The sequence below is a fragment of the Amblyomma mixtum genome, chromosome 5 (genome assembly GCF_055824585.1).
Source record: "Amblyomma mixtum isolate Tamu chromosome 5, ASM5582458v1, whole genome shotgun sequence".
Classification (NCBI taxonomy): Eukaryota; Metazoa; Arthropoda; class Arachnida; order Ixodida; family Ixodidae; genus Amblyomma; species Amblyomma mixtum.
The window spans coordinates 101,011,676-101,083,764 of record NC_143016.1 but is presented as its reverse complement, the minus strand read 5'-3'; the positions used below and the strand labels follow the sequence as shown (position 1 = coordinate 101,083,764).

The window sequence follows — 72,089 nt, the reverse complement described above, 5'->3', positions numbered from 1 at the left end:
GACATCTGGCATTCAGGCACCCTTCACATTTGTGTCCTCAAGCGCACGTGCAACCCGACGGAACCACCCATTAAGCATTGTTCCCTTCAAACCACATATGGATTGTTTTAAATTTTCTTTTTTTCCTCTAACTGTTGAAATTTAGAATGGATTGGACGGCTCACTTCGTTTATTGCCAATTGAAGAGTTTGTTGTTCAGTGGCCTGACAATTTGACCTGTTGATCTGTTTTTAATACTTCTGTATTATCTATTTCTATGCTACCCATGTTATTTGTTTTTACTAATGTGTTTACCCACTCCTGCTATGTCTCTCCTCAGAGATAGCAGTATTTATAAATAATAATAATATGAGAATAAAAAGGGAGTAAGCCGTCCTCTAGTCCTTTTATAGAAGTCTCTAGTCCTTTTATAGCTGTCATTTTATAGAAGGGACCACGTTCAATCACAGCTCACTCCCTTTTTACAACTTCCTGTTTAGAGTGCAGATAAGGTATGCAATGCCACCTCACTGTCAGGAGCGGTACGGAGAAAGTAGCAGCTACATCACATTGCATGCAACTCTTATAGCCACGACAAGGTTACCGCAGGTGTGAGGGCGATACGTAGACGTAACCTTCGAAGCAAAATCTCTTCTCAGCGCGTAGGGTAGCCAGGGAGATCCGTGCCACGCTATGGGAGAAGTGTTCGCGCGGCGCACTGTAGGTTTTCTTTTTTGTACTTAGAGTATTGCCTCTGGAGAGGTGTGGGCCAATTGAAGCCACCAAGATCTGTGCGTGGTGTGAACTGCGAGAGATGCAATGTACACGAGCCATGACGAAGAGTTTGTCAGCATGTTCTAAATCTTTTGTCTTTTGTCCCAAAAAAGTTACAGCTCAGAACAGCTGAAGCTGCGGATGTCACCTATAGAACCTTTGATGATTTCAATGCGAACGCTGGCAAAACCTGTTAACAGGAATTTTCTGTCTTCCTCTTGGCCAACAACGAAAGTCAATAACGACCCATTATTCCTGAGATTCCGAATGGCGAAACGTAGTAGCATGCCTATGCAATCAAAAATGGCAGTTAAAAAAATACCTACTAAGGATAGTGCAAGAGTGGTTTTGCTTACTTATCTGCGCACTTCTCTAAGGTCATGCAAACTTGAAGAATTCTTATGACCATCAGAAAATTAGAAGACCCAGTGATTTTTTATCTTTTGTTGAATTCTTGGGTACCACTTTGTGCCATTCCCATTGAAGTCGCACATATTCGCTGACACTTTTTGGTGTAGGTCCAACTGACAAAGTAACCACCACAAGACCTGCGGCGAGAAGAACAGTCATGAACACGATCCCTCACTAGAACCGAACCACTTTCTCTTTTTTTTTCAATGGTTGTGAACCCCTACCTCATCTTCCTTTCCTGAATAAATTGCATCAGTCGTTCACTTTTAGCGAAGAGCCCAAAAAGAGGACACTATTTTATTTTGTTGCAGTGTCATTAGTCTCATAACAAGATATGCGGTTAGAGTCATCGATTAACAGAGGCGCATTAGACACAGAAAGTGTTCGTTTCAGAATGCTAGAATTTCTTTTAAGCTGAACATCCCTTGCCGCTTTCTGAGGGCCAATCTTTTTCTGGCAAACTGCACACATCGACCTCATACACGCACTTAATTGCAGCTAAGCGGAACGTGCCTGTTAAGGAATGTCTCCTAAACTCAAGCAATAATATTGTTTGGAGAACCACCAACACACGCGGTTATTAGAAGAGTCTGGGAAGGCGGCAGGGGGCAGTGGTTGTGAAATAGTGCGATAGCGTAAAATGACGTCGGTCTTCCACCTCCTCCGATGTTGGCTTCTTTTCCCAAACCTTCATCGAGCACAACTTGCTTGCTCTGTCTTGCGCCATCGTTTCGTGCCGAAGTTTTCTTGTGCTAGGTGGCCTCAACCATTGTTGTGTCCCGTGGCTCAGCGTACGGTGGCCCTAACGATGTATAAGCCACTTCTTTCTTTGCAGACTTATATCAGTACACCATCAACAACACAACGCACCAAACAACCTAAAGGGCTTGGGCTGCTCTCACTACACGAAGTTACACTCTGTGCCTGTCTCGCCACTGACTGCACGGCAAAACAAAAATGAAGAATGACGCAGACATCTACGCAGGATAGCGAAACAAGGGCGAGCGTCCTTCTGTGCCCGTCCTTCTTCGTGAAGTATCAGCAAAGTTCCTTCGTTATCATGCAGGATGCGGTTCCATCGTCATATTTCATTTTGTCCTCTCTGTCTCGACAGGATGTCGCAAACGCTAACCCCAGGAATACGTCACGCGTACGTACACAGTTAGGCATGAAAGAGGGAAAAAGTTGCCTAGGTGTTGTGAAACAAGCACGCGGACCCAAGATGTTTGCGTCTACAGCGGGATTAAGTACTTCCTCTCCATTACGCGCTTTCTCTCAGGCAAGAAATTGCTTCCTGACGGGAGCGTTCTTTTGTGAACAGTGCCTGTCATTGCCTTCCTTATGGAAATAGTGACTAGGAATGGAAGCTGAGAATTAAACATGCGGAGGAAAGCGTGAGCAACTTCCGTCCCGGCTAACTGCAGAAATCTCCGCTTAAGCCATAATTGCTCCCCCGCCCGCTTTGAATGTAGCTGAAGGAGGAATTGGCATTAGCGTCTGTAATATATAACAACATTTAATCGTACGAAGGTTCTGAAAAGAGAAAACGTCTCTTCCTCCCGGACTCTTTATCCTTTTGAATATCTGACCCACGCTGCCGTTGCAACCAACCCGTATACTCTGCGTGCTTCGCGAACTCCATCAGTCGCGTTATCTCGGGCGCTGTCGTCTGCTTTGTGGTGCTGGTCACAATCACTTCGAGTTATTCTTTATGTGTTGGTGATGTTGGTGCTTCGCCTTCAGCAAAGGTGATGTTTGCTTTTGTGCTCGAGACCTTCGAAGTTGCGAAGAGTGCAACGAGACCCATACGGATACGACGGGAAACGCCGCCTGCGCTCGCCTTCTCGGAAGCCAGCGTTCACTTTGGCTCCGTGGATCATGAACTACGATTTAGTCACTGCTAGTGACGAAGCAGTGATCGGCTTTGGCCCGCAGAAGAGTGGGCTCATCATGGGGACCGAAAATACAACTGCATGTTAACTGAATTTTATTGCTGTCGTATTTATTAGCATGGATAATGAAGGCTACTGCAAGACAGTGGTTTTCCTTTCACGTGTCTGCATAAATACTCAACAATTTTTTTTAATATATTGTCACGGAATATATTGCACCTCACGGAACTGTGAGATGCATTTTGCATGAATTAAATTGCGTACACTCACTGTGTACACAATGATCCTTCTGTATTGCGTGAAAAGTCTGCAAGGGATGATCGCACAAGTATTGCGCAAATGATGCACGGAATGGCCCCTCAATATTTCTGCTGCGCTACCTGAGATTAACATAACACCTCTGGTGCGCCCACGCACCATCTGGGTGCTAGGAATGCTGTAATCTAGACATATAGTGTACTTTTAGAAATGCCTCTTTGAGACTGAGTGTAACGGGGGAATATATGCGTCAATAATGGTGGTGGTAAAACTTTATTTGCGGCTAGGCGCCAGGTGTAGAGGGCAGCTCCCACGTAGGCACAGAGAGCCCGAAGCTCTCCGCCGCCGCGCTGGCCTCGTGGACAGCCCGAAGCTGGCCGTGAAGTGAAGCAGTTTCTATTACTTTGTCCCAATGTTCCTTGTTCTGGGCGTAGGCGTCACTTGATGCACAACCACAAAGCATGGGGGTCAAGTCTACACGTTCACTGCACTGGTCACACACATGTTGTCCGTCGTAGTCTGGGTCGATGTGCTTCATGCGCCAGGGGTTGGGGTATGAGTTCGTTTGGAGCAAGCGTAACGTGACCGACTGGCTGCGGGTTAATTTTTTATCCGGGAAGGGAAACGCTCGTCTGCCTAGATGAAAGTGCTTAGTGAGCTCGTTTTACGTTAGACTTTAATTGCTTCTCGCACGACTTTAGGTAACTGCAGGACGTTGTCTCTTTCTACTATGGTGTTCAGGCCGAGCTTGACGAGAATCTCTCTGCCCGCTTTAGTGCTTGATAGGCGTGCGATCTGTGCCGTGTGCTGTGCCTCGGTGATTTCGGCAAGGGTATTGTGCACTACTAGCTGTAAGAGAAGATCAGTGGAGGCATTATCGGGAAGCCGCAACGCTGTCTTGAATGCTCGATGTATGTGTACGTCGAGCCTTTTCCGATGTACGTTTTTCTAGTTGAGCATCGCAGCCACGTATGTGATGTGACAGAGTACAAAAGCGTAGACCATTTTAATGGCGTTGTCCTCGCTCAATCACCTGTGCCTATTCGTGATGCGCCGAAACATACGGATCGCGTTTGCAATCTTGATCGTGATGCTGTCCAACATTGCCGAGTTGGGACCCGTTGCTTTCGATGATTAGTCCTAGAATTCGTATTTTGTCAACCGCAGGTATGCGATTTTCATTCCTGTCGTGTAACTCTATGCATGGAGTGGGGTGTCTGCGCCAGTCGTCGACCATGAAAATGTGTTCTCCGTTCTTCACACATTCGCACAACGCTGCCGGTTTGTTAGCAGCGCTACCAATTTTAACATACCACAACAGCAAAGAAATGGGGCAAGAAAACCCAAGTAAAGCACGGTGCGCGGCCGCGCTCAGACTAGGCGGACAACGAAACGTCGGTCCACCTCCCGTGGCCAGCACGATTTTGGACCAGTCCTCTCGTGAAGCAGATGCCATGCGAACAACCCCCGCGCCCGCATGTTTCAGACGTCCGCTGTCACGGAGATTTATTACGCCGTCATTCTGCCCCCGACCGCTATGAACGCAACTGAAGGAGGAATTGGCGCTAGCGTCTGTAGTGCGCGGCCAGCAGGAGGTATAGGAGGTTTCACGGCTATGATTTAACCGCTTGGATGCATATTAGTGATCATGGTAACGAGATAAATCCAGCGCGAAACTTCGAAACCCCACCTAATACGATTTGCAACGCCAGGAGCAATAAGGCATCGCAATATGCCAGCAAATTTTCTGGCATGCAGTATAACTGTTGAAGATTTACTCAGGCTAAGAAACAAATTTATGGCACTCCAACCTGTATGATTAGGGAGTCGCCTGCAGCAGTTGATCCTGGAGACGCAGCAGCCGATGACGACAGTGGCTTCCTTGGTACCCAGCACTTCCACCAGACTGTAAAATACTTGTTGTCGAAGGGTGCTTTAATACCAGGCGGGAGGACAGACAAGGCCAGGCAAGCTGGGGCAGCAATGGCGACCGACCCCACACAGCGCGAGCACTACTTCGTTGTCGTCAGATATGCGCCACCTGACAATACTAGGTGGCAATATAAACCTGTTGAACGTGACAGGATATACGCAGAATTTTCAGCAGAGTGAGAAAGCACATAGATAAATACAAGATTGCAGAGCAAAAAAATATATACTTGAGCACCTCAGCCCAAAGTATATCAAGGTTTTTCGAAAAAATGGAGGCTCCAGCATTCTTTCGTTTTTGCAATTTTTCTTCTCATTTAGCTTTCTTTACGTTCCAAAATTTTCGACTCCACATTCTGCAGAGAATTTTTTAGTCATTTCTTCACTGCATCATTATGCATCCAATCATGCTCAAAGCTGATTTGGAAAAAAATAACAAGCTGGTTTACTGTTAGAATCTAATTTCTTTTTATTCACTTCCGAAAGGCCCGGCTAAAGAAACTCGCTGCACAAAGGACTGGCGCTGAGAGCTTTGGGTGAGAATGAGTCCGGAAGTACGAGAGATATGCATATTTTGTTCGATCCATTCCTTTCAAGGCGGGCCAGAAGGAAACGTCCAGATTACTCGCGGAGAACGAGAAAGTCTTCTTACTACGTGAAGCGTTTCCAAAATGAGCACCCGAATAAAAGACGAGCTCCAGTAACCAAAAAAAAAATAGAAATATAATCCAGAGCGAAAAGAGCTTCTTTTCCCGCAGTCAACCCATTCGAGGCAGCAGAAGAAAATGCTCGGATTGTCCCGAGGATCAACGAAGTCCTTCAGCCCGACTTCAGAGCTGGAGATAACTGTGGCAGGCCGCGTCGGGTTTTCCGGTCGAGTGGGTACATGCATGCCGAACACGAATGTAATTTGCCGAGGACGATTCTTTTTGCCTAACTACGATACTGTTCCTCAGCCTTGCAGCGATAAAAAAAAAAGCGCACTTTTAATGCAAGTAGGAAAGTGAAACTACTTTTCTTCTTTCCAGCTTTCTAGACTTAAAGCAATGGTCTGTAATATTGGAGTGAAAAGGAAAGTTGTGTTCTACTTCCCCTGTTTTAAGCAGCTAGTGAATGACGACTTTCTAACCGTCCTGATATTCCCCCACGACTAAATTGAATGCGTAGAGTGCCACAAAACGTGAGCACGAACCAGGAATGTTTTCTTCTCAGAGCTCTTACCTCTCATTTTATTTTATGGCCTTGGTTTTTAGCGTGTGTGACGTTGTTGAGTTGTTCATTACGTCCGTGATTTCTGGTTAAGGATTACTTATGCTGTTTTACCGAGCTGTATGAAAGACTACGCTACAATAAGGCTACATTGCTTTGCTCATCCTTAGTTATAACAACTAAAAAATGAAGAAAGTTGACTACAGGTAAACATAATAATAAGGGCAGCAGTAAAGGTTATGTTGTTTAGCCGGAATATGTTAACATCACGGTTTATCCATGAGAGTCATCTTGCCTGGTTAGCTGTTTTAATGCGTTAACTATACATCACCCATTATCGCGAAAAGTATTCGGCGTGGGCGTTTGCGTGTGAAACCTCGGCTGGCAGTAGGCAGAGAAGAGACAGAAAAATCCCCCTTCCTACTTGAGGGCAGCGGAGGAAAGGAGAGGACATCGGATAAGAAAGAAGTACTGAAGAATTAGGACATTCCTGTGCAATTTTGTTTACCTTGAGACGCGAACCAATCAACTCAGTTTGCGAACGCTTGCAAGTCAGCGATCTTTGATGGCATACTGGGTTGTTCCTATGGTCAGCGACAGCCATAGGGCTACAGGAGCTGAGTGTACTAAACTCTGTCAGTCCGCCAAATAGTTCGGACACAGAACGGTGTGTTGCTCTCTGCCCAGTCGTTCCCTCCGTCCCTGGTGCAGCAGGCGCCATCTGTGGAAGGTCGTTGTAACAAGGTAGGCCTAGTAAATTCATTGCAATAAAAAAAAACTTTTTTTTTTGCTTCCTTACGTTAAAAGTTGGCAGTTGCGCTTGGAATATACTTTAAATGGCAACTGCAAATATATTAGAATTCTATGAGCTGAAAGAGGTCACATTTGGGAAACTTGCAGGTAAAGCAAGCAAAGTCCTTGTGTTGTAGCGTTTTGAATGGCAGCATAATCGCCGATATAAGTATTTAAATAGCGACAGAACTCAACCTTCTCTGCAACACACAGCGCCAAGTGGGTGTGCATGACGACGTGATCTGCGGTACCAGTACATTTCTGACGCGTAAACGCTTCCTTTGAATGGAAAACAGCCAACGCCACAAAATAAAAAGCTCGTCAAAGGTTGTTTGGAAGCATCCAACGGCGCACGGCAAGGGTCTGGTTGACGGCAACGGAAATTTATCCGTGACGTGAATTCAAGCTTCGCTGCACTACTTCGCAGGAGTGAGGAGAAGCATAAAGTTAACTCGAAGATTACAGCGCCAATTTTTGTGCTAGCCCAAAAAGGCGTAGGAAGCTTTAAGTACATCCTGTAAAGATTCGAATTCCTCAGTATCCCAGAATTCTCAACGTGTGGCTCAGTAGCCTCTTAAAAAGAAAAAAAATAAGAATTTACTGGTTTAGGGAAAAAAATTTGCTGGGGTTTAGCTTTTGTTAAACCTGGTAGGTTGCGTAAGCATCCATAGCGTTCCATTCGGGATCATCACCGGTTGCAGACGATTCGGTTTCGATAGAGACGCGGTGCGCCCGTCTAGCAGCGTTTTGAGCGCGCCGCTTAGCAAGGCGTTGTTCGCGTTCTTCATCTGTCTCCGTAGCCCGTTGTCGTTTCCTGGCTTCGTCAAGCCGACGTAGCCTCCCTTTCTGTTTATCAGGCGGCATAACGACAGAGCTATTGTTGTTGTTGTTGTTACTGAGAGAAGGATGAAAAGGAAATTGCACGGGCCTGCCTACTGGCTCGAGCCAAGCCACCATCGCTGCCACGTGCAGATAGAGGAGAGTTAAAAGATCAGAGGAAAGAGAAAAAGGAAATAAAAGACGCGCGTCGCCGCAACAACTGCGTCCGCCGGAGCGAACGCTGCTGAAAAAACAGATAAGCGGCCGAAGCCGCGCTCGCCGAAGCGAGGACAGATACCCCTCCCTCTCCGACTATCGACGGAGCCGTTGTTGTTGTTGTTGTGACTGAGAGAACGATGAAAAGGAAATTGCACGGGCCTGCTACTGGCTCGAACCAAGCCACCACCGCTGCCACGTGCAGATAGAGGAGAGTTAAGAGATCAGAGGAAAGAGAAAAAGGAAAGAAAAGACGCGCGTCGCAGCAACTGCGTCCGCCGGAGCGGACGCTGCTGAAAAATTCAGATAAGCGGCCTAAGCCGCGCTCGCCGAAGCGAGGACAGATACTCCAGAGACAAGCTCTACCTTTGACCCTTATCGACGGAGCAAGCGATCGAACGCATTTTATAATCCCCCCCCCCCCGTTCTCCAGCCTCCTCTCCACACTCCGCAGCTGGCGAGAGCGCGGCGAGGGCCGCGCCGCTGCGCCGCCCTTCAAGGTCAAACGTGCCTCGCGGCCGCCCCGACGCGCTGGGCTGAAATCTGTCGTAATATTGCTTACGCAATAAAAGATGTATTGATTAAAAGCGGAGACTCCATTCCGCTGCGCAAGAAGAGAGGACGTGTTGAGGCTCCGTAGCTTGCTCACCATCGCCAGAAAAAGTCGCGGAGTACAATGGGCTCCTGCAAAGTGGTTCGTGGCTTTTTAGCAAGCCTGACTGTTCCAGGAGAAGCCTGCTTGCCGTTGTGCAGAGCAAAAAAGTTGTCTTCGCCCAGACGAAGAAAAGTCCGGTTGTCGAAACGTTGGCAAGCACCCTGAGGCTCTCTCCTTCCTTGTTCACTTTTTGTTGTCAAGAAAAAACATGGTGATTTTTAGTTTTCTTGCTTAGCAATGGCGTGAATAGCCCTTGAAATTACCGAATCATCAACGTATCATTTATGTTTGTCTATAATTCTGCTGTAACTTCCAATAAATGTTGCCTGCGCAAAATCAGAAACAGCCTGTTTTACATGTTCGCCACCTGCTCAATTAGTCACATACCGGAGTCTTAGGACACAGGTTTCATTTTTGTTTCATTTAGGCGAAGTTGGGCAGGCACACTGACCAGAAGAACAGGATGAAAAGGGCCTAGTCAATATATGTAGTATGCGTAGCCAGGACTTGGCGTTAAATGGAGACATTATGTCTGTGGTGGCCCATCATGTAAATAATTTAGAGCTCACGGTAACCGCTGCCTTGTGGCGCAAAATTTTTCGGCAGCAGTCACCATGAGCTCTAAATCATTTACATGATGGGCCATCACAGACATAATGTCCCCACTTAACGCCAAGTCCTTGCTACGAATACGGCGCAAAATCTTAGGTTCTGCGTATAATAATGGTTTTACAGCGACAGCTTTAAAAAGCCTTTTCCCTTCGTTTAGCGTCGTAGATGCAGTGGAAGTAGTAGCCGCCGTAACCGAACGGTGCTAACAATGGTCAAAGCGGAGGAAGGTTACGGCGGAAAGAGGAGGAAATAGTGAGAGAGGAGGAATGCGCAACCGGTTGCCACGATAACACGGAGGGTGAATAATGCGGAGAGGAGGAGGGAGGATATGGCTAGAGGGGAGGAGTATGGCACCCTCCGTCTCCCGCGGCTGCAGGGAAACGCACCGCCTATGGTGAGGCTCAACGGTGGTGGCGCCACACGCCTGACGCGGCGAAATGAAGAGAACTCCTACTCAAGAAAGGAGTAAAAATAGTTCCATATAAATATTCATATATGCATGTCGCTGTCAAATTCCTAACCTCAATGTAATCCGAAATGAAAAAGCCTTAACAGCTGTTTCTGAATCTCGTGTTAGAAAGTAGTAACCATCATCTGAGGGTTTTTTTTCTTTCATTTGGATTCCCCATCTACCCTGTTAATTTGAACCAATCCTTACACGTTATTGGTTATTTTTCATTGTTACAACTGTATGCTAATGTTGCTTTTTTTTGTCGGTCAGGGACAGATCTCATATTTCGCCATTTTACTGGGCTCTGCTTGTCATCAGAGATTTTTCATTATCACGGAGGGGCTTTGAGATCAAATACATTTCACTTTCTCTTCCGTGTTGCGTTAACAAAGCGGCGGGTCATATTACGTTTGCGTTCCAACCAACTTGAAGCCTCATGATTAGAATACATTGTTTAAAATGTTTAAAATACAAAACAGAAAATACATTATGTTTAAAATACATAAAGCTGCTAAGATTCTACCATTTTCAATTGCAGAAGGAATCAGGTGAGCTGTTATTTGAGGAACACCTCAGAATGACGCAAAACCTCATTTGTTCACTTTCCGAAGACCATTCTATCCTTTGCTGCAATACTTTGCAACTCTGAGCGCGATTCTCGTTCACGAAGCCAAGAGGTATCAGTGTACTTTTGCATGTTACAGGGTTTTTATGCGTTGCCGCTTCCTACTGCATAACAACCCGGGACTGGGCTCCTCATTTCATCAAAGGCTAACACAATGAGGTAGTGAAGTTTATTTTTTGCTTTTGGTTCCCCTTAGCGCCTTATTCCGTAAATGTTGGGCGTGATTCAGGATACCTAGGCATAGCGCACAGGATTGCCGTTAAGCTGGTACAGCTTCGGGAATATACTGCTCCCTAGTTTTGTGTATGCGGAACATAAAAGTATTATATCTTCACCGCAGAATACCCTGGCGATTTTATTGTCAGGACACTTGTGCAGTTTTACAAGCAAAATTTTAATGTCTATTCCGGAAGCTAAGGCCAATATTTGCAGCGTTTATTGTATAAGGCATGCGTCATCTAAATTGCGGCACATAACATGTAGGACACTCTATTAAAGATATGAAAGATCATTACACTATGATTAGTGTTCTAACCTATGCCGGAAATAAAAGTTTCGCAAAGGAAGCACGACGTCTCCACGGATTCGTGATGAAAAGATTCCTTGGTATTCTGTCCACGCCATTACACTAACTGCCGTAGGAGGGGGCGTGGAACGATATGAAGTTAGTTGCAAACATTTACTGCTTCGCTCATGCATGAGACCCGAGAACCGCTTTGCCGTGCTGCCGAGCAATTTACTTCTCTAAAAGAGAAATTCAGTTTATCATCACTACCGACGACGCCGAGAGGAAAAGATAGAAACGGCAGAATCCATATACTGATTACGTGTATAACCTGTGACTTTCCTGTTCCAATAACACGCGTCACACTATCCGACATGCCACATATCCCCTTTAACTAATGTTGGCGAGCCAGCCCTTTTCAGTGGCTCGACAACTCTTGTGAACCTGGTCAGAGAACTAGAAACCTAATTTCGTAACGTTCTTTTTTCGGTGGTAAACAGAGGTAGAGTGAGTGAGTGAAGAAACTTTATTTCCGCCAGAAGAAGACCCGTGCCCCTCCGGGTCCGCACGCAGGCGTCCGGGGAGGGGCAGCGTCGCAGCTGGAAGACTAGCAACGGTATAGTCGCGCAGCTTCTGCTGCCAGGCGGGTAGCGTATCGTTGTATGCTAAGGTCGGCACTTCTGAGTATGGTCTCCCATTCCTCTGCGTTATTGATTCTGCCATATCCTGGGGCACTGGGGCATCTCCATAGTATGTGTTCGAGTGTAGCGGTATGCCCGCAGAACTCGCACACCTCCGCATCCTCCCTCGTGTCACCTCCTGTCCAGCTCCTCCAGAGCGGGGATGCGAAGTTTCTAGCTTGGAGTCTTCTCCAGTCATAGGCCTCAGCCGAGCTAAGCGATCTATCCGGAGGAGGATAGATCCTTTTGTTCTTTTTCTGAATGTCTGTGATGCTATTAAAGGTATTGGTTTCCTCTTTAGTGCTGAATTCGTATGAGGTGTCCACGGCTCCCCGAGGTAAAGAGGAGCGGGCGAGCCTGTGGGCGGCCTCGTTTCCAACCAGACCCGAGTGGGCTGGGGTCCAGATAATTAGAATATTGTGGGCTGGGATAAAGTCTTTTAGATATTTAGCCGCCATTTCGTGGATGCGTCCCTTGCTGTAATTTCTAATGGCGGCTTTGCAGTCGCTTACTACGTATTTGGTACCTGGCTGAGTTAGAGCGATCGCTATTGTAACCTCCTCCGCCACAAGGGGTTTTAAGTCAAGGTGTCTTACAACGCGTAACGTTCTGCCTGAGTCCCCGACGGCTACGGAGACGGTGTCTCCTAGCGTGCCTACCGCGGCATCAGTGTAGGCCACGGTTCCCTGAGGCATCTTGCCTAGCTTAGCAGTCAGCTGTGCGACCCTGCTTTTCCTTCTGCCTTTGTCGTGGATGGGATGCATGTTTCTAGGTATGGGAGCGATAATAAGATGCGCTCTTATTTCTCTTCCCAGATCTGTTCTGGTGTTCACTGTGCTATCTACGGTTGCCCATTTCGCTAGCTCTAGGTATTTCCTTCCTGCGGGTGTGGATGTTAGCCTTTCGATTTGCGATGTTCTAACCGCTTCAGTCAGTTCTCTCCAATTGTTATGCAGGCCCATTTTCTCCAGTACATTATTGGACGTGGAAATGGGCAGCCCTAGCGCTCGTTTGATACATTTTCTGATGATTGTGTCTAATGCCTTTTCTTCGGTTTTGTTTATTTTCAGGAATGGGGTTGCGTAGCATATCCTGCTAACGATGAAGGCCTGCGTGAGTCTTAGTTTGCTGGACTCTGAGAGTCCTTCCCCCCTTCTAGATACCTTTCTGCAGAGGTAGAAGTTTACGTCTTGCACCACCATGAAATATCTGGCTTTCTAAAGCCATTATACAGTGCTTACGAATATATATCAGTACCTATCTACGTCACCGTAGGACCTGCATGTCGTGCACAATATCAAATTTGTGAATCCCAGTTATGACATACGCTCACTCTCGATAGAGCAGCACTGCACGCATAAAAAAAACAGTTTACAGTGACGTTCTGTGCCAGTGATATGGTTATTTCCTAACGTCAGCTCTGAGTACTCCCTCTTACAACGCGCTTTGGCTCTGCAAATGGAATCACCCAAACACGTATGGACAATTTCGATTAGCTGCTGTGTAGGTTTCATTCTCTTACTTCGGATCTCAGCAATAGCGCATTACGAAATTATTTACGATGACTAGTCGCAGCACTTTACAAGCGCGGAGGCTTTTCACCATCACCCACATTCCACCACATTAGCGAAAAGTTTAACGGGTTCACGTGGAAGAACCCCCGGCAACGTATTCGGGTAAAGTCAAGTGATCAGTCCTTATGACCACTATTTCTTTAGAGGTTTATTCCTACCTTTGATACACCGGTAGCTTCTGGCTACGTTTAATTTTGGCAAAAAATTTTAGAATATTTACTCAATCCGTATATGTCAGGCCATACTATGTCGTAGTTTCAGAAGATGAAGCGGAACAAACCCCAGTACACAGAAACGTTCCTCTTTCCAGCAGTTCACTGCCTGTGTCTTGGCCACTCCCCCGTAGTGGGTATGTGCCATTTTATCTGAGGCCAACCAACCAACCAACGAGGGTCCGTGTGGCATGCGCTTGTAATAATCCAGAGTGCTTTTGGAAGAAAAACTGCTAAAGTTAATGTTCGTGCTGTTCGTACGCGTCTGTCATTTTGCCCTCCACCTTCTTCTGCTCTACAGATGTTTTTTTCTTCTGAATTATGTATTCCATGCCCAACAAGCTGCAGTACTGAACTTTCTTTCATGTTCAAGCCAAGGGGCGCCGTCCTCCAGACTTAGGCAAAGCTTTCTTTTCCGAGAAAGGGATTATTGAAAAAGACTACGCCATTTGATATGTAGAAAGAAACGACAGGATTATTCCTTTAGCCTGCGGGCACACGAACAATGCCTCGCCCTTCAAGGCTTGTCCCATGCAGGCGCAGTGATTAAATCATTTCGTACATGCCACGCGGTTTTACAAAGCCGTTGTCTGCCCCCTAAAGTAGGCGCAGTGGCTAACATTAAAGCTGAAACTGTCGCGCTATTTCATCCCAAAAACTTATTTAATGCAGTGGCAAGTACTTGACTAAAGTTTAGTTACTTTTCAACAACAATCTTTTCAAGACCTTTCAAAAATTTTGTTTTCTTTTTATTATATTAGGGACTGTAACCTGCAGCGTATATCAACCACTACAGCCGGTAATCGTGGCCCTTCTACTGCGTTCTGTTGCTTTTTTTTCGCGCACGTGTGCGCACTTCTGTACCCTGAGGCGCTTCACTTTATAAGCTGTGCGCTTAACGAAGAACCTTGGAGAGTCCAAAATCAAAGTTCGTATCACTAGCGCACTCGTGAAAAGCGTGCTCCAGCTATTTGAATGTCACGAAGTCGTCACTTGTGCACGTATTCCTACACCCAGGCATTTGTCCTCAACTCGTTAAATATATGCCGATAATCCTAGAAAAAGGTACTCGCATTTGGTAACGCCTAGGTGAACCTATTCTCTGCAGTAGTCTTTAGAGGATGACGGCATTTATTTTATATGAACGTTTATGTTTAAGTGAAGATTCGCAACTCTTGAAAAACTAAGCGCAAAGCGCAGGAACTAAAATAAGGACGCAGAAAAAGTCAATTCCCTTCAAGCAAACAAAAATAATGCCGCAAAGAAGCAAGCAAAAAAGAAATGGACAATAGAGAGCGCGTTTCTTTTTCTTTATTACTAACTTCAATTAACTGATTTGCTCAAGAAGCTGCCTCAATGTGCTCATCGTTCTATCTCACATTAAAGAACACAGTACAAATGCAGAAGAACAGGTGGGAACTGGCCCTAAATTTGATGTAAAATAAGAACAAATAAAACAGAAGAACAAAGGACAAAATAATTAAATTATCCAGTCTATAGAAGCTGAGGGGGTGAGTGTTTGCTGAGTAGAGAGCGAATCTATATTCGTCAGTAGTCGAATCATTTGTTTCTTGGCAGCCAATATGACTATCCACAGAAAGTATTTTAAGTCTCCGTGAATGCGTGCTTGCGCGTGCTTTTGCGCGCGCGCGCGTGTGCGTGTGCGTGTGCGCGTGTGCGCGTGTGTGTGTGTGTGTGTGTGTGTGTGTGTGTGTGTGTGTGTGTGTGTGTGTGTGTGTGTGTGTGTGTGCGTACTAGGATCCTGCGTGAGAGTTAAGAGCTCATATAAAGCGTTTTAGATACGACCTGCAAAACCGTGTACAGTTGTCGCCGTGTAGCTTAGGATTAAAAAATCTAGCCTTTATCTTTGCATATTTTAAGGATAACATGTATTGATATTCATTGCGAAGTTTTTCTCTTTATGATTACGTTTCAAGTCAGTGGGGGTGATAATAGCCTAGGTTTTTTATCATTTGCTTGCAAAGACGCGTGGAAGTCGGACTTGATTTTTTCAAGAGGAAAATTGCCGTGACTGAGGAAAGCCTGCGACGCTTAGTAATGTGTTAAGGATTTGGACTGTAATGAATGTTTTATCTCGCTTTAAAAGCGAGGCAGTTTACAACATACTGGCCCTTTCTCGCGTCAGCATCTATTGCAGTATTTCTGTTTCTTATCTGTCAGTTGCACTATTAGAAATTGTTTCGTGATAGCGACAGCGGTTACCAAGTCGATGATACTTGCCCTCTTTGCAAATAGGTTAGCTGTGTCGTTCTCATGTCTCGGTTGTGATCGTTGACAGGTGAAAGATGAAGCTTTAGTCCTCGAACAAAGACAGCAATTCTGGACAAAAGCATTTTATGTCTAACGAGTATATGATCGCGTTTTTTCGTATATTATTATATTTTCGTAAAAAATTATTATATCCGCAGGTCTTTCGTCGGCAGGGTTTCATGCTTTTGCTATTAACATTTTTGCGCCGTAAAAAACGTTACCCACTGGTTTTCTATGGTAGTCCTAACTGGTCGATGCCAGCAAATTTTGCTACTCATCGAAATAATGGACCTTTACTTCCACTACTTCCATACCAGTACCTTACATTATTCCAATATTCAAAGTTTTTGTCCATATATGCGGAACATGTAAGTGGTAGTAGAAGTTTTTTCGCGACATGAATAAAGAAAGGATATTGGTTGTAGGGATGTCTTACATTCACTAAAGCACAGTATTTTTGTATGTCGTGGGACGTAAAACATAACTGATAAAAAAATCTACAGGCAGAGCAATGTTTATTCTGTATATATTCAAATTTTCAGTTGGCTCTCAGAACTTCGGCGCACTCCCAGACAATATTAATGTTCAGAAAGCCAAGTGAGTGAACAGGCTTTGTATTATCTTCTTTATTTTTATACTAAATAAGTTTTTGACACGGTGACTGCAGCTTCAGCGCATCAGGCCGGCCACTTCTTTACTTGCGCGGCAGGAAACTGCTTGCACGCCTTGAGCGGTTTACCACTAAAGCAACGGACAGAACTGGCCCGGGCCGGACGACGATTTGCAGCCGCGGGCCTGTGCCGGACTCGGGCTTTTGTTCTCAGGTTCGGTACGGGCTCGGGCTTCAGAATGCGGCCCGTGGAGTTCTCTAGTTTCTATGCTAAGTTGGACCTTTTTTACGAGATAGAGCTTAACTGAAATAAAACTAAGTAATCTACATTGTGTGTCTTTGGTTTCAGGCCGCGTAGTTTTGTTGCGAAAACAAAAGCCGTAAACTTCGAGGACAAGCTCAATTTTCGAATTTGCTGAACTGGCATTGGGGTTCGAAATATCGACAATCAAAAATGTTCTTTTTAAAGCTGTTCAAGTTGGTTTTCCCGTGTACTACACTGACGAAATGGCGGTGCTTGAATTGTCATTATACCAAATATGGATGCAGTTTGTGTATCTTATGACATATAAAACGTAATTTCTTGGATGATATCACGCGAAGGGACGCTATTTTATAAATAATCAACACGAGAAAGAAAACTCAACGATGTTTCGAAAGCGTATTTTTGGCGTTCGATATTTCGAGCCAAAGTACCGATTCAGAAAATTTAAAAACTGTGCTCGCCTTCGATGCTGACTGCTTTCGATTTCGGTTTTTAAGCTTGCGTGTTAAATCCAGAAATAAAAAGTTGATTACGCAGTGTATGTTAAGTTATATTCTCTTTTTACTGAACTGTGCCACCTAAAGCTCCCAAATATTTAGCTCTTTCTCACGACCAAAAATTTTCTGTTCTCCATTGCCTTAAGCCTGGGCGACCCTGCGAAAAGGTCAGCATTTAACACGGACTCAGTGGGCCAATGTGGCCTGTTCTTAATCTTCACCTAGGCCACAGTGGTAGCCTAATGGTGCAGGGTTTGATCCCCAGTCTCATTGAGTACCTACCGGTTCCCCGTGGCTACAAGCTTTCTCCTGGCCTGTTGTCTGGCTTCTGTGCATCGAAACGCTTTAAAATGAGTCCTCAACTAAAGGTTGCGTTTCGAAATACCTTGTGCCTTGGGGCTCTTTGATGAAAGCTGTCCTTGCACCATTACAATTTATCAACATGATGATCACAATCACAACCTTCATCTTTTCGCAAGTTCACTCCGTCATAAGGCACAGGAGCACAGATCAATCGGCGCTCACGGAAGATGGCTGAAGTTCTAGGCGCGGGTCCTCCTCTCTATGCAACCCGCATGCAAAGACGTGCATATATCTCTCAAGGTTTTCAGAATAATATTCTGCGTAAATTAAATATCACCCTGTGTGAAGGCTTAGCACTGCTATTCATTTCGCCTTTGAGGTTGAAATAAGATTCCAGTGTACCAGCTTACAGCTCGGAGCTATCTCCTAAGAGCCGGTTTCTCAGAGCTCCCTCATTAAGACCTGTCGTAGACGGAGCTTAGCTAGTAGCAATTCCATACAGAATAGAAATCTGAGGAATGGTGTCATTGAGGCTTTCAGTACTTCTCTTCGTTCTTGAATGCACTGGGTGATGTGTAACAGTAGCAGTGAGCATAAACGATGAGGAGGTTGAACTTGTGCCATTGAACGAAAAAAGTTTTGTTGTGAGTCACCCTTTTAAGAGAAAAACAAAGAGAGGTCCTGTAGCCGTCGGTCTTTTCTATTTGCATCAGAGATGCTCTCCCTAGGCCTCCTTTACAGCTCCTGTTCTTTTTCATGTGACACAAATTGACTCTTTCCTGGCTGCTCTAGGACGAGGTGCTTCTCTCTTCCAGCCTCAGCTTTATCCTTTTCTGAATTCCTGCAAGCTTCTGTTTTTTTCGGTAAGGCAAAGCAGAGATCACGTAAGAGTATTACGATTGAAGAAAAAAAATGGCATAACTGTAGTTGCAGCAGAAAGGTTATAGCGGCGACAAAGAAAGGAATAAAAAATATAGACATCGACGAAAATGTTGCCTCCTGGTTCCTTTCTGTGTCCTCGTTATAACTATCCTGCGGCAGATACCGTGACGCGTGAACCCTCTACCACACTTAAATACACTGTTAAAGAAATGGCAGATAGTGCTTCTAAGGCATTTAATTACTTTCCGTGATGTCAGCACTTCACGGTTTCTCATTAGTCCTGAGAAAACTCGAGATGGGTTTTTGGTGCAGCGCTTGCCGGAATCCCATTACCGCGCCACGACGGTTCCGGTATGTTATGCTTGTTGTAGCTTTATTTAGCACGAGAGAAAGCGTTCGACCAAGGGATCTACGCAGGGCGTGTGAGAAAGTATGAGCCAGGTACATCTAATTTGCGAGTCTATGCCTCTGGTAATTTTGCTGCTGGTTGAAGTGGAGGCCATGGGAAGAAAGGAGGCAGTACGGGCGAGGGAGGATACGTGGTTGAGTCAGTTTGGTCGCCATAAGTGACGCGCCTAGGCAACAGTCGCTTCAACAAAGTCAAAGCGTCCCACATTGTGTGAACTCTGCAAGCATCCAGAGTATTGTGTTCTTTCCGTGCCTGTTGCGAATGCTCTGAAAAAGTCGGTCGTCTGCGAGCAAGGAGCTTTAGTCTAAGAAGCCTCGGCAGGCTATGTAAATGCACCGGTCTGGTATGCATACCACGTTGGTATGCAGCCAAGGACCCATGGGTATTGCTTTCTGTTATGTCTCCTCAGTACCTGACCACGTGCATTATCTTTCCGTGGACATTTTTGTCACAAAACTGCGCTGTTAAAACAGGAAATGGAAATCAGGAAACTCAGTGCAGATCTCCGCTCTCGAAAGTTTTCTAACCCCAGTGCTGGTAGTAGTGTGCATGATTTAGCCATCATGACAGACGATTCCGTCTTAGCGCGTAAACATGGAGTTCCTGACGTTGTGCACAGATCTAGACTGAACCTTAATGGCACTCCTATCACTGGAAATACATATTACAATTGGTCTTGCGGAAAAGTAAAGGGTGCAGTAACTGCCTCACTTCACGGTGGGCGCCTTAACCACGCGATGATGGAAGAGATGACAAAGGAGTAAAAGGAGAACGAGAGAAAGAGGTGCCGCAGAGGGGGACTCCGTAATAATGTGGACCACCTGGTGACGTTTAACGTGCACTGACATCGCATAGCACACGGGCGCCTTTTGCGCTTCACCTCCATCAAAACTTGGGTTGATGTTCGCAGTGGCAATTAAGATTTAGAAAGGATATCAGATGCAGGTCTAAACATTCGTGCGTTAAGAAAACTCTGTTCATAAATATCAGAAAGTCGCAGGCATTCCTACTATTGCGTCGTTACCGGAATGCTTCTTTTCCATATGTAAAGCATCGTTCTTTGATACACAACTGGAGCTTATGTCGCGAGTATTAGTTGACAATAACATGGAGTTTTTTACTATAGACAGCGCGGAGAAATTTTTTTTACAAAGGTAATAACGACTGAGTTCCTACAACGTTCATGGTTTTGTGGTGGCCAGGAAATGGTCACCACAGCTTGTTTCTGAAAGAAACTTTCTTTTGTGGAACCATCCTAAACCATCCAAAGGAACAAATCGCACTTAGTTTGATAGTATCATTCAGACCTTTACGGCATCTCTTCAAGTTTGCTGTCGGCAAGTTCTAGGTTCCTTCTTAACTGAGAAACTCCCTTGTTAATATGAAAGGTCTTGAATTGAGTTTAGTTGTATGCTACAGGTGGGATTAGCCTTGCTTACTCTGACGGCAGTTGCTCTACCGTAGCGTCTCTTATATGTTAATAATGTCCTAAATCCGGTATGATCTGCCCCGCTATGCGCACAGTACTTACATATTCCACTCCTGCAGTCATCATCTATGAGCATATTCACTCACAGCAGAACATAATCCACTCCAGAAGTCACCATTTATACACACATTCAGTCACAGTAGAACATATTTCATTGCAGTGCCACCATCCATGCACACATTCACTCACAAAATAACATAGGCCACTCCAGAAGACACCATCTACGCACACATTAAATCACAGTAGACCATAGACCGTCCCTACTGTCACCGTTTAGAGTCAATATCAGTGTCCTGCAAGAATGTTAAAAGAAGGCGAGAAGCCCCCTTCTGTATGTCTGGTTTCCACTCGGGTAGACAATGTCCTGAACTGTACTGTGAAGGGCTCCGGTCCTCTTGAAGGAAGCGAACATCTATCTCCCTTCTGGATGTCTGGTTTCCACTCGGGTAGACAATGTCCTGAACTGTACTGTGAAGGGCTCCTGTTCTCTTGAAGGAAGCGAACATCTCCCTTCTGGATGTCTGGTTTCCACTCGGGTAGACAATGTCCTGAACTGTACTGTGAAGGGCTCCGGTTCTCTTGAAGGAAGCGAACATCACATACCTTTCCGCGTTGTACTCTAGTCAGAACGTAATATAATGTTCTATATCCCCGCACACACCACTTATAGAACATAGCGGAGACGGTGTCATGCCCGTCTTATGCATCCGGGCAGGAGTACGAACAGAGCCCGTTCGAATTCGATGTAGTAGAGTAGCCTGGGATCTTCTCAGTCCCTTGATCAAGCATGGCCTGCAGGGCGCACTCAACATGGTATTAATATGATCGAGCACCTTTTTTCTTAAGAGACCTTTTTCATCTGGAACGACTTTTTTTTATCCATTGGAGATCCTCAGGCGGCTGCGAGCAAGACAGTGCTTCATGAGTCACTATCGAAACGTCTTCGCCTTGTCGCTTCACAGAGACTATGGCTGCATCTTGGCGGCCTAGGAGAGACGGTAGCTGGGCAATCCCTTCTCCAGCGGCTCGGCAAGAGGTATGGGTCGAAGGCCTACTTGACACTTATAGTCTTAGTTCTTTAGGCCTTAATGTTACAAGGCAAAGGAAACGGTTGTAACCACCATTGCCTTTTCCGACCCTCCACTGCAAGGTCACAATTTCCCATGTGAGCGCAAAGCACAGCTCTCCGTTGGCAGCAGCGCGTTCGCTGGTACTTGAACATTTGAAAAAAGAATATATCCGCCATCTTCAAATTTTCACGGTTGGTTCTGTGGACAAGGTATAGCAAGCTAGCGCAGCGGCTTTTTACATTCCTCCTTGGACTGTAAGTGGTCTGTACGCATTTCTGCTGCCGTATCCTCCACAACGGCTGAAACTGTTGCTATTGAGGCGGCTTTACGGAAGTTTGGGTCTTGTCCGGCTCAACCTGTCGTCATCCTAACTGATTCAAAATATGCCCTTCGGAGGTTAGAGCGCGGTTTCCCTACTGGCAACTTGTCTATAAGCTCTCTACGCTTGGTAGAGAATCTGCATAAAAGAGGCTTTACTCTATATTTCCAGTGGGTGTCTTCTCACATAGGAGTCAGAGGTAATGAGGTGGCAGACAGTCTCGCCCATAAAGCTCTGTCAAGAAAGGTCTTGAGTTCCTGATTTATTGTCTATGTACTGCCTTTGCCAAAAGTAACCGAGCAACAATTTTATGCGAAGCATACTAAAATAGCCCAACCCAGCTCCTCGAGCGCGGCGGTGTCGTTACCATTGACCTTTCGTGACCTCCATCATACCACGTGATGCGTGACGTCACAGCAGATGAAAAACGGGGGCCCAACTCGCGCCGTCGCGCGAGGCGTCGTGACCAAGGATGACCACGTGGTGCGTGACGTCACAGCAGATGAGAAACGGGGGCCCAGCTCGCGCCATCGCGCGAGGCGTCGCGACCAAGGAGGACCACGTGATGCGTGACGTACGACATAAGAGAAACGGGGCCCCAGCTCGCGCTGTCGCGCGAGGCGTCGCGACCAATGTGTTTCCTGCTTCTGCCACTAGGTGCGTTGTAGTGAACACGTGATGCTGGAGCGGCGGTATACAAAGGGGTGCGCCTGCCTCTGCTAGGCGTACACGGGATAGAGATGCCTCCTGGAGACAGGGCTGCTCGTTGGAATGAGAAGCAAAAGTTGCGGCGTGCTACAGAGACTGATGAAGAGCGTGAAGAACGTCTAGCCAAGCGGCGTGCTCGATATGCAACTCGGCGACAATATGCTTCGCATCTGACTAGGCTTAACCTAAGCTAAGCCTCAGCCATTTTTTGCTACCCGACCGTATATTTCAGTCGTTACGGCACTCCTAAAGACCAAAAGGTGTCAAAACGTTATTAAAAGGGCTCACCTTACTTTACAGACATTAATACCTGAAGGGGTGCCGTGAGCACTTCGCTGCGCGGCTAAGGAACAAACCGCCTGTGTCCGGTTACTTTTGGCAAAAACTGTATGTTCATGACGTTCTCAAGCTCAGTTCTTCTGGAAGACATATGCAGGAAGCCAACACTCACCGCAACTAAGGAGCAGAGGGCCATGTTTTCTCCTCTTTTCTAATTCGTGTATATGATCAATAGGAAAATAATAGCGTACTTATTTTGTCACTGAAATATTGCTGATTCCAAAGTTTAAGCTAAACAACCACGTGCCCCTGTGTTCACCCTGGTGTTCAATTGGTAGAGCAGCGGTCGCAGTTGGTAGAGCAGCGGACGCGGCGTGTGATTGTTTTTTCTTATACTTTCGAATCACTTATATTTAAGTGACAAAATAAGTATACTATGCCACCGATCAAAACCACAAATTTAAAAAAATGCAGAAAAATTCTCCTTTGTTGTTTCGCTTCAGTGACTGCTCCCTTTCTTAACGCGTACGTCTTAACAAGCGTATTGTTTCATCAGGAAGAGTGCTTTCGTACCCGCTGCGTATCGTATCCCGTAAAAAATCTCGTATCCCGCTTCGCTCAGTAGATTAGTACCACGTGGTAGAGACTTCAAACAAGCCAATAATGCGTACTATCTACTTCTAAATTGCCTTCACTCAAGGCTGTGAAGAAGAAAATGCAGTATCACAGGCTCACAATCTTTTCTCACGTGTTTACCGCGGGTTATATGGTAAACCTGTAGAGATACTTGAAACCACAGAATGCTTCTGGCAGTAGAACAGTGCATTTCAAACATATCAAATCATTTTATTTTTGAACAGATTCTTTCAGGCAGTCTTTTCCAGATAGAACTATTGATTAATGAAATAAACTGCCAAAAAGATTGTTCAATTCTCAGATTTACTGGCCTGAATTTTTATGTATATCAAGTCATTTGTTTTAATCATTTTTCTGATTTGTTGTCGTTGTTTCCAGCTGCCTAAGGCACTATATCCATTGAGGTAATATTTCAATCCCTCCTGATGCACTCATGTGTTGATGTATGCATCTTCCGAGTGCATCGTTATTTTAGGTAAACTATGATATTGTTTTTAAATGGTTTGAAGGAAAGCAGTTATATCATGTTTTGTTTTGTTGTGCTCTCTAGCCCAAATGCTATGCAGTGAATTGTTGAATTTCTTAAAAGTTGAATTCTATTTTCTTGTTTTTTATTGCATTTTCTGTTATTGTATAACGTCAACTCCTGTCTTGGCATAACGCTGAATGCATGAATAAATAAACAAAGGAATAAAAATTGTATACTGTATCCAGTGACGAACACGGACCACATTGTCACGAAACTGGCTCAAATAACCGAAGTCATAAGTCGGCTCAGATACGTCATTCCAAGAACAGTAAAGTTACTCCTCTATAATTCACTTTTCTACTCCTATTTAAACTACTGCCATCTAGTGTGGGGCACAGCTACGGTTAGCTGTCTTCAGCGTATCTACATTTTTCAGAAAAAGTTCCTTCGTCATGTTTACAATGTCCCCTGGGACTCGCCAAGCAAAGATCTCTTTCTACAAAGTGGTGTGCTAAAAATACACAACTTGTATAAATATCGCTTGAGTGTCCGGTTCAAACTCGAAACACGTAGAAATGTAAACCACATACGTAAACTTGCCGAACTACATACCCGAGATGCAAGCTACACAACAAGGTATGCGGAGACATGGATAGTCCCGACCCCACGGTTAAACTCGGGTAGAGAACGCCTGCAGTTCACTCTTCCGTCCCTGCTAAACGCGTATATATATATAATAATTTTGACCTTTTCAGTTCGTCAAACAGGTCTTTGCGTGCTTTGTATGCTAGCATGTAGAACTTTTGTTTTGTGTGTTTTTTTTCTTTCTCTTTTTTTTCTTTGCTGCCATTACCTGAGTCTACCCAATGTGAATATTGTGTCAGTATTGTATAATGTTCTTTCGCTTTCTCTTGTACCTGCTCATTATTGTATACTTGTTATCACGCTTTGCAACTGCCTTTTGTATTAAAAGCCTTGCTGTCAAGCTGCTGCCAAGCGAAAGGGGGCTGCGGCTTAGTCAAGCTGTCTCTCACAGCTTTTTCTGCGCCTCCGCTGTCTGTATCCTTACAAAGCAGAAATAAAGAATTTGAATTTGAACTGCAAAATGTCCTGATTTAGGCTCCGAGTCCTGGATTAGGTGTACTCACCTGCGAAAACGTTAAAATAAGGTTATGCTTAGAAATTTATTTTCGCCCAACTGCTGCATGTAAACAAACGTTAGCTGTAGTCATTGATAGTTTGGTTTGGTTTATTGGGGTTTAACGTCCCGAAGCCACTCAGGCTATGAGAGACGCCGTAGTGAAGGACTCCGGAAATTTCGACCACCTGGGGTTCTTTTACGTGCACTGACATCGCACAGTACACTGGCCTCTAGAATTTTGCCTTCATCGAAATTCAGCCGCCGCGGCCGGGATCGAACCCGCGTCTTTCGGGACAGCAGCCGAGCGCGATTTATTGCGTCTTCAAAGTGGTTCCAAGTAGCTGTACTTCCAAGGACATTCGCGCAGGATACATGTCGGCTATAATTATTGCATGCAGGTCATTAACCACAGATTGGTTTCTTGCGCTTTGAGGTTCTTTATTATTACTATACACCAACCTTTCTTACAAGCTGGCTTCTTTAACGACGTCCTTCTGTTTAAATTCATTTTGTAGGAGGTGGCAGTTCTCAGAATTCCGCGATTATAAAGAACATTGGCCACACAAAGTATTGTAGCGTATGCCGATAATGTAGTAAAAGTTACCATTCGCGTGTTGTACGCTTATGATGAAAGTTACATTCCGCAGAAGGATTTAGGATTTAATTTTGTGACTCGAAATCAAGCAGAAGTGACCGGACAGCCCATTTGTTGTTGCCTTTGAAGGACTGACACATACCCAGGATGGGAGATTGGCTGAGGTTTGGCCCAAAGGCACTTCTACTTCTTCCCCACATTTTTTAGCGCACTAAGCTTGAAAGCAACGTTACATCAATATATTTTAACATGGATAACTAAACAGCACAGCAATGCCAGATGTTTCGTGATCGAGGTATATTATTGTTTTACAAATTTTCCCTACGTACTTCTTAACTTGCAACTCTGAGCAAGTGGACATAACGCGGCGAAAAAGAAAAAAAAGTTCTGCCTATTGACAACGTGTGCCAGGCGTGAGGCAGCAGCAGTCCGCTGGTCGCTATCCGCTAAAGGCGCACTCATGAAACGCTCTTCGGGCCACCGCTCGCCGCCACCGACGTCACAGCAAACCTCGGCAGCAGCAACAGTCGCAACAGGACCCGGTACAGCTGCCGCTTCTGCACCGTCCATAGCGCCTCAAGCACCGGGGCCCAGCGCTTTGAAGGCGCCCGCCGACGCTCCGAGCAGTAGTAACGCCCCCAGCAGCACCAAGGCTCCGCAGCCGTGTGCCAAAAAGGACGATGCGCCAGGCCCTAGCAGCCGACCTCCACTCGACCCGTCCGGCATGCAACTTACGGACGACATGATCGCCGAGCTCCGCGAGGCGTTCGCGCTCTTCGACAAAGACGGAGACGGTGCCATCAGCACTAAAGAGCTCGGCACCGTGATGCGAGCCCTCGGACAGAATCCGACCGAGGCAGAGCTCAAGGACATGATCGCGGAGGTCGACGTCGACGGCAACGGCACCGTGGACTTTGCCGAGTTCCTCGCCATGATGACCAAAAAGACGCGCACCGCGGACACCGAGGAAGAGATCCGTGAGGCATTTAAGGTGAGCACGTGCGACTATAGGCGCCCCTGCAGCACTCGCTGCCCGTCTCTGTGCAGGGGTGGGTGATTGCCACGCTTAGCCTCTCGGCTGAGGGCCTGAACAACATCAGTCAAAATTCCTTTAAAGCGTTTATGCTGAGCCGATGTAAACGTAACTAACTTGGCATATCGCCTGCTGGTTAAAAGTTACTACGGCAAAGTAGTGATAGTTATGCAGTAAGAATTGCTGCTGCTGCGCAGTCATAATTGCGAAATCTCCGTAATGGAAACCCCAGACGGTCGAAATTTCCGGAGCCCTCCACTACGGCGTCTCTCATAGCCTTAGTCGCTTTGGGACGTTAAACCCCATAAACCAAACCAACCATCATTTCAGTGCACTAGAACGTCGTGGTATCTTTGATGAACGTAGTGGCGCAGTAACTTTTTAGAAATGGAACATGGTACGTCTTTGTTCTGCAATTGCACCCTTCGGCACTGTAAAGTCTGTAAGGCTCTTCTTTGCGGCAGGTGATCAGGTGAAACAGAAGATATTCTAAAGATTTAGCGCCACATGTTCGAGCGTTGTTCAGGCCATCACTAAGCGCGTCCATATGATACTAGCCACCGCTGCCACATAGATGGAGTCTCCAAAGTTGCTCCGCGTCTTTGCGCAGGTCTTCGACAGAGATGGGAATGGCTACATCACAGCAGCAGAGCTGCGCCACGTCATGACAACGCTGGGAGAGAAACTCACGAACGAGGAGGTTGATGCTATGATACGGGAAGCTGACCTAGACGGAGACGGCCAAATTAACTACCAGGAGTTCGTGGCACTTATGACATCGACCTGAATCTTTACCTCCGGCTCTGAACCATTCCCTAGTGACGTAAAAGGAAGGCAAATATAACTGCCATCCAAGACGCAAATTACTTCTTAAATCTCCTTACCAGAAACTAGATGCATTATGCTGCTACAGTGTGCCTGTTACTCCTGCAGCGTTGCCATTGAAGCTGTTCATTGTAGGCTGCTGTCACGCTAAAATAGGCACAAACGATTTCATTGTATAAATGTGCTGGCCTAGCGGGATGTTGTAGAAGACTTGCTTGTTAGCGAAAAAAACGTGCCGCTGAAATGCTAATGCAGCTTTAGCCACTTCATCAAGTGTCGAAGTCATAGTCTATTACTGCGAACGCATTACTGGTCTCATTACGGGAAAATCCGGCGGCATGTGTTTGTTAGTGTGTATGTTTGTGTGTACACTCGTAGATAATACAGAAAATGTTAGTGATGGCAATAAAAATAGGGTGACGTCATCAAGCGACCGTAGAACGCACACAAAAAGCCTTGCACCGCCATTTTAGACAATCATATGCATGTTCGTTCCTATCATATGCCAGTTCATATGCATATGCATATCATATGTTCGTTCAGTCATATGCAAACATATTCAACCCTCCCCTCCCCCCCCCCCCCCTCTGACCTCAATGTGGCGCGAGTGTTTGACTTTATTCGTACCAAAATTGTGAGCAACCGTTTGACGTACAGCGTTCGGGGTGGTGTCATACGATTTCTTGTCGGATATAGGCTACATGTGCTAGTCAAGTTGAAGGCAAGATTGCGACAGGAATTCGAACCAGCGGCATATGCACTTTAAGTTGTATGCCTTACCATATTCTTTCCCTTAAGGCGCATTTGAGGTGTCCATGGAGATGTGAGACATTGCTGCGCATTTTCTTTGAAATTACGCCTCATTTCAAAATTATTAACGTGGTGATAATTCTCGCCCTCTCCATCAAAGACAAAAAAGAAGCAACCATAGCATTGGCCATTAGGGATCACCGCACGGACACGGTCATTAGTGACTCAATATACGTGATCACCGGCTATCACAGGGGCAGAGTGGGTAAACTCACCGCGTTTCTACTCAAAACTTGTGCACTCCATCCGCCATCATCCTTGTATGCGTTCCGGCCCACTCCGGCTGCTCAGGAAACGAAGGCGGACGGATATGCCCGAGAGCTAACCAACGGGGCAGTCTGCACAAATGAGCCGCCGGCGGAGCCACCCACCACACACAACCAGTTTACAAATATATATAGGGAAAACACATTTTACCCACGCCCACACCCACAGCTTATCAGGGCACAAGCCACGGCTCTTGGAAGAGCTCAGGCAAAACGTCTTATGAGCCTTAATCACCAAAGGTGAAGTTAATCCTATATGTCAAATTTTTGACAAAAACCTTAACTCAAATGATGACCATATTCTCTGGAGATGCGAGTAAAATCCTCCGCCCCGAAAGCTCCTGCCATATCCCTCAGCTGACAGCTGGCAAAACATCATAAGCACTGAAAACAAATATATACAAGCCGATATCGCAGATTGGATCATCGAGGTCGCCCATTCACGAAGGCCACCTGGGGCGAAAGTGGCTTAATGAAGACAAAACATGCCTAATAAAGATTATTCCCCTCCTCCTCCTTTCATCGAATACCAATTTCTGTATCAAAATGGTGACGCATCCGTTCGTCGTACACCGTTGCGGGTGGTGCCATGCGATTTCTCATTGCATATAGCATACCTCTTTTAGGTTGGAGGCTAGCTCGAATTAGAAGTTGACACCTTTACCGGAAGTGACGTCACTTCCCTCCAGTCAGTGGGAATTTTCAACTCTGGTGCTATCGTATTAATACTTATGTGTACAGCCCTTGTCAAAAGTGAAGTTCACAGGGGAGTTGATTCTTTGCGTGAACAGGGGCTCTTGTAGCGTCTGTGGAAGTCAACCTACCTTTTGGACGGTTCAGGGAGTTCGTCTCCCTTTTAACAGGTTTTAATCGGCACCGCAGCGGTGGCCTACTGGGTTGAGCATCCGCCTCGTATGCGGGAGGTGCGCGGCTCGATCACCAGTGCCGCCGGATACTCACCGGTGGAACAATGGGTACAAACTTTCCCCTGCCTGATACCCGGCTTCATTAGGGTCAAAGGCTTAACATGTGTGTCCTTGACCCCACCTTGATTATAAGAAACAACCTTGTGCCATGGCGCTCTATTTGGCCACAGATTTCTTTGCGCCATAAAAATTCATATCATCATCATCAGGTTTGAATCGCTGTTGACGCATAACGAACCATGCAGCATGGCCCTGAAATAAATGCCTTGGGTTCACTTCTTCGTGGGAAAGCATCACTGGCACCATGAGACGGTATTCAATCAGCGACCGTAGTTGCGGGGGACAGATGGTCTCAAAAAGATGACGGCATCAAGCCGTGTCCGAGCGTTGCGCACGCGTTGCGTCAGAGCCAAACACGGTACAGCAGAAGCAGATGACGTCCCTTCTGGGGATAGCCGTGGCATCGACGCCTCAAGGACAAGCGCGCTGCATAGGTGAGAGGCCGCTGCAAGAGAGTAACGCCGCCAAGCAAGCAGAACTTTAATAAAAAAACTCGCCGCGCAAAAATTAATTCCTCCATATTCCCACACGTGAGTAGTCTTAAGTGTATCTATCGAATCTGTTTTCTTTTCTTAAGCATGAAATGCTTTTAGCTCCCGTTGTCAGCAGTGTGGTGACGTCACGCCGAGACCGAGAGCCATCATCCGGGCACCGTACGAGAGTTAACGAAATTCAACGAGACTCTCTAAGCCCTCCTACGGGACCGGCTACAAGCGCCGGTTGCTCTCCAAACAAGTCACAAAAAAAATAACTGCTGCCAGTGTCTTCTCAATGTTTATCAAGATATCAGTCGAGCTGTGCATTTGGTAATGCACGGAATTATAATTTCCGATTTCTAATAACGCGTGCAAAAAGCACATACATGCCACAATACACTTCGTTGTCATACGTGATCTGTTAGGGGCTTTGAGAGAAGGCCGCTTAGAGAAAGAGGGGAGCTCCAGGGCGAGAAGGGCTTTCGGCGGAAAACTGCTTTCGTGCCCTCCCCAAGGATAGCGCTACGGTCCTACACTCACGCATGTAAAAGACCGGCCGCTGGGCCTTCAGCTCATGCCGTTTCCCCCCTCTGGCAGGCAGATATATACACGCTCGCTGAGTATTCGAACGCGCTGCATATACATTCTTGTCAGGCCTGCGTCTCGTCGTGTCCGCGTACGCTTCTCCATCGTCCTGCATTTCAATGCCGCCACCGTCACAGCTGCTTAAGCCGAGCAATGAAGCCTGTGTTAGGCCCGTAAACATTTCATGCTTACTCTACTCTCGGTTACGGGTGAGGCATTTTTAAGCATGAAATGCTTTTAGCTCCCGTTGTCGGCAGTGTGGTGACGTCACGCCGAGACCGAGAGCCATCATCCGGGCACTGAATTCCACTCATCCGGGCTTTAAGAGAAGTTTATTTTTTTTTTACAAAGGCTCTGCACTATTTTGCAAGCTCAGTGAAGGTCATCAGTTTGGGTGCTTTTTGGGCAGCTTCTTACCTCCGACTGGAAAGAGAAAATGGAGGCTGTATTTTGTAAACTTTTTTTTCTCAAGTAAAGATCAGGTTCTTCTTCCTCTTCTTCTTTGCACCACAGGTGCACCGCCAGAGACGGTTGGTAACTCGAACTGAAGCTCTTCGCACCAGGGGTGCCCCGTCAGAGACGGTCTCTCGATGATTACAGACGCAGGGATGAAAAAGGCAATAACTGAAGATTTATATACAAATATACACAGAATATACAAGTTCAGGCACAACGGCAAAAAGACAAACAACCAAAAGGTGGATCTGGCTAATACTAGGGGAGGCCCCTACTCGGCGTTGCCGAAGATGCGTAGCATCTCACCTTAGCGCAGAACCCTGCTTCCGGCTCCGGGGCCCAGTTTTAAAGACTTAAAGGCCCGGCCCACATTTGGTGGCTTCCAATCATGTTACGATGTTCACATGATTGGTTTATCGAGAGCCTGGCCAGCCCTCCAGCTTCCGTAGGGCAAAACGCCCTTTCCACAAACCCAAACGCACGGTCGTGTCAAATGAAAATAAACACAAATATACATTCGTGCTCGGTACCGCGTGTCGGGTGGACACCCGTACTTCCCGGCGCGTTCGCGAGCGGCCGCGTTCCAAGAAAGGAGACGCTCCGCTTTGAGTGCCCCCAGCCGCGTTCCGATGACCCCCGCGAACGCTACCGATACCTTACACGCCCTTCCCAAGATTCTACAAAGGGCTCAAATGGCACTTTTAGAATTACAAACAAAAGGGATCGGTGTCTGACACGAAACTACCTTTCGGGTGACATAACATAAACAAAACGTACACATTCAAATGCGCGTTTCACACCTGTAAAACCAGCACATTCACCGAAGTCCAAGCTGTCGCGCTGCGACCAGTTGCACCAACAAAACCAAAAACAACACTGTACACGGGCACCAACACAACATTACTCAAAATGCACACTTAAATACACACAGTGGCATGCCTGCCGTGCGCCGTAACACAGCGTCCAAGTTGGTGCGTTGCACCCAGTTCACCAGCATGCACACCCGCGTCCTGCTCGACACACACACCGACACTCGCAACTAGAGCGTTCAGTATCACTCGCACGACGTCCGTAAGTGGCCACGTGAGCCTCCTTAGTCGCACCGAGCGTCCTTGTGTGCGTTCGAGCCACTACGCGTCTCAACACAATTAACGCCTAACTGCCACTCGGCTCATTAGGCTGGTGCCACAGCAGGTCAAGAATTCAAAAATTGCTGCCCTCCAGGATCGAAAACAACGTCCTGATCCTCGATAAGTCCAAATCTTTGATCCCACGACGCACCTGAGGGCCCGCTCTCTCTGGCGCGCCGGTACGAGCCGCGCGCTGCATAAGGAGCATAGCCCCTGCCTTGTCTAACCGTACCACTGACGCCGGTTTTGCTACTCTTGATCTGGCATACTGCAGCACGGAACGTACTACTCCACGCAGCGACTTTCAATTTGAAAGCCACGCCCTTGCCTCCTGCTACTTCGCCTCGCTTGGAACCATTTGCCCCGTTCCTCCACGAGCAAACACTGATGTTGCCGTGCCCTGCTTGATAGGCATTTGCCGGCTTCGTGGCATCGTCTAACTCCGAGGCTCCATGAGCTCCCTCGCAGTCACTTGACCCGAGCTTGCCTTGCGGCAAGTCGCCACTCATTTCCGGGTCCTCGACTGACCTGCCCGGGCACACACCGGGTGCGTTCGACAACTGCGCGGCGCTCTGCCCGGTCGGCCCAACAGGCCCACCTCCGCTCTCTGCCTCGGATGAAGGGCTCTTGCCACCAGGAACGCTACGGGGCACTTCATGCCCTATGGCCGACACAGTGTGTGTTTGCAGCAACGCCAGATTTTCACCGGTTACTAGCTCCGTGTCGGAGGTCACAATCTTAGTCATAGAGCCTGCAGGAATTAGATCACTCTCCTGCTTGGTTTCGGACAATTTGGTCTCGACTGGCCCTAGACCATCAGAATTGGGCTGCTCTTTTTCTTTGCTAGCCGCCCGCAGTGGCGAAGCTGTGATTCCTTCAGAAATCTCGTTTTCGCTCTCTGCGGCATTTCCCAACAAAGAGGCGTCCGCGCATATCGGCTGATTACCTACAGCGACCTGGCTGCTCTTTCCTCCACCTGTGCTTGAGCAGCATAAGTCTTTGTCTTCCAGCACAGGCGGCCTCATCTCTCGGGACTCGGAGCAGTTCTCCGTGGCTGATTGACTGGCTCTTCTGCTCTCCTTGATCTTAGAGATCTCGAGCTCTACCTGCTGGCGTCTTGCTTCTATAACCTTCAAGACATACTTTACATTCTGAGGTTCTTCCTCGCGAAGCAGCGCCTTTCCGCCATTTACTTTCGCAAGTTGAGCCTGAAGGTCCGCTAAGCGCGCCTTCGCTAACTCAACCTGGTACCTCACATCGAGTGAGGGCCGGCATGGATAGCCCTCCATACCGCCGTCTGTACTCCTCAACTGTCCTACCGGCTCGAACACATGCACAGGGACGCTAACAATGCGACGAAGGAAACTCACAGTTTCGATGCGCCGATCCGCGTTGCCAGCTCCTTGGCGTCGCAGTCCACCGCCACTTGCACCGGACGCTGCGATGAGCTGTCGCACGCCGCTGGTCCTGTGCACGTTGTCACTTGCTGCGACCCGCCGGTGACCGTCGAGTTCTCGACGCTCTGCCTTCCTTGACCGGACGCAGTCCCGCGTCGCTGGTCCGCTGCCGTGGTCCTTGCGTCCTTGCCGCCGTCTCTCCGCAGGTCCTTTCTCGAACGCTGCTGTTGCCTGATCGTCGCCTTTCTCCCTGCCGTCAGCCTTCTTCCTGCGCCGTCTTCCGATGGCCGCAGGATCCTGTCGACTGCGCCAGTAAAGATCAGGTTCTTCTTCCTCTTCTTCTTTGCACCACAGGTGCACCGCCAGAGACGGTTGGTAACTCGAACTGAAGCTCTTCGCACCAGGGGTGCCCAGTCAGAGACGGTCTCTCGATGATTACAGACGCAGGTATGAAAAAGGCAATAACTGAAGATTTATATACAAATATACACAGAATATACAAGTTCAGGCACAACGGCAAAAAGACAAACAACAAAAAGGTGGATCTGGCTAATACTAGGGGAGGCCCCTACTCGGCGTTGCCGAAGATGCGTTGCATCTCACCTTAGCCCAGAACCCCGCTTCCAGCTCCGGGGCCCGGTTTTAAAGACATAAAGGCCCGGCCCACATTTGGTGGCTTCCAATCATGTTACGATGTTCACATGATTGGTTTATCGAGAGCCTGGCCAGCCCTCCAGCTTCCGTAGGGCAAAACGCCCTTTCCACAAACCCAAACGCACGGTCGTGTCAAATGAAAATAAACACAAATATACATTCGTGCTCGGTACCGCGTGTCGGGTGGACACCCGTACTTCCCGGCGCGTTCGCGAGCGGCCGCGTTCCAAGAAAGGAGACGCTCCGCTCTGAGTGCCCCCAGCCGCGTTCCGATGACCCCCGCGAACGCTACCGATACCTTACATCTTCATTTCCTTTTTTTCAAGGAGTTTTCTCATCGTTCAGGTCCGGCTATGATAACAGAGTTCTATCTGTCAACTCTGATCTCATAGCCGCCAGATGCGAATGAAAAGTAGGCAAAATAAAGGAAAAAACTTGCACTACTCTCAGCCTACTCTTAAGAGCTCATTGCGATAGTATTAGTGATCCCTTCTGTGCAAGTGCTCTTTCTATGTCATAGAATCCTAGATCACGGGGTCCTCAAACCACTGCTGACGCAATGGTGCAGGGGTCAAGAGATGATCCACTGCCCTGGCAGGTGGCTCTGTCAATCACAGCAACCGGTGCGGCTAGTGAGACCCAGGCTGCTCTTTCCGATCTCAATTTTTACACAGTTCTTCGGGAGTCTGTCTTTCTTTCGACTAACGAATTATGATGCGCCGTGCCACAGTGTGTAGGTGGCAACTGCACTAAACTGATTTCAATTTCATTGTCACCTGCCATGACGGGCAGATCGCCCACAACCCGTTGGACATGTTGCCACCCGCCCACCGTGGGAGTTGGGCCCTCTATTTCTTTGTGTAACGTAGGAAAACCGGCTTTTCTCGAGAGCCGAAGCTCTATTATCCTATTGCATAAGAATGAAAGCTTACTGCCGCAGTCACAAATTTGAGCTTTTGCTAACGTACTGAACCAAAAAGAGAAAGGAATTTTAATGAGGGAAAGGTGGAGAGGTCGGCCGGTGGTAACATGGCCTTGGCCTGCTACTCCACACAGGGGAAAGGGAAGAGGAGGAAAAGGAAAGTGCGAATGAAGGCTGATGATGGCATAATACAATGAGTTTCTCGGGTGATGTCTACACACACACACACACCACACTGGCTGGCACTCGCATCGCGGTGAGTAGACGCACATAAAACTCATAAAACTGGTGACAGCAATACAAACACCGACACATGTCATTAACCATGTAGGTTGTGCACAGGCGGTCACAGACGAGTATCCAGGCCTGTTTCACACAAAAAGGTGAGCAGGGCCTTTGTCACACGGCACCAATCAGAACGTCTCGTCCTGGCGCCCAGAAGAGTTTCCTCAGAGAGAGGGCGAGAGTCCAGTCGTATCACAGTCGCCTCCAATGTTGTTCTTTCAGCAGTATAATTCGGGCACTCGCAAAGAAGGTGTCCAATAATCTCTGGAGTGTGGCACAGTGCGCAATTTGGGTTACTTTCGATGCCGATCTTGTGAAGATAGTGTTTGGTGTAGGCAACGCCAAGCCGTAGCCGGTGGAGTAAAGTCCCATGACGTCGCACCACCATAGATGGCAAATGTAATCGTGAGCCAGCGTCAAGCTTACAGACGCGGTCCTGGCAGGTGCATGTTCGAAAACATAATAAAAAAATTGCACCTCTTCTACAGCAGGCATATGCATGAAATGCACTGCAGGAAACGCATTACGCAATCTAAGAGGAAGAGAGGGGAAACCTTATTAAATTGAGTTTACGCCTTCGAGGTTAGGCCTCTCTGTTCAATACACAGCGCCGGCTACGACGTCGCGTGCTCGGCGGACCAGGAGAGGTTTGTGATCTTGCAATGGGAGGGACAGCCAGGGTTTTCAAGAGACTCTCGTGGTGTGGCGGGTGGCCGTATGGCAGCCCGTCGTGCATTCCCAGACCATTTCGTATATCATAGGGGGGGGGGGGGGGGGGGGCTATGCAAAATGTACAGTTTGGAGGTTTGTCAATGGAGTGACTTGCATGCCAATTTTTGGGCGAGAGAAGATGTCTGTCTCCAGGTGCCGACATAGGATAGCTTCATCACGATATAGTGTGCGTTAATGTGCTGAGGGCACATGCGGCGACCAGCAGGGCGCTCAAGCAAGTATACTCCGATTAGGAGAAATGTATACTCAGCACCTGACTCGTATTCTGGGCCGAAACGCTAATCGTCTCCAGGGCCACCAGATTTCGTCGCTCTCAGGCGATCTCGTTTATAGGCTCATTCCCCAGGGATAGCTGAGTTCCCAGGCACCCAAACTCCGCGGCAGCCGTAAGTGCAAGCTGCAGGTGCACGAAGTGTTACTCGTGCCACGATGCCATTGGTTCTGCCTCGTTGTAGGCGAGTTCACTCTTACTTTGAATATGTTGTAATGATTACTATTTTATTAGCATCACTCGCCCGTATGGAATATGCGACGTGATCTATAGCTCTAACTATGGGGATCTCCTAGAGGTACAGAGCGACATTGACGTGGAGTCCAGTAGCGTAGAGTGCTGGAAAGTTGTTGGCCTCAGTCGCAGCAGTAGTTCTTCCTTGTTTCCTGGCAACGGCCATGCGTCTGTGTACAGTACGTACTACGGCCCACCTCATCGGCCGAAGCATTTCTGGGCCAAGCATGCACAGAGTCGTCCTGGGGCTTGATGTATATGGGGTGCACTGCCGGGTATTGGTTGGTAGCGTCCCCGTCTCGCACGCCGACGGTACGGGTTCGATTCCCACCTACACCCCAATTTTCTTTCCTTCTTTTCTTATGACTAACATTTCGTGCGGACACTTTTGTGTACAGCCTCTGTCGACAACTTCTGTTCACGTCACTCCTGAGACAAGAAAGGCTTTCGCCTTAGAAGGACCTTTCGGCTAAGCTAGCTGATACCATGCACATATATCACAACGGTGACAATCAACTTCCTTCTGCTCTGCAATGCGACATTTTGATCGACAACCGCGGCATGCCAGATTAACAGGAGCTTGTACGTTCTACCGCTCTGATAATGGCACCTTTGCATAATATTTAAGCGTGACTACAATGGTGAAGTATGCCGCCGGGATAGATGAATGGCTAATTATAATAAGATGCAGCAAAGACGGCACAAATAACGAAAGTTTTGTGTTCGTCATTTGGTTCTTTGTGCCATCTCATTTCCATTAAGCGATTAATCCATAACATCAAGTGGAAGGATTATCCGAAAGCTTCATTAAACGTGGCTCAAAACCATTTAAGGTTTGTGTCAAATTGACTCTGATGCTTGTCCTGTTATCATGGCACTTCAGGGCGTGCCAGTGCAGTGTTAAGTCATCCGCCTGTTATGAAAGGTACTAGATTGAAATGATGGCCACATCAATAGCCCACCTCGTTTGTTGGCGAGTGCAAGAGTGAAAAGGCAGGTCCCGATGCAGATACAATGTTACGGAAAGGCTGCTTCTAATAGTCGATACGAATACGCCCCCAATACGAACTACGCTTTTTGTTCGCGTTGTTTAAGAACTCGTTTCTGTGGAATGCGCTCCCGTTGCCTTTGCTGCATGGTGAGAAACCCAGCCAGTGGTTGATCTTTCCTTTTAAAGACGGAACAAGCGTCATCCAAATTCGACGATAACAAGGCCACAACGATGACTGCTCCCTGAAAAACAAAGAAAGAAAGAGCTGCCAGGATGGGTTTAAGGCCCTTACAGAGGATTTTGAACTTGACACCCGTTACCTCCTTACGGCTTATGAAGATAATGCACTTGAGGTGAGCTCTGCTCTTGCCTAACGTGGCGCATATCCTGTCCGTCGGGACGGCTGTGTGCCGCTAATGACACGACCACCGCACACCGGTCGTGAGGGAGAAGAGAGGCAAGAACGATATTTAAGCCGTGTGCACGTGTATGACAAAACCGCCGTTAACGACACTGTTCGACGGCTTAAAAAAAATATCGTACCAGAGAAAAAGTAATATTATATTGTTGCTATTAACATTGCAGTTCATTTTGATGTTCCGATTCCACTGACTTAGCTGCTTTCTTTTCCTCGAACAATACACATGCTATGGCTCAGATGCTCCCGCTTCACTTCGCGGCATGCACGGTGCTTAAGCAACAAAACCTCTTGGGGGTCAGCTTAACGACGCTGCTCGTTATCTACTTCAATGTTGCCAGGCTCAGCTTTTCTTTCCCGCGTATCGGGCGCTCTTCTTTTGTGAAATCATGATGCGCATTTTTGTTGCTCGCAACCTTGAGCTGTACTTTTAATTACATCGAGTTCACAGTCTTTTATATCTGCGTCTTTTTCTTGCCTCCCTTGGGGAACAAGCGCATCGTGTCGATCATAATGCAAGTGGCTCTCACTGAGCTCCTGAAGACTGATCTGCTGTTGCAGTAGCTCCGCTGAAAAGTCCGCCATGTAAAGAAAAGAAAAACGGTGTACAACCTGTTGGAAACTGAACAAACCCGCTGTGGTAATTTTGACGCACCCTTTGAAATTTTTTTGTTGTTTTCAACGATATTAATGAGCTTCGGTCTTTCCACCCTTGTTGCTAAGAGCGTCTTATGCAGTTGAAGCACCTAAGTATGCTCTGCTTCAGCGGGGCCAGGCGCGGCTAACTATGCGCTACAAAAAAAAAAGAAGTATTTTTTTTTGTTCACTGTCGTATTATGCGGTAAAGAAGAAGAAAGAAATACGACCGACTCAACAACCTCGCTCGTTTAATTATGAGTGGGCTGTAATCTCTGACTTGCGAAAGGTGAAAGTTCGTCCACAAGGTAAAGGCTTGCTGCCTGTTCCACCGGGGATTAGAAAGTTGGAAAGTGTCAAATTTTAAGTGCGGACCACACGGCGCTTCACTCATCCGCGTCAAATTTCATTGTACAGGGGAGAAAAGTGAATAGTTAGAGAGTTCTCGAAAGATTATGAACTTCCTTTAAGTGAACTTTAGAACACTCGATTCATTACGATTGTTGTATACGTTTCAAAAAATAAGTGTGAAGTTGAAATTACTCTCTGCGCAAATAACTTCACATTAAGATTAGGGGTGGGTGAAGAGGTATGCCCTTATTATCTGTTTTTTTTACCGGTTTCCAGATGTTTTAGAGCTGACTAACAAACCACATATTTCTGGCTGAAAAAAATGCACCACGTCTGCCAAAAAGGCTGTTTACATAAATTAATATCAATAGCCAGTACATTTGAGGCTGAGGAGAGACAAGGTGAAGAAGAAAAACACCAAACTTCAACGTAATGGCCCACCTTCTTGTTTACCTACTGTTTCTTTTTTATTCACGTGACCACACTAGAATAGTAGCCAGTGGTTGATTGAATTTAATAATAATTACCATAATGCGACGCAGAGATTATTGTCCAATGTTTGCGGGAATCTCAAAGGGATAGTATATTTGACAAATTGGAGTAATTTCTCATAGCATGCTAGCAAGCAATGCTAAATGAGTGAATGCTTATGAGTGATTTTTCCCTTACTGCAAATCCATGCCACTTCCGGGGATATGCCCAAACATTGGGCAAACACCAATCCAACTTCGAGTGGTAGATCAATCGCTCTTTTCCTATCTTATGGTGGCTGATCCGGTTCGCTCAGTTAATAGATGGTTTGGTTTGGTTTATGGGGTTTAACGTCCCAAAGCGACTAAGGCTCTGAGAGACACCGTAGTGGAGGGCTCCGGAAATTTCGACCACCTGGGGTTCTTTAACGTGCACTGACATCGCACAGTACACGGGCCTCTAGAATTTCTCCTCCAAAGAAATTAAACCGCCGCGGCCGGGATCGAACCCGCGTCTTTCGGGTCAGCAGCCGAGCACCATAACCACTGAGCCACCGCGGCGGCGCCGCTCAGTTAATAGAGTGACTACCGCTGTGAGGCTGTGGTCCTGTGTTGGAACCCCGGACCAGGTCGAAGTTTTCTTCAGCTTTAATGTTTCCATTGAAAGCCGCATACCTTTAATTTGTAGCCTTATGTCTGCACTTCAGCGGATGCTAATCAGTATTTACTCCCTTATCACAAATAGTTTTACGGCTGGCAATGATCTACTGCAAGACTTTTTTTAAGTTGCTTCCACACTGAACTCTCCTGCTTCAAATGACCTTAACTAATTGCCGATCCTCTGTTCTGTCCCTTCTACCATCTTTTCGACCTTCAGTTTTCTATCTACCCCCCTTCTGATCTCCAGTCTTCTCAAGACGTACCTGGCTGGCTTCTTCACGGGGAGAGGGCCGGCTCGACCAGGCGTGGCAGGCGAAGCACATTTTGTGCACACGAACTGTGGTCTGAAATAATGCGTTCAACTACAATTACTGTTACCGTGTTGAATTTTTCAGAATAAGGTGACTCGTTTTTTCTTTTTACTTTTTTCGTTCCGACCTGTTCTTTTAGATATAGCCGCAAGAAAAGACTCAATAAACTAGCCTGAAACTTAATTAGAACATTCGGTGAAAGCCGCCATGTTCCTGCATTCTCCCCTTTCCTCTTTTCTTCTTTCTCAATTCATTCTGTTTGCTAGATCTCCCTCGTCTTTTTGTTCTTCTCTCTTCCACTTCTCTCTATGGGCCTGGCTTCTCCCTCCACCTTCTTGATCGTCTTCTTTCTTCTCTACTTCTCCTTTCTCTGCAATTGTGTTGGCTCGTGGTTTTGCTTGCCTTGAGTTGAGAATTTCTGTGACAACTACAAGAGGCTTCAGTTTTATGAATAATCGGGATGGGTCGCCAGTAAGGGCTCTTGCCTCGAAACATGGCGACAGTGTTACACGATATATGCTCTCAGAAAGGGGATCATTTTTCGATGTCTTTTGCTGATGCTAACAAACAATTATCATGAGTTATCAGTTAAGAGTTATCAACACTTATCAACTAACAAACACAACACTTATCAAATCACTGTCGTTTTTTTGCACGCCTCGACAAGGCTTTCAGTTCACACCTCACTTAGAGTGCTCGCGTTATGCGCGAATTTGGGCAAGCATACATGCTTTCACATCTCTTTGAATGAATGAGCGAATCAATCCACTTCATTATCACCGGAAACGTTGAGAATAGATAGATGTTGGTAACATCTGGTCCCACTTTTCACTTTTCAACTGGTCAAATACTGCGACATCCTAATTTGGGACACTTGTGTTTACAACAATATTGCGTTCGTTCTTTCCCTGCCCAGAATCTGGTAACTACTGTCAATAAGATTTTATTTTCTATTCGTAGGAATATACATACGCTCGGAAAACAACCAAGAAACACATTTGTATAAAATATTGGCATTTTGGGAACAATACAAGTCCCTTTTTCATAGTTAGGGTATAGGGTCGCGTCACTACTTATTCTTGCAAGTACAACGACACTGCAGTGTTAAAAAGCTTAGACATTTCCATATACACAGATCTTTAAAAAAAAAAAAACAGGTTTGGTATGTTTCCGTGGGCCAATTTAGGTAATATCGTAATATAACTTCCCAGTGGTGGTGATGGTGGCGGTGTGGCACTTTTATTAAAAGCAGCCTTTCTGTGAGGCGTTCAATAGGTCCTGGGCCAAGGTGCCGAGTGCATGTTGCAGTTTTAGATCCAGGGAGGCGAGCCAGATGGGCCACGGTGAAGGTGGGGGGAAAGGATAAGCAGGGGACTGGAAGGCTGCGTGGCACTGTGTGAGGCAGTGTTCTATGTCTGCATATGTGTGGACAGTTTGGGCACTGAGGTGTGGAAGTGTACCGGTGCAGATAAAGTTTGGCTGGTGTACGTAGGAGATTAAACTGTATTCGGCGAAGAATGCGAGCTTCACGGATCGATAAGGATGGGTGCGGGGGTGGTAAATAAGCTAGAAAAAAAGATTAAAATGACAACAGAAAAGTTTGACGACAGAACCACATTAGGTCTGCAAAACATTACTCGATCATTTCTGTGAACCTGCGGCAGTGAGAGTTCGAACTGCCGTAGGGAAGCGAGCGTCGAAGCCTCGAAGAAACTCATGCCGCTCCGCATACTTCCACGGTTGTTTTTTTTTTATTTTTCAAAGTAGTTTTCCAAGTAGCTTCCTTGTTGCTAGGTGCAATGCGTTTGACAGCTGCGCCTGCGGGCGCTATAAAAGTCGCGACGAAAGTTAAGAGTTCTCTGGCTGCTACGCAACCATGTTTATAAAAACAGTGCAAAAGCGGGAACATGTTCTCAAAGTGCGCGCCTATTTTTCCAAGCGTTAAACGTCTTGTCCCGAAGGCATACCGCACACCCTCTTAACTGTTACTCCAGCCAGCGGCCTTCACACGTGGTATGCATGAACTAACATGGGGCCTATTGCAATTACATCGCCTGTAGATGCTGCTGAAAACGGTGTGCAACAACGCTGGAAACACGGTATTAGGCCTGCGAGGCATTCGAAATATTTCATCTAACCTGGTAACTCGCCAGAGCGCTAAGTGTGCCTCGATTTGGAGGTTATTAAATGTTAGATGGCGAAGGAAGACTTCGGGATACCTCAAAACACTGAGGTTGCACCGCCATTCCGGCAGGTGAGCTCTTGATATGTTGCGCCTGAAGACACGGCAGTTCTAGGAAAAGAAATTAAAAAAAACAACGCATTTCATAGAGGAGCTGTGGATCCAACAGCTCCCTGAGGGTATACATTCGACACCTCTTCCGTGTTCTGTCTGACCATCTCGCCAACTTTCGTATCACCAGGTCACGCACAACGTTTTCAAGCGCTATCGATACACAACGCACTATTCTGCCGTACAATTTTACGTCCGCGCCTCGATCGCCCTCTCCACTGTGAAGCCTGAACCAACGAACCTCTTGTGCTTATTTCGATATCCGGTCTCAGGAAGAAGGCAGATCTGTCGCCGACAGAATAACAACTATTCACACTCCGATATTTGCATGAGCACCACGGACACCGGGTGCACGCCTACACCGACGTGAGCCGTCAACTCATCAATTCTTCGGACTCTGTGGTCACCTCCGTAAGTACGACAGTAATCAATGTTACGGCATCTGACCAGACGGGATTGACGGGTGCGGAACTAACTGCTCTTATTGCTTTTCAGTATACCAATCAGGAAAGCCACTAGTAGTGGTCTACTATCTCTGATTCCAAAGCAGCCCTCCAATGCTTACAAGCTACTCTTCGCCTAAGACCCCATGAACAACGTCTCACGTAAATCCAAGAGCAACATCACTCTGCCATCATTAAAGGGCAGCATGTTTCAAAAATAGGCTTTTTCAAAAATAGGCTTTTTCGGTTAGAAGAACGCGTTTTTCAGCATAGCATTGTCAGTGAAGCAGCGCAGCACACCTAAGACCTGCGAACTAGTAGGTTGGTTGACTGTTATAAAGTACTGAACTTTTTAACTATCTCTGTTGCTCTCCGAGTGGATTGAGAGCCAGACTATCTTAAATAATATCCATATCAGTTTTACAATTTCAAAAATGCAATTAGCCTCGGTGCAGTGCAGCAAGAGATTTTTGCCTGCATCGGCACATAATGAATGCCCTATCGAAAAGCTTGCAGGAAAAGCAACCTTACAGTGCACGTGATTCGTCAAAAAATCCAGAATTTGCTGTGTCACACCACCGACGCTAACTGCATTTTTGCAATTCTTTTAACTGAAATTCGATATTCCTTAAGTAGGGCTGCACGTCTCTCATTAAACAAACTTAAAAAGTGTAATTTGAGCATTTCTATCAATCAGAAAATTAAGCACCACCCAGAAGAGTCAAACAGTAGTAATAGTTCAAAAGTTCACTATTTGGTGTTGGTTAACCAGCCTACTAGTTAGCTGGTCTTAGTTGTATTCTGGTACGCTACAGCACTGACAATGCTACGCTAAAAAATAGCGGTCTTGTTACTCAAAAGAACTATTTTAATAATTGCAGAGCATCTTAGGTGAAACACCCGGCATACTGTCTCTCTCTACGCATATCACAGGACAAACTATAGTAGTGCGAGGTCTGCATGCGATGTTTTCCACTTCTTTCAAATCCTATAGCTATCGATCGTGCTTCTTGAACTCCATTTCTGCTTCTTACATGTCACTGCGGGCACACACTAGCTTTTAGTCCGATGTCTTGAGCTCCGCAAGGAAGAACAGAGAACCTGGACAGGGCAAAAGTAGCGTGTCAACTGCTTTAACTAGGGGTAACCAATTGACGCGCAGCAATAGAGAAAGCAGTCAGACTATAGCTCACAACATTTCAGATGTCCTGATTGGCGCACGACAGCCCTTAACTGCTTATTTGCAGAAGATTATATTACAACACAACACATGGGTATTCCTAGGCGCAGCGTCATGTGTATCCTAGAGAGCCGCAGTAGGAATGTAGCCTTCAGCGGAGTATTATGGACGAGCGGGAAAGTCCGGGCCTATGAAAGACGCCGAAGACGGTCCCACAGGTAAAAGACCGCTCAAAAAATGCGGTCGCAAATTAAACTGACAAATTTTTCAATTACGATTAGTCTTACTTCGGCATTCCACAAAGCGACATGTTGTGAATGTTCACACGTTATAACATCATGCATTCGGTGATTCGGCTTTCAAGCAAAGCCTAGTAAACGGCAGACAACTTTTCTCTAGCTGGTCGTGGACTTCCTTGTTTCACGACTTCCATTCGTACACGGCAATTTAACAAGCAAACCCTATATAAACGCGCAATAAAAGCCTGGAAGAGATCAGCCACCGACTGCGCGCTCTCTTGCGCATGCTCTTGCGCTGACAGCGAACACGGTGCAATTAATGGGGCAGCTCTGGGCACGAGATATAATAAACTGCCGCCTACTTATGGCCACCCTGTTCAAGACGACTGGAAAAGGAACGAGAAAGCACGAAGCCCAGGAGAAATGCCCGTCGACATCAAAGAAGAAAAGAGAAAAATGAATTAGTATTAACGTTCTCTTGCGCCTAATCCCACCGCTGTCAGCAGGGAATCCGCCGGTTTGTCGCTAAAGTTAAGTCTTGCGTTTCTCCGAGCAACCATTAAATTTACATAATTAGACCACAGTGCAGTTGAGACTCTAGACAAAAAATAACTTTATTTGGCTGGTTTATCTTCTTTCTCGCCCTGCCTTACTCCCTTACAAGAGACAACGGTTCTTGCGGACCGCTGTGTATATTTTTTTTTCGGCTGTTTTGTTCTCGGCGATTTTTTTCCAGCAGACATAAAAAAGTTTCTCTGGCTTTCTTGATTTGAGGCCGCTTTGCTTCGGCTCGTGTACTACCGCCGTTGATCAATAATCATTAATTACGCCGTCGTTTCTTGAGGCGTGCACTTTCAATCATCCTTCACCAGGTCGTTTGTGGGCAGCTTAAAGTGTTCTCGTGGGTATACGCAGCAGGAGATTAAGTCAGCGACAGGCTCATTAGTAATGTTCAATCACGGGCACATTTTGGTCTTTCTTTACTGGCCAGGCAATTTTTCACTCTCATTCTGCCAGGTTTTAAAGCACGTCGCAGATGCATGTTTCCGACGGGCTGCGCCGCGGTCGACAACGCTGCAAAAGGCTCTTTACTACCCTGCCGTTCCAGCTCTCTTGTAACTTGCATACCCAAGTCCCTTTTTTGTTCTTTTTTTTTACTTATTGGAGCTCAAATGGGTGTAGTGCTCCCGACAACAGGAAGGGGACTGTAGAATGTCAGCTGTACCGCTCTTCCAGCATTGTCAAACGAAGTTTGCAATGCGATTATTCACCTTATCATACCCAACAATTCAGGGCAAAAGCAATTTTGAGCAAGAAACCTTGTGCGTAATTTTCCATATAGTATAAGGTTTCGCTATAATGATCATTATATCCGGAGATCAACCGACGGCGACCTTGCATTCTTTTTCTATTAACATTTTCGCTCTCGTCAAAGCTTTCCCCATTATACTCGATGGCATTCTTAAGTATAGATGCGATCAATTGAAACACTTTAAAAGAAAGATTCTGCTACAGATAAGAATGAACCATTACCTTCAATATTCCATAAGAGTAACGTACCATATTCCAAAATTCAAAATTTTAACCGAAGAAAGCTGTACTCGCATTCTTTAACATCCCCGAAACGGTAGTTCCTGGCAAGCTGTTTGGATGCAACATGGTTTGGTTTATTGGTTTGGTTTATGGGGTTTAGCGTCCCAAAGCGACTAAGGCTATGAGAGACGCCGTAGTGGAGGGCTCCGGAAATTTCGACCACCTGGGGTTCTTTAACGTGCACTGACATCGCACAGTACACGGGCCTCTAGAATTTCTCCTCCAAAGAAATTCTAGCCGCCGCGGCCGGGATCGAACCCGCGTCTTTTGGGTCAGCAGCCGAGCACCATAACCGCTGAGCCACCGCGGCAGCCGGATGCAACATGCTTAGTACGTGTGAAAATTCATGGCTCGTTTTTCTTTCTCTCTTTTTTTCAGAAAAAACATGTTTGTAGGAAATATAAACAATCGTTAACGTTTCCCTGCGCCGAAGGCAGTGACACAAATCTGGCATGAAGCGTACGGGAATGTGTCTTAAAGGCAATGAATTTAAAAAGCGCAACATTACCGGACAACGAAACGACATCAAAAGTTGCAACATAAAACTGAAACAAAAACCACCAAGATATTGGGACTATTGCGTTCTTAAGGAAAACATAACAGACCTTAAGCACCGGTTCTTACGCGGCAAGTGGAGAAAGGATTCTGTCGGCATCACAACTTTCGCTAAACAAGACATATTTATAAATGGGTAAAAGTTAGTACATATTTCATAGTCCCAAGCATGCACAGGTACACGTGCCAAAGCTGCAATCGATAACTTAGCCTTCGATGCACTTGGCTAAGCGTTGATGGTACAGGCCATTTCACACGAATATAAATAGCTTTTCTTGCGGTTGGGGCAAAAGAACAGAAGGAGAAGGTACTAAGACCTTTCATCTCTTTCGCACGCGCATTTATTACAACGCATGCAAACCGCACCAATGCATCTGGGCTCTGCCAGGCATGACAGGCGCGATATATTATTGGCGTGTGCGCCTACACTGCACCGAATGAGGTGCACCGCGATAGTTCCTCTGTGTACTGCGCTTTCATTCACTGCGTGTACGTGCGTGCAAGCACGCACGAGCGGTATACATACATCTACGCGCTGCTTGCGGAAATAGCCGAAGAAGAAGCGCGTCCTGCGCTCAAAGGCCGGTCAGTTCCAAGAATGATAGCGACAAAGATTATAGTGGGCCGCTTGGGAAGGTACACATTCCATAAATCTCCTTCTGTGGGAATGCGGCTAGGCTGGTTCCTTTATTGCTACTCAAACAGCTAGTGCTCCGATGGCTTCCTTCTTCAGGGCAATCGCGCGGCGCTTAAGTTTAGCTGCTCTCTTTCAGCGAGAGCGCTGTACAGGACGAGGACATCCCGAGGAGGTTTAGTGAACGATAAGGCGAGCGCTGTATTAATTTACAAACTTTATACACGTTAGCTTGCAATCAAAGCCTCAATAAGCACTTCTTGATGCCCCTGTTACATGAGGAACGCAGGTTTCGACTGCTTTCCAAGAATAATGTAAGGGTCAAGTTCTCCGCCATACAAGCGAAAAAATAGACAATCCAGAGAAGATTGGTTTATTGGTTTATTGGGGTTTAACGCCTCAAAGCAACTCAGGCTATGAGGGACGCCGTAGTGAAGGGCTCCGGAAATTTCGACCACCTGGGGTTCTTTAACGTGCACTGACATCGCACAGTACACGGGCCTCTAGAATTTCGGTTTCATCGAAATTCGGCCGCCACGGCCGGGATCGAACCCGCGTCTTTCGTGTCAGCAGCCGAGCGCCGTAACCACTGAGCCACCACGGCGGGGCAATCCAGAGAAGAGCTAAAACTTTCAGTGTAGAGTAATTAATCTCACGCCGTCTTGTAAATTCAGTTTCCCTGTTATGCAAAAGAATGCTTTCTCTAATAACCATCTGTCAAGGCAGTTTTCCATTCTGCATGTGTGTAAGCGACCTTGGTCGCAGCGATGTAACAGCAGTCTGGATGGGCAGTGGTTTAAGGCTCATCAACTTTTTTAACGAACCATTGCGCACATACTTCGTTCACTGGCCGCTGTAAGCACACTCTTCAAGCTTCCTCTTAGATGGAGACGATAGACATTTCAGGTCAAACGAGGAATGGCAACAAAGAAGGCAAATTAGCCAAAGAGAATAAACCGGGCTAATGATGCCCTCTGCGAAACGTACCCCTTAGCGGCACTTTGAGAAGCTCTGCTCTCAGGGACCACGTTCTCTTCATTGCCTTGGCCATCGTAATGCATGTAGGAAATCCGGGTCAGGAGATAAAGCGTAGGGAAAGGGCTTAAGTCTTTCGAGAAAAGCCTGGAAGCTTATATGATATTTCTGCCGATATGCCAATCGGAAGCAGCAAGCCTTTCGCGGGCTCTTTCCGCTGATGCAATTCTTGATAGGCCGCCCTTTCCCATCTACGCATGTCATGATATCTTTACATGCTTCATGGACGATGTCACTTCGCATGCCTAATGCCGCTAATTATCTTGTTTAGAATCACGCAAGCAGAGGCGTGTACGGACGTACATCGTCATGCCATTGCTCGAACATTTCATAAAGGAATGCATTCAACGACTACATTTTCACCTCCCTTTTTCAAGAGAGTTTTATTGTCCGTGCGCGTACTAAGTTAAGAAAATACACGCAGGAAAGTACACATTTGTGGGAATCTTAGCCCATGCCTATTAAGAAGATTAAAGACTCGCAATGCAGCAGCCGCGTGCACCGCATCGACAATGACGGCTGCATCAGCAACAGACACACCTCTTTCACAGGGCATGCAAAGCGTAGAAGCGTTTGCAAAGGGCATTTGCTCATTTAATCTTTAATCGCTTGTATTTAGAGTGACATGAAAAGCAGGGTTGCTTAAAACTGGAGTTGATTTCGTATGCAGTGAAGCACAAGGAGGAAACGAAGGAAAGTTTATATAAAAGACCCCCTACCCGTCACGGTGACTGAGTAGTTATGGTGCGCGGCTGCTGACCCGTTACCATGTATGCGGAAATTCCTTTCATAAACTATTTCCTGTTGAAGAAATGCTTTTTCCCAGAATGTATGAGTATGACGATTGTACGCATATGTTACCGAGTTAACTTCCGTAATCTGCTTACGCGAACAAATAGGCAATAGTGGAATTCCTTGTCGACACTTCCAAATTCTCAGAATCAGCTGGCGCCAGAAGTTGAGTGTCCAGTGGAACGCTGCGTGCCTGACTGTAGCTTTCGTCTCCGTGCTCTGGGACTCAATCCCACCTGGCTATATCTACTTCCATATGACGACTTCGCGTCCTCTCTGGCGCTACACAAAAGCTGGTCTGATACCTTCCGTTTCTCGATCTAAATATGTGAAACGAACTCTAACAATACATTTTCGTAATGCCAAATTAAAAAGGGTATCGTATATTCGTGTTGCATAATTTTATTCTTTCTCATTTCACCTAGGCATTTGACATCGATTTCAATGAGCTCAAAAAAAAGAAGGAAGGACGCTGATATTGCTGCTTAAAATCAGAACAAGTAGCCACCGTCACTAACTCCAAGCTGTAGTACATTCATCACCTTGCCCTTGCTTCAATAATGTTCCTTTAATCTGCCAGTTTTTTACCGTACGCGTCAGTTCTCTCACGAACTGAAATTGGTACGGTAACAATTAAACATCCAGTTTTGCCGTCGCCAAGTCTCAGTGGTTTGCCATTGAAAATTGTGTTTTGACTGCAGATGTGGGCACTCATTCGCCGCCAATCCCGGAAACACGTCATTAAGCATTGGCATTTTCTGACAGAGGGTTCAACACGCCAATACGAAACTTTAGGCGCTTGCTTTCCGAGTGAGCGTGTATTGGAAAATACGGTAACACTACAGTATTTGGAGGTACAGATGTAGACAAATGTAAACGGAGCACGCTATTGGCTTCGAACCTTCTTCGCGCATTGCCTAACTGCAACTGCCAGATTGGACGTTGGGGCACTTTCTCATGAACCAACGATTAATGTTCCTTCGTTTCCAGAAGAGAAGGCGGGATTCCTCATTGAACGGAATAGCATGCTTCATTTTTTTGTGTCCGCTCTGGTACAACCTGCCAGTAATGCTATTCTAATTCGTTAGTTTCCCGCAGTAGTGCTTTCTAGAAGAACTAGAAATTTTTCTGGTAAATTAACAATGGCCAGATATCTATTGCTTTCTCACCGACATTCGCTCTTCGCACGTCAGTCATGCCTCTGGGATAGAGCGGAGAACTCAGCCGGTCTCAAAGATCTTGTTACCGCACGCTGCGTCATACAAATGCTCGTACGCGCCAGAAAGAAATGGGCAATAAAAATCGATGATGGCAATCAGTTTAGGGTAAACCGACTTGAATAAAGGGCTCTGCTGTAGTTTATATTTTTAAAACAACCGAACAAAATGCACGAGATTATTTCGCTCCTTCGTCTTTGTATCTGCCAAGTCCACTTTTTTAAGGATAATGAGGGATTGTCTTACCAGAAGGAAAACAAATTATTTCTTCTCGTCGGTCGTCACCAAAGCATCCACCTTCAAGTTGTTCGCGAGACAATGCACGCGTGAAAGAGGACACTGCATCAGTTTCGCGGCACTTGTGTTAATCTAAGCAAATTACTATCTGCCTACAAACACTCTCTAGCCGTCGTCAGTCGGGCAGTGGACGTTCTACCTTCCTTTCCCAGCGCGCGGGAATGCCTACTCACCTACCACGAAATTACCGTAGGCAACTGCAATTCAAGCCTGATCAACCTTCCATCTCAAAAAGCCCTGTCCCAGGCCGAGCAAGTCGTTTGGCGCCTACTACAAACGACCACTTAGCAAAACGCATTGCCTCAATTCCCTAATTCATTCGAGTGACCTGAACCCATTACAGTCTCAGCTCAAGCCCGCGAGCCGACTTTACTCACATATATAGTCACTGCCATAACAAACGAGTGACAGGAGCGATGGGAGGCTGCTCTGCGCAGCTTAAAGCCGGAAGACAAACTCCAGATCGTGCGCTGAGCCATGGGGGTCGCCGAAGCTCAAGGACTCGTTCACCTAGAAAGCCTTGAAGGCCCACAGTCTCTATCTTTCCCTAACCCCAGTCCCCACACACGCGACCCAGTTCTTGGAGTCATTAAAGTTGTTTTCTTCTATTCTAGTGTCGTATTGTGCAGCTAGGCATGGTTACAGTAAGGCAGCATAAGTGTGTAGAAACGTGTAGAAACCGATTTCCCCTGTGGCGGCCAGTGCCTACCGTGCATTATTTATTTTATTTATTTCAGTATACAGCAAGCCAGAGTTGGTCCAAGCAGGAGAGGCATAAAACTAAAAAAAACCATAGAAGCCTCAGCTACAACACCGCAAGTCAATAAACAGGACACAAATCCAGAGTAATCAAACAACGATACTAGGAGCCATAGAATAAGTTCTCCAGCTGCTTCATAAAATACTTAGATTTACATAGACCCGAAGGGAAACTATTCCACTCCGTGACACTATTCGGGAAAAAACTGTGCTTAAATCCACTAGTTCGTGCGAAAATTGGTACTAATGACTGCTCCTGTGCATGTCATGTTCTCCTAGTGCTCGCCAGTTTCACACAATGTAATTACATGTAAGACATGTAATTATGAAGCAGTACTAGACGGGTAGCTTTTCTTCTTAATGCGAAGAACTGTAAATTACTCTTTCGAATTAATACAATTGGGGAGTCTGTCCTTCTATATTTGCCATAAATACAACGAACTGCTTTTCGCTGAACACGCGCCAGTTGAGCAATGTCTTTCTTGTTATGCGGGTCCCACACTGCTGCCGCATATTCAAGTCGGCAGCTAACACAAGCCTTGTATGCACTAATTCTGATACTGACAGGAGAGTTTCTGAGTTTTCTTTTAATAAACCATAACTTCTTTAAATAATACAGTTCTCAAGCATACTTAAAAAACATCACAATTTCTTTGCGAACCACGCAAGGATGCGAAAGAAATATGCGGTGACTGCAAGTGTGAAGAGTTTTGGCTTTTTCTCTTAGCACTAATTGACCGGTTACTTACTATATCAGTGCCAATTGCCTTCCAGCAAGCTCCAAGCACCTTCCTCCCTTCTCCCACCGCCCCTCCTACCTGGAGTGCCTAGCTGGAGTCAAACTAGTTGGACGATCAGCGTGCTCTGGTGGTCCATACCCAAAATAGTCTGAGTGCTTAATATGCCGCTCTTTAATAAAGCGCTTTCCTCGACTCCCCTCCATAGCAAAGCTATATCTTCATTGCGAAGCAGTACAGTTGGCTCATATCAGGGCGAGTCAACCTCGCCAGTTGCTCGTTCCGTGTACCGTTCCACTACCGGCGCCGTGTACCGGTACCGTTCCACTAACAAGCGGTCTTAAATAGAAAAAATTAGAACCTAAATAAAAACTCATTCGAGGGTGACATCAAGAGTGTGTAATAGGGGAGGCTTAGGGAAGGATAATTCAAACATGCAATGGAAAAGCAAAGCAATGCTTGCCAACAAAAAAAATGATAAACTGGTTATTTACGCTTTAAGGTAACAGAACATTGCCTTCCAGTGCACGATAATTCATAAATTCAGTTCTGCACTGATGATTGTTACTAGTGTACAATTTGCCCACGTAGGGGGTAGTATAGTATCACGCTTTTATTCCCAAAACTTATATTGTGTGGTTTTCAATAGTGGCGTTAATCTAACCTGTTTAATGGGCTCGCAAAATCATTTGCAATGAGTGCAGCCAGGTACTGCCGCAGCTAGTATAAAACATGTTGCTGGGCATGTTGCTTGCACAATATTTTAATAAGCTAAAATAACTGAACTTAGGTGCTAATAACATTTAACAGTAGGATTTGCCCTTCACTTGAGCGTCTTGCAATGTTTATTTAATAGCCGTGAAGCAGCTGCCGCATAGAAAGACCAAGGATAGAATCGAAGCGACCCTCCAAAACATGGTTTTGAAGACGGCCTTAAATGGCATTATGATACTAAGTGTACTGTGCGATGTCAGTGCACGTTAAAGAACCCCAGGTGGTCGAAATTTCCGGAGCCCTCCACTACGGCGTCTCTCATAGCCTTAGTCGCTTTGGGACGTTAAACCCCATAAACCAAACCTAAGCAATGGCAAAAATCAGTTATGGTTAGAACGGACAACCAGCAGCATCAATCTCAGGAATCGAGAAAGAGATGTTAGCGGGCCTTACCGCAGCACAGGCAAGGGTTTCATCGTCGCGCAGGTGACTTAGCGTTTCAATTGCACAGAAGCCATCAAAAAACCGCTTGTGGCGGATTGATTTTAGTTTCCAGTTACCACAAAGAGAGTGCCATTTTCGCTAAACAATACATTCTCTTTTCGCGAATGATCTCTTCCTTCATAATCGGGAACATATTCTTCTCATGTAATCAGTTTTATAGAGCTAGACACATTGTTTTCAGCTCAAAAATTTTCCAGGCGAAGGACATAACTGACAGCCTCTGCTGCGCTCTTCACTGGTGTAGTGGGGAATCGATTTTGTAAATGGGTGCTTAGCGCTTTTCGCCCTCGGGCGGCAGGATACCGCCACGTGTAGAAGAGGTACGCTCAACACTGGCACTGAAACTTCATTCTTGAAGTCTCTCTGTTTTTCCACACATGTTCTTACGTACAAGGCTCTATTTAAGTACTGTGGTCGGTGACTTGCTCGAGTCTGAAAATGCTGCAACTTGGACTTGCCTTGAGGCAAGCGCGAAGAAATCCTAGTGGACTTCTAAAACCTCCTAGAAACATTGTGCCACAAGTATGACAAAAATAGCAATGAGTATAAAACAGGAGCTCACACACAAAAATGGAATGGCTTTCCCAAGCAGGGCTCCTTTATGTTACCTTAAGTGCATGCTTGAAAACCCCCACGTGTAACGGCTTTCAATAAAAAAGCACAGAAGAGCGCGCTTAAGTGCGAGTGTACTGGAGGACACGCTTTGTTAAAAATCGCATTCTGTCTAAGCAGGACACGTAACCAGCGAAGAAACTGAAGACTCATGACTTCCCAGCTATAGATTATTTACCGCATGTTTGCAATCATCTCTAGCAAGAAGGGTATCCGCCTTAATGGCTGAGTGCCTATGACATTTGCTACGGGGAGCGAATTCATGGGAGCTGTGTGCGCAAGCTCGCCTGTGTATTCAACAAGATAATTACAAAAGTAAGCCAGTATGCTGAGATGTGTGCTTTAAAGAACGTGGTAGCAATTAATCTGGATCCCTTTCCCCACGGCGCTTCATAGAAACGGCAGTAGAATCGTTTCTAAAAACTTTGTAGAGGACGAGGTTCCACCGGAGGTCAATGATGCACATTAAGATGAAATGACCATGCCCTAAATTGTTGAGGTAAGCTTTCTAGGGACTTTTTCGCGTGCCACAGAATATTTGTGGATCACTACGCAGCCCGCCGTTGATCGGCACACATTGATTTCGACCACTTCGCAGGCTATGTTTTCAGTGGTGACTACTGCTTTTCTCAAGTATGTTGTTAATTAGTATGTTGTTATGTTGTTAATGGTACCTTCAGGACCTGTGCCACCTTTGCCAGAAGTAACCGAGCAGCCAGCTGCCACAGCGAGCTCGCAACCGAGTGGCGGATCATGCCAGGATTACTGCAGCCAGTCTACCCTCGCAGCCGGGGAACAAGAGCCAGCGCCGGGGACCGCAGCGCTGCCTCTGCGCTGTGAGCGCATTCTGGCAGCCAGCAAGACTGCTCGGTTACTTATGGCACAAACGGTACTTAGTAGTAAGCTAAACTTTTGTAATGTTCGTTGCTCCATGCTCTTTGCGCTAGGCAGCTTGCCTGTATGCAGCCTTATCACATTGCGTGGAAATATAGAGAGGTAACGCCTAAAAGTTGGGCGAGTTGGTGAACGTTCATGATGTAAAATATAGTGCGAAGGAAACACGTAAGACAGACATTGATCGACGAAAACATTTGATGGGAATCGGACCTTCGACGACTGTACGTACTCGACGCTATCACCACCGCCGAGCACAGCTTCTTTCGATGGCGCGAGTTGGCAGCAATGCGGAATTCGAAATGAGCACCAGCCTCTTCTCTACCATCAATGCCCGCGTCGTGCTGTCATACCAGCCAATACAAGTTATCTGCAATAAATTCAGCGATGTAGGACTGAGTGATGATTCTCTGGAACGCTACTCAGACCTGCAGAATGGCGAGAGATTAAGAGGCTTATGGCAGGCAACGTCTAAGACAGAAGGATCAGTATGCACAAGCAAAGCACTAATTTTAGTTTATTAAAGCCGTGAGTAAGACGCTTATGCTGATTAAAAAGCGAAGCAATCCTCGAACTTATCTTCCTAACGAGATTGATTTTCAAACCTCCGGGCAAGTAACTATACCTGATGACGGCCAGGTGTCAAAACGCGCTCCGAAGGCGGCCGGCGCCCGCCTCTGGCGTAACAAGCCGCAAGCCGCGACAACGGGATTCATGATGTCAAGAATTTCACACGGAGAAAATTTTCAAGCCCGAAAGTTAACTGCAACAAAAAGAACGCTAATCAGCGCTAAAGCACGAAGGTCTCGATTCCGGTCGAATTCCGGTGTAGGCGGAATTCTAGAGGCCAGTGTAGTGTGCGATGTCAGTGCACTTAAAAGAACTGTAGGTGGTCGAAATTTCCGGAGCCCTCCACTACGGCGTCCTTCCTGGCCTGAGGCGCTTTGGGACATTAAACCTCCAAAAACCAAACTCCCTTATTGCTGTTATTTAGGATATTTCATTAAGCTTTTGCTTCCAGGACATCAAACTCCAGCGAAAAGAGGCAGGTTTGTGAATCATCCTTCGCAGAGAAAACTCAGGAGTAGCATTCTTTACACACCTATGAGCACAGAAAGATGCACTCAAAAGGAAACTGCCATTTTTTTGTTTGCTGTCGCGTGTACTTATAATACGACTATACTTAGATCATGTTTTGTCCGACAGGTGTTGTAACTGCTGCTGCTTACACTGTAAAAAGCGCGAGTACTTCCTAGAATGTGCAGATGTCTAGAAATTGTGCTTTGGCTTCATAAGCATGTGCGAAAGAAAAAAATTTAAGCGATCAACCCCTGCCTGCACTCTCCAGTACCGTCCTCCGTAACAATGTTTCTTTAAGTCGTGGTCTTTTTCCACGGTGGCATTATTCAAGGTGGTAGGTTAGGCCTATGACCTCCATCCTACTGGATCTGGGGCCCTGCACGACTATTTTCTACACAGCCTTCTCGAAGTCAAGTCGCACAGTTGGAAAAAGCAGAGTCGCCTCGCATCAGGCTTCATTTATTTCCCACGAACAGGATATTAAAAAAATTGTCACCTCTCAGATTAATGCTCGTACTTAAACACTATTGCAGGTCGCCAATTGTACTTCATTTTTTTTTTCAAAGAAAGTTTGGGTGAAAGATCAAGGTGACACTTTTGTTTCTTACAGATTCAAAAGCTCGCAGCACTGTCAATGGATTCTTCGAGCATCGCCTTTGACGAGCGAAGTTTTAAGTGAAAAGCAGTGCCAGAGTGCTTAAATACTACAAAAGAGTCAATGGGCTCACTCATTGGCCATTCTATTAGCCTTTCTCAATGGCCCTTTCTCATTGGCCTTTCTTTCAATAGGATTTCGTAGCTGCTATGGCAATAAGTGTGTGTGCGCCGTGATCTTTTTCATGCTCCCTCATTCTCTCCTCTCATCACTGTCCACATTACCGCATGAAAATATGTAAAAAAGGTGATTATTCCAGTAAATTTTATATCTATAGGACGTGGAACTAGCAGTAAAGAAAACGAATAAGCAGCAAGCTTATTTTCCCCGATAACGGGTGTGCACGAAAATTTAAAGTTGGTCCTAAATAATTACTTTTGTTTTCTTTCAAATGCATTTTATGAGTCCGGTGTGTAGCTGTTTTGTATGAGGCTATCAAAACATACGGAATGATTTCCAGGAAGTGCATCGCGTTTGCTACAATGCTCTGCCTCGGTGGCCTGTTTGCTCGGCAATGAGAAACTCAAGGCCATGCGCCGTCATCTGAACGTGACCGAACTTACTGTGTCAGCATTATTGAAAAAGATATCGCAAGCAGGCTGAATACCAAATGCCACGGTTGCCATTTTTATGCTCTCAGTTGCATATTCAAGCGCTAAGAGAAAACACAAATACGGAACGACGTCAGGACGAGGAGCAGTAAATCGGAGGGACATGGGGGGACACTTGCTTTTCCAGAATTACAACGCAAGCATTGGTACCACAGCCGTTTTTACTGCAATTTATGCTCGACGTGAAAAATAACCTTTTAATAAAGGGATTAGGGGCAGACATTGCAGTTCGTGTAAGTATATAAGCAGTCTAAAATTCGTCCGGACTGCGCCCAAGGTTTATTTGCGGCATTACGGTTTCCTAAGGTCGTCCTGTATACCTCGCATTATGCGGTTTTGTTAGCCATGGACTATAGAACGCTCGCTTTGCGAGCGCTGTATCTATAGCGGCGCAAAATTCAGCAAAACTCTATCATTAAATTCATATTTTTTTAATTTTTCGCTTCCTGTCGCTTTAATAAATGGATGGTTTGAATCACTGAACATTCCTTATTCTTTATGACGCATTTGGTTCTTTACTTGTTTATTTTCAAGCATATTTTTAAGGCACCTGCCACTGTGGCTCATTGACTTTGTCGTTCGGCTGCTGATGTTAAGCGAGGGTTCGATGCCGGCCTCAAAACAAAAAAAAAAGACACCTGTGTTACGTACGATGTTAGTGCACGTCAAAGTACTCAATACGGTCTAAACTACAACGCAGTCCTTTAGTGTGGCGTCCACGTAGTGCATGTGTCGATTCGACACGTTAAACCTCAAAAGTTACAAATTCATATTCTAATAAAATAAATGCTAATTGCATACCCCTCTCAGCAGACTGCAGAATCTCCCCGCTATTTCTTCTTGCTTGACTCGTCCGAACACAAATAAACAGCCATTGCCGTCTCTAAAATGCCTCTAGTAAGCCTTGAGGCAAAAATCAATAAACATTTGTATAAACTGCAACACTCAAGCACGTCTCCAACTTGTTCGTTTGAATTCCGTGACCTACATGCAACAAGCGAGAGACACGAGCAGCTAAGAGGCGTACTTGTCCCGCGTGGTGCGCTTTAAGGGGCAGGCGCCTGTTGCTGGCAGGCAAAAAAATAAAAAAATAAAAAAGATGAAATCACGCTTCACCGACATTCTTTCAGGTCCACAGGTCACATAAATACCGAAAAATCTGCTTCCGATAATATCGCTTGCGCATACGTTCAACCCACAGTTTGCGCATGCTGCTCGCAAATGCACCCGCGCGTGTCGAAGCAGCGTACTCGAACTCCAAGAAGACGACGACGCCTGGCCAGGAGCGAACCCGGGTCGAAGCGTTCGTCTTTCTGCTTTGCATTCGGCCACCGCTTCCAGTCGTGAATTTCAAATCTGTGTCCCATTGTAAGCCCTCCTTATGCACGAGAGCCGGCACCTGCTTTTGTCAGCTCCGTGCTGCCACGCGATTCCCACGGTGAGGCGGAGCTATGACCCAGTTCGATGAGTCCGGCCTCTACATCCATACAATGAGAAGAACAAGCGCATCTTCGATGAATAATAATGCGAGCACGGGATTCGGTCTGAGTGCATATCGAAGCGACGGTTGCATGATAATGCGATGTTTGGGTTCTTTCCATTCACGAGGAAAGAATACATGTGAGCAAGAAAAAAGTGAAGCAACGACGGAGTCGGAAAAGGATATGAAAGTTTCAGGGTGGACATTGCGTCAGGCTGCAAGAACAGATAGAGTCTTGCACGTTTTCTCCTGTGCCTTATTTGTCTGCTCTAGGACACATTCATTTTTCGTTAAGATTGGCTGTAAACCCGTCGTACGTTACTGGTACCGGTAGGAGCAATGTTTTTCTTATTTACTTTTAAATGCCTCTGTTTAACTTTTATACTTGTTACTTGAAATAAGATCAAAGGAAAGCGTACAAGAATATGGCACCGGTCAGCATGCCCCAATAAGCTAAGCAATATTCATAGCACTTACTGCATATCAACAAATACGTAAAAAAAAAATCCCGGGATGATGGAGGATTCAGTATAAAAAACAACATTTTACTGCCAACAGCATGAGCTTATTTCACGAATGGGAAGACATCGACGAAAGTTGCTCAAACCGATCTCATGCAAATCTGCACGCGCCACCCATCAGGCATTGCAGTCCTATATGGCTGCGCTAGACGCGGAAGCAAGAAGTCAAGAACTGAAGTCACTCTGTTGTAAGAGCTAAAAGGCAAACTAGAAAACGTGCCGTGGACACAACAGACATTTCATAGTTTTAGACACAGTGCATATTTCAAAAGCCTCACATAATGCTGATCATTTTGCAATGAAGGCAGCGCTTTTAAGTCAGAAAGTCAGCCTGGACGACGACTTTCATTTCATCAAATATCAAAGGACATTCCATGCATGGAACTTCAGGCGCACTCTGGCGACTCTAAGATGGCTCCTTCTATAGCACATCACTAGTCGGTAGTTCAAAAGCGCGACCGATGGCGAATGCGCTAAGAAGTATTTGAATGCTTTGTGCGGCGCCGACGGAAGCGTCATCGCCTCTAAGTTGCTCGCAAAAGATTTCGTAGTCAGTCAAAAAAATTTCCTTTTACCTACGCAGCTTCACAGGAAATTTCGGGCCTTAGGAACTGGATCTAGCTCACGTTTTCAGCAGCGCACAATAGGTTGCGACACTGCACAATTATCAGCATATTGCCTGAGAGTCAGTCATAGCGAGCCCAAAGCTATCTGAGGGCTCCTTCACCGTTTTTTCCTCCACTATCGAAATCGAAATTCGTTTACATTAAACGTTTATGTCACAATCACTGCCTGAGCACTACGCTTAGCCTATGGTCTCCTTTTCAGTCTCCCGTTAATATACAGGTTTCTTCTTAATTATAACATGTTTTTCTTTCCAACAGTACTAGTAACTAAGTAGTATTATATAGCTGTAGCGACTCACATGTTCTACAAGGGCATCTCACTAAACTGAAATTTCTTGGAGGCCGATTACTCATTTCCTAAGCAGTCGAAAGATTTCCCCGCTGAAAAAGAAAATGAGTGCTCCAAACAATGTGTCCCGTGTGGCCCCGTGATACAAGTGAACATTACGCATATGAGTCTTCAAGCGGCAAGAGGATCGCCTTCAGTTTTTTTTTTTTGCCAGATGAAGGTGAAAAAACCGTTATTTTAATTTCTTTCTCGTGATCGTCATTGCGGGGATGTGTTGTGTCTAGCTTTGAAAAAAAAAAAGCAAGGTTTCCTGTTGTCCTCTTCCAGCTGTCGGGAGTGTCAGCTAGCGCCCGTAGTGTCTTAACCGAATGCATCCCACCCAACACTCATCCTACTGCGCCACTTTGGAAGCCCCCACAGCTGATCTATACTACTTCCTGTAGGCCTGCACGCAACGGCAGTGAACCCCAACCCTTATCCACCCCGCTCTTTCTGGGAGAACGCTGTGCTAGCCCCTAACCCAACTGACCAGCTGAGGCTGATCGACCGGCCCCAGCAAGAACAGGAGGTCAGCGGGGTCGCTAGGGGCTCTTCCTGAGTAATGATGATGATGATGATTGATTGTGATGATGTCCTCAGTGTTAATGACACATACCCACGGCGGGGGAGTGGCCAGCTCCTCCACCTCTTCTTTTAGCGACACGAATAGATGACGCTCACATAAATGTGTTTTATGGTAATGCCTAGGGACAGAAAGACACGCAAGGGAGAATCAACAAGCCTGGTTGCAGGCCCCCAAATTTAAACGGCAGTTTAGTGCGAACAGCCAAGTGGCCTTTCCTGCCTTTCATCCCCAAAAACAAGCCGCAAAGAGTGGTTCGAGCTGGCGTATAGTGCGTGTGTTCACAAAGAAGTGGACATGTTTGGCCTGACACTTTTTCTACCCTGGTGTCCTTCCCTCATACAAGGAAAAGGGGTAAGGAAGGAGCGTTGTGAAATGTGATGTAGACACAGGCGAGGCGAGGATATATACTCTTTTTAATTCAGCCTCTTAAAAAGAATAAAAATAATGTCGGCAAATTATCGTTCCGCTTCATACAAGCTCGCGAATGCAAACCAGCGTCGGCAAATAAGCCTTTTCTTGAAGTCAGTTTGCGCCAAATAGTCTTGCTTCGCAATATGAAAAGAATACCCCGCAGTCAATTTTTTTTTTTTTGTTACTCAAAAAAGCTGCTTTTCTTTTTGTACGAATACTACATCTTTGTAGCTCAATAAAAAACAAAATAAGTCCTATGTATGAATGCCATGACCACTCTAAACTCAAAGCAGTCTTCTTGAAACTTGAAACTTTCCGACCTTAGTTGTTCCGTAGACATTTGGCTATCGCTGTCGCATGATTCTATTATGCGCCGCTAAGTATTAAGTACTCCGCTGCAGCACACCACTGGAATGCACGAAAAACTTAGCGCAGTAAAACGCATACGATTCTTGTGTTCCTGCCAACGTGAGGCGTTATACAAATACCTGACATAGACCGTGTATGTTGCAGCGCTTAAAATTTTAAACGTTACACCTCAACATTTCCAGTAGGAAGCACAGTTTACTCATAATGAATAGCGGTGAGGAGCTTCCGTGAGCTATTTCGATACTAAATACAACCCCGCTTCCTCCGTGCCTCAGCGATGGGTCACATTTCTTCCTGTTTCCGAAACAGGCAACGGGAATCGAGGATCCCCAAAACGTAAATTGAAACCCACCGCTTCCTAAATTGAATGAGCACTTATGCAGCTCACGCTCTGCCATCTCCTCTGCGCTTGGAGAAAAACGAAGCCATAAATGCTGAGCCGTTTCGCTATTAGCAGATTGAGGACGGCTGGAACAACGCAGTTGGCGCTCCCGCCAGCCTGCTCTGCACTCGTCGTGTCTCGCGTGTTGCTTCTGCAGGGAAGGCGCGCAGACAGTGGACTATGTCAGTATATGTCAGTTAAGTAAGTTTAGTTTTATGTAACTAAAGTTAGGTCTCACATGAAATGCAGAGGGCAGCTCTTTAGCGATAGACCACCAAAACTGCAAAGGACGCTTAAGTTCCCTCTTAGAGATATCACATGATAGCGTTATTGGGCTAAAGCCCATAGATGCGGAATTGGCAATTCTATACACACATACACCCCTGGGAGTCCTCATGCCACTCCTGGAGCAGTGGTGCAGCGGTTAAGCGATGCGTCACTGCCCTAGGATGGTAGATGCTGCTGCCGGTGGGACTTTTGAGACCAAGGTTGCTCTTTCTGGGCAACCCGAGTCGCCAGACTAAAATAGAGGCAGCTCGCATCGCCCGAAAGACAATAGCGAAATCGATTAGGGGGGTCTTAGTTGTAGCGCACTCAAAAACCAGCTCTCGTTCTTCGGCGCATTAGCAGCAGTTGAACTACGCTGAGGACACAGGTGAAGACTTTGTATACATTGTACACGATACCTTATACTTTGTGCACGATATTCTCTGCACATTGTTCGCATTACACAACTCAGGGTGGCCTGTGACTGGAACATGGGGGATAATTAAGAGAGCAGTCGCCTGTTGAAGCACACCCCTGCTCTAAAGGATCAGCGTTCTTTCACTCCTCTCTGAGATAGAGAAAGAAAAGTTGTAGAGGAAAGCAGGGAGGTTAACCAGAAGGATGTTACCGTTGGCTACCCTGAACTGGAGCAGAGGGAAGAGGGGGGGGGGGGGGGTACAAGAAAAAGAGGAACTAGATAAATGCGGTCCATAGCAAGCACAGCAGTCAATGACACACACTGGAAATCACAGGCTGCCGCAGCTGTAGCCTACACACCCTGAGAGATGCTGAGCACTATGACCTCAGTAGAACCCATCGACCGTACTTCATCGCTAAACACAGCGCAGTCACGCAGTGCAGACGTTCCACCGTGAAGAAAGGCTGCTTGCGTTAGCTCATTAAGCAAGTAGCCTTTTTGGGTAAATACAAGTATTACAAGGCTTCTGCAAGAAAATATGTCATTTTTTCAAAGTGGCAGTAAGGCGGAATAAAGAGAGTGAAGGACTCTGCCACATTGGGAAGCAAGTACACGCATACTGTTGGCCAAATCACTTAGCTGCTCCGCGGTGTTCATAGCGCCGTTGAGAACGATGGCAAAATCAGGCTTAACCGTACATAAAAAGACTCCTTCGCATGGAATCATTGCGTCACCGGAGTAGAACCCGCTTGCAACAACGTTTTGGTGATCCTGTAATCGCTCCAGCCAAGCTTAAGTTCGAACTTGTCAGGACACTTGCACCGTGGAACTTGGAGCGTAATGCCGAACTGTAAATCGGCGCCGAAGTGCGAGTTGATCGCGGGCGCTGGAGAAACTCTAATGCGTGATCCTGATAGTGACTTCTTGATGCAATTCCTGTAAGCGGATATTAAGTGGCATTAAAGAATGGATATGTTGGAACATTTCCGTAATCTTAAGCCGTAATCCCGGAGCTTAACGCTCCGGGATTACGGCTTAAAACCGTTAAAAATAAGCCTTGTTGCTTTCAATTAGGCTTTTCCGAAAAAACGCCTCGAATCTCGCGCGGTATATATAGGCAGCCATTCTTGAGCTCATGACTGAGGAGCGCATTCGGAGTGCGGTTGAGAAACGCTTTCTCAGTCACCTCCAGTTTCTAGAGCGTAAGCTCTACTTCACGACCAAAGCTGTAAAAGCCGGGCCGTCGCTGAAGCCTTTACCCCTACTTTTACCATGAATAATTAAATAAATAAATATCGCCATGACTGGGATTAGAAACCCGCGACCGCGCGAAAAGATCAGCCTCGCTGGCCACTGCACGACAGCCGTGCGCTATCGTTGCAGCCGATCGCGCCTAGTGTTAAACTGCAACACATTATCTCGCTGTGATTGCATATCGTCGTCTTCATCAACTTCCATCTGTGGGGCGTACAGATCAGATCAGCTTAACCTCGATCAGAGCTTAACGTGAGTTTAATATCGTTGCCAGACATGGCGACGACCCAGCGAAGCAAAAGCATTAGCCAACCAGACTATACACACGTTTTTGCACGTCTGCTGCGTTAAAACCCTGCCATTTTCTTTGCGTAACCCCTGTATCCGAAAGTTTGGGTGCGAGACATCTTCCAGCTGTCCCTTGTTGGCAAATGAAAAACGCTATCCTCTTGGGTGGCTTCTACTGCGATGATCGTTGACATGTAACATAGCGTCATTGACTTACAAGATGAATTCCGAAGCAGCCTAATCTTAATGAGGAAGAGTTGCTTACATATCGCATACATGTTCTTCATCGCATTCAGGTGGTTTTAATGGCTCCTTAGACACCGTTCACAAAAATCTATTGTGGCCCCCAAAGCATCCGTTAAATTCCTCTTACCATTGCGCCATGTAGGTGAACCATAAGTTTTCAGATATTTCTCAGTCCGCAACCTCTCTATGTTTATAATTTTTATTTATTTATTTTATTTATTTATTCATGTATTTATTCAATACTGCCAGCCGCCTTGTGGTGGCCAAGGCAGGAGTGGGGATACAATTGCACAGTGCTTTGCCAACAGAAAACAACGAAAAAAAAGGAAAAAAAGGAAAAAAAGAAGGCCTGCAGGTAGGCAACAAAATTTCTGTCGAACAACTCAAATAATAGACGAGTAACAAACACTTTACATTAATCAAATCAAATCAAATCTTTATTTACATCATCCAGATGTTAGGGGCGCAGACAAAAAGCTCTCACTGGAGCTTGATTGCGCGCCTGCGCCCCCGTACAAGGTTTCAAGGTTTGTTTGATTGCATATATTGGCAGCAACTAACAAAACAATTGCGTTTGAGGAAAAATAAGCGAGACACAACTGACTCGGAATAAACAAGAGATAAAAACATACAAAAACAGCAAAAGAATTAAGATGCAAAAATACTGGTTTGTAAGACTAACACAAAGCATTTAGCAATAATGGTAAGTGGTAGCTGAGCATTTGACGTCCATAGTTAGTACGTATTTGGGGAGTGAACCATTTATCGCGGTTTCTGATGGCATGAGTGTGTTCTCTAGGTGTTAGTTGAGACAAAGTTTCAAGAAAATTACGGTAGGTATTACTTCTCCTATATCGTTTTATTAAGTTGACATTATATAGATCGTGTATTGGAGTTATGTGGAAGGCATTAAAAAGGGGTTTTGTCGTAACGTCGCGGGGGATGCTTGCAATGCTTCTTTAACAGTGTTTAACACCTTACATTAAAGCTAAGAAGAGCGTTAACGACTAGTAGATACTCAAGGAAGCATTCATTATCGCAGCAGCATTTCTTTTTCTAGCAGTGTATGTAGTGTCTTAGGCACAGGACAGTTTTGCCACTAGTTTTGCTTTACGACACGCGTAAGGCAAAACTGGGGCTGCTTTCGCTTTGAGAACGAAGCGCTGCAGAGCAACAGGGCACACGCTGTGACGATCTGACTTTCAAGAACATTGCCCGTGATCTCTCTGATAGGCAAGCCTCGTTACTGTAGCTGCTTTAGGTAGAAAGTGTAAAAACCATGAACTGAGGGTGCAGCCGGCGCGCTGTAAAGATCAATGCCACTGATGATGTTTCCGACGATGCTAGTGAGAAGTAAAGAAACACAAACTACCGAAGTGTTTAAACGTGCAAAATTTTACCATCTCGAAATCGCTGGCATGACTTTAAAAGGCGCCTGCTTTTGTTCTTATTCTGAAATCATCTTCGGCACCTGAAGCGTTTTTTTTTATCATCCAATTACCGCTTTCTCCGCAAGCGTAGCCTGAGCTTTGGCGATCTAAGGCTAACGTCGAAACAAAGTTGCACTCAGCGTTTCTCTCAGTGAGCATATGTCGCAAGAAACGGGGCAGCCCAAACTCATGCTGGTGCAAAATGGCATAATTTATGCCTGATGATGCAAAAGGCTTGACGTGAAGCACGAATGAACTTAACTAGTTTAAGAGGATGAGCTATATCGGCTGACGTCTCAAAAAACGCCTGTTCTTTTTCGGCATGACCTTCAATTCCCTGTCCGTTCCCTTTGCCCTAATATTTTCTTTCTTAACGTTTTCACGAGTTATTGACTAGAACTTCACAAATATAAGCCTTTGAACTGTGCACCTAAAAAATGGTTTTCTGCGCATCTGAACGCACACCGATCATTCAAGTTCACCGTAAACTGCCGAAAACGCGTCGTGAGACAATTAGGAGCTCTGAGTATCCATGGCGTGCTCAGTTAGCCCGAAACCATAAGCGCCAGCAAGTTCAAGCCAGAATAACAAACTGTGTTTTTCCCTTGTTCTGCTGACAGTACTAGAGGCCGAGCGTTCCAGCTTACTCAGCAACCAGACAAGCCTGAAAGAATCGAAGCCGCAAGAAAGAGCGAGCGAAGAAGAATCACTTGCTGGCTGAGCACCGCCATGAAGGAGCAGTGCTCTTGCTTTTGTTCGAGAACTTAGTGCCGGCAGACAACGGCTACCTGTCGGGCTTTACACTTTGGCAGATTTCCTAACCTTCTTTTTGAGTGGCACTTTGCGGTACGCCGCATCGTAATGAGAGGGCTAAACATCACCAGCCTGGCAATAAATTATCGCAGGCCCGTGCTGGAGCTGCTCGCTCTGCCTGAAAGCATATCTGAACAGCTTCAAGCTCTTACTGCTTTATTGTCGTGACCACTATGCTCCACAAAAGCGCCTACATTTTTCTTTCCTTTGTCGTTCCCACTTAAGAGATGGGAACGTATTTCATCAATGTACTGATTAGTGTTTGGCGTTCTCGCACTCGAGAATTTTTTTCTCTTCGCTGAGGGCCGTAATTAATTTAGACTTGAGTCGTCGAAAATGAGACAATTTTGGAGAGAATTTATTAGGGCAGGAAAGGTGTCTGCTCTGACAGTCAACTAAGCAGCACAAAACGAATGGTTACGTGAAATATGAAGGAATAGAAGGATGGTATTTGTGCTGCCTCTATTAATAAGTACGCATTACTGTTTTTTATCTGTGCCGCAAAGAATGTGGGCGAGCATGCATAGGCGCAAGCTCGGCACGATAGGAAGGATAAATCATGCGCCAAATAATGTGGACCCGTGGAAGATTAAGCAAGTGGCTAAGAACCGCTGTTATCAAATATCACTCTACGAGCGTGCAGTTCCAAGACTGAGCGCGCCTGGTTCGTGAGATGTGTAGTGCGGACGCAATCGTGGGCAGTACTCACAGCGTTCGGTTAAGCGATAGCGTTAACGGGCCCCCTTACCAAGAAAATCCGGCGCTGGCGTTGTCGGCCATGTGAGCGAAAAGTCATGGACATGACTCTGGCAGGTGGTACCCAGGGAGCAACGCAGGCAGGCCACTTTGGTCACGTGTCCTCGCGGCGTCATCACAACCTGCCCATCGGTTAGTGAAGAAACTCTCCGCTGTGGTAGGTGCCAGTTAAATTAATCATTGGTCGATAGGGAAGAGTAAGATGAGCCGCACAAGTTCCAACGCTGGGAGCACCTGCCATCGGAAGGGCAGTGGCGCAACCCTTAATCGCTGCATCACTGAGCCAAACAGGGCATGAGGGCTCCATGGGATACATGAATGCAAAGTAGACCATGACTTTCTGCACGCATGGGAATTAACAAATGACGCTAGCGCATCATGCCTTTAAGGTAGCTTACGTGACCCCTCCAATTTTTTTTCATAGAGGCTTGGCTCTAGAAGTATACTTCCCTGAACGCTGCAATGGGACGACATCAAGCATAAAGCCATGCTTAAGGTACGCGTATTTGATTTCCACACTTTGTAGTTCACCGAAAGGATAATTCACAAAGATCCATGTAACTTACCTGTTTGAGTCCCGCTAAAGGATGCGCGTCATATGCACCATCGCTGCTCAAATTATTCACCGACCGACGTTGTCGCTCTTGTTGCCCTCCTCAAGGGGTGAATGGCGCGTACCCACTGGAGGAGATTGAAAGGGGCGGGGGGACATTAAGAACACAAATTTCGGTTTCTTCTGTCCGATGTAGCTCAAGAATTATGCACCAATGTTTCAAATGCTGCTGTCCACCTCCTCGAGTACAACTACAAAGCCAAGGCCACCGACGAAAAAAACCAATTGCATTAAAACGTATCTGTATAAGCCGCATGCAGTAAGGTAAAAGCAAGTTGTAGACCCGAAGGCTACAGCGCAGCAGTAGAATCTTCTTGGCTGCTGATAAAAGCAGCTAATCGATGACGACGTGAATAAAAATAAAAAAGAAGGTGATACTAGAGCAGGGGTTCTCAAACTGGGTTCCGCGGAACACAGGGGTTCCGCGGGCTGTCTTCTTGTGTTCCGCGAGAACCCTCACCGGCCCTGACCCGGCAGCTGATATGAGACTGGCTCTGAGTGCTACTGGCCACGCTTTGACTTGCTCTTAAAAGGGAAGCAGTTCCACCCATCACATTAGTATTTGTATTAATCTGTACAATAAACATTTAACTTTTGTAACTCACTCTTTGCAAAAACGCACTCGACAACATTGCTGGTAAGTGAAAGCGGGGGGGTGGGGGGGGGGGGGATTCCCTTGAACTTATTGAAGGCTTTTGGGGTTCCTCCAAGCAAAAAAGTTTGAGAACCCCTGTACTAGAGCATAAACGCAATAAATTAGAGCACAGCACTGTTTTGAAATAATTACTTCCACTAGACAGAAAAACAGCAAAGATTTTGAAAATAGCGATCATCTCAGCCAATCTGCAAGGCAAGAAGATGCGACAGCTTTTTCATACCTTCGTATCCCGCGAGTGATTCAGAGCGTATCCGTTGCCAGCGTCTGCACAAGACCATGAAGTCGCTAATACTTTCCAAGCACAAGATATATTTTTCTTTCCCTGCAGAGATTCGAGGCAACTTTGCGGGAACATTTTACGTGCTTGTGAGGAATGAACAAAAGTGCAAATTTTATATTACGAGAATTCGTTCTTTGTGCTTTTAGCTCCGAAAGCTAAGCCTCTCTGCATTGTTGTGCCAGATCCTGAGCGAGGCAGAAAGAACGCAGCAATTCAGTTGCTTAGAATGTGCAAATTATCAGTTCTTAAAATGATCATTCCAACGGTTCGACCACCACTCCACAAGCCAATGCTTTTATGCCATGTAAACGTACAGTGATAGAACACAAATCAGAGGACTAGAAACAACGCCAATCCTCGGTATATAAAAACGAATGAGGAGAACTGTGCTGCACAAGTTTATTTAATTTAATAAACTCATTACAATTGACGATATTCATACATAAAAAATGGCTGCGGCTTAGCTCATCTTTTTTACAACTGCTGACTTCAACATATGACTTCAACATAAGAGTATGACGCGATAGTGTTATTTGGATTAGTGCCCATATAAGCGGAATGAGCCATTCTCTAGACCAACTTGCTACTCTTTTTTATTTATTAATCCTTCTGGGATTTTTCGCTCACGGCCGACGCCTTCGACGCCGCGTGAACCTGATGCTGCTGATGCTACGTACGGGGAAACGGACGTGCGGAGCGGCAAACCACGTAGAACCGCTGCCAGGCGCCTTGCCGAAACGCGCGGGACTCAAGTTGCAGTCGTAGTTCGTCCGCGCATCATTCTCGACAAACCCGACGCCACGAACGCCAGCATAGCTTCCGCGACGAACGAACGGGCAGCAAGCCCCGAGCTTCTTGGTGCACGCGCCTTGCATGTGCGCTGCGTTGTTCGCCGCTCACCGCGTGATTCGTGTGTTCCCGCACGGCCCCACTGCGACCGAACGAGACGAGCGGGAGGCGCTGATGTCGCGCGCTATCTGTTTGGGCAGTGGCGTACATTGCGAGGAAGAGGAGGAGAGAGTGGTTTCAGTGGGCGCCGCCTGATGGCGCTACGTCCGCGCCAAGTGAAGAGGAAAAGTAGCGAAAACGTACTTTGCTACTCGCTTAACTCCGACTTCTGTAATTTCCAAGTTCATAACTACTAATATGCACCACAAACATGTCTCTAAAGCATTCTTCTAAGGCAACACTTTAATCACTAGACACGCCTTTGTTCATTCCAAACCATCGAGCTGGCGTGGCGGAGTGGTTAGCGTGCTCGTCTCGCACTCCGGAGGCCCTGATTCAATTCCCCAAATCGACCAATTTCCTACTTGGTTCCATTCATTATTGATTGTGGGATTTGTCGCTCACGGCCAACGCCGCCGACGACGACACCAGCTTTTCTGTGACACGGGGCCCCTAACGCTATTGCGTTGAAAGAAATTGGGCGGAGGTCGCATTATACTACACCTATGGCCTTGTACGGAAAGATGGTTTGGTTTGGTTTGGTTTATGGGGTTTAACGTCCCAAAGCGACTAAGGCTATGAGAGACGCCGTAGTGGAGGAAAGCTATAATGCTTTCGGCACCGAATTTGCTGACTTATCTGTGTTGTTTGCAATCCCATTATGCTTTAGGGCTCTTGAAACGGGCGATGGCGAAGCGCACCAAATAAACTTACCTCCGTTACTTGATGCAGATCTTTTACTGGTGGGTTAGCGCTGAAAAGAAGGGATCAGAGTGCGACTTGCGTTTGCACTTTTGTGCTTCGCGTACTCCGAGTAGCGCAATATTCCCGTATTTTTATCTCACAGCGTAAGTAACAAAAAGCTTATGGCTAATCAGTTAATATGCAATCAGTCATATTAAAGTACTGGTTGCGAAGGAGGAGGCAACTCTTTAAAAGTGCGAAAGATTTGTAAGGCCAACCTTCGCAATTTTCTGATGCTTGTTGTTGCATTGATATCCTGCTCTGTTACCTGGCAAGGGCCCATATCAAGGTTGCACCTCACGGACACAGTGACCTGTGCCTCCGTGTCGAAAGGATTCAAGTAGTCCGTATCATTGGGGTCTAACAAGGCTGTTTCTTGGACTAGTTGGATGCTCATAACTTTCACACAAACATAAGCTCACAAGAGGACGGGACACGCGAGAGACACAAGACAAAGGCTCTTGTTCAGCGAGCTCAGCGTTGAAGCGAGGAGCAAGGATCGACACATGCGTGAGATTATAGAAGCAATAATGTCTCGCAAGAGGGCAGTTAGGTGCGCCAGTACACAGTCAGTTAATCTTTCAGATGAGGAAACGGCGTTCGTAGAGGGAATTGGCTCTCACCCGCGTTGAGTTCGTCTCTTTGCTTTGCTGTACTCGCTCAGTATTCATATGCTTCTGTGCCGTCGATAACATTCAGTTGCAAGTTAGCGCTTGGTCCTGTGTCTCTCATATGTCCTCTTTTTCTGATGTGCTAACGTTTCCATCAAAACCATGTCAGGATACGGTGGCCGTAGCTGGTAAAGGACAGGATTAATTGACGAGATGTGGGAGAGGCCTTTGACCTGCGGTGGGCGCAGTCAGAATCATGATGATGACGCCACTGGGTCGACCAGCGTAGTCCCGATAGTGTAGGGCGCCAGAGGCGGAACGAATACGCCATTTCTAGTGCTAGAGGCCCTTTCGGAAGGCCAATTCTGTTTGGTGCACTAGGGATGAATCTGTATGAGCATGGCGATTATATATGAGACTCGTGGAACAGGCGAATATTGTGGCAGACGCTCTATGGGGGTCTTGGACTTCGGGCTCTATCCGCCATTCTCCTAGGACTTCATTCGTGAACAAATAAAATTTTTCCGCTCGCTTGCTTCCTAGAGAGTAGCAACACACAGACGCATCAGACAACGCACGGTTCTTGCTTAAAGTCACTTTTAGGAGTAGTTCATATGTACCCAAAATTAATGTTCGACACATGAGGAAACAAAGAGGAGAGGGTGGAGGTACTGAATACTGTAGGCTGCCTGTAATTTTCAGTCATCTTGATGGATCAGGTAAGTGCTCGAAAAAATTTCGTAAAAAGAAATGACACGCTCCATCAGCTGTTTAAGGCAGC

The 72,089-nt window shown here is 46.3% G+C and overlaps 1 protein-coding gene across 2 annotated transcripts; it reads left to right on the top strand.

Moving 5' to 3' along the window:
• The first annotated feature begins 21,830 nt into the window (after positions 1 to 21,830).
• LOC149343210 (calmodulin-like) lies at positions 21,831 to 27,356 on the top strand. 2 transcript variants are annotated; one of them, XM_089542329.1, is made up of 3 exons: positions 21,831 to 21,874; positions 26,254 to 26,527; positions 27,180 to 27,356. In XM_089542329.1, exons 2-3 carry the CDS (start codon positions 26,261 to 26,263, stop codon positions 27,354 to 27,356), a joined length of 444 nt encoding a protein of 147 aa, XP_089398455.1. In that variant the 5' UTR covers positions 21,831 to 21,874; positions 26,254 to 26,260. The 2 variants fall into 2 exon arrangements, with proteins under 2 accessions (XP_089398455.1, XP_089398454.1); XM_089542328.1 differs by lacking the exon at positions 21,831 to 21,874 and having other exon boundaries at positions 25,997 to 26,527.
• The last annotated feature ends 44,733 nt before the right edge of the window (positions 27,357 to 72,089 follow it).

Bases quoted from the DNA above. Each gene is read 5' to 3' on its own strand.
- LOC149343210 (XM_089542328.1), top strand. From the start codon at position 25,997: ATGAAACGCTCTTCGGGCCACCGCTCGCCGCCACCGACGTCACAGCAA. The intron at 26,528-27,179 runs GTGAGCACGTGC...GTCTTTGCGCAG, and splicing joins AGATCCGTGAGGCATTTAAG to GTCTTCGACAGAGATGGGAA.